The following is a 63,837-nucleotide window of genomic DNA, read 5'->3' on the forward strand; positions in this document are numbered from 1 at the left end:
TTATATCTCATGTCTATTCCTGACCCCCTTACGAGGTTTTCTTGTTTCTTCCCAATTCCATTCAAAGGTGTCTGACCATACTAATGTTAATGGGGGAGCTGCTAAACAGAAAAGGCATGGTATTGGTAAAGGCTTGATGACAGTTTGGCGGGCGACGAATCCTGGTAGTTGTGATATTCCTAGTCTTGATCCACTAACATGTGTACCTCAAAAACCCGTCAAACAAAAGCCAGTGGTTCGAAAGAAAAGACCTCAACAACTAGTATCTAAGATGGTTAGTCTTTTGTTCTTCATTTCATTCTACTATTTTGTCCTAAAGATTTGTTTATTCCTCCCCTGGTGACTTTGCGCAAGCATAGTTAGATTTACCATTTCTTATGTTGTTCTCTGTTTTGTTCAGAAAGAGCGTACCCTAGCGAAGAAATTGCAGGAAAAGAGAAAAGCTACTGTTAAAAGAAGAGAGGTGCATATTATTTTTCTTATTCCACTTTTATACACAAGAGTCTGATTTAAGCAACATTAACATGCTTGCTTTGTCTCAGGTCCGGTCTAAGAAAACTGAAAACCAAATGCTGCCCCACAGAGAAAAATGTAAACTTTCTCTAGAGGGCGTGCCATCTCAAGAACGTCATGATCTATATGCAATGCTAGTGGATGACGAAGAACTAGAGCTGAGAGAAATGCAAGCTGGACCAAATCCAGTTGCATGTTCTGATCATTGTTCCACCAATCCACAGCATGGCTGTTCTCTTTGCAAAGGTAAGCTTTTATTTTCTCAGTGGTGGTCAACTTTTAACAAATTTGCCACATTAAACTCATGCCTGAATGCCATTTTTGATTTTTTTAGATTTGCTACCTAAATTTCCTCCAAATACTGTAAAAATGAAGCAACCATTTGGCACGCAACCTTGGATTTCTTCTCCACAGATTGTCAAGAAACTGTTCAAGGTGAATAGCATCCAATGTGTAATGTAATGTACACTTTTTGCCTCATAATATTTTGTTCTGTAATGTGTAGCCTTATAATATCATTTTTTGCATTCGCATGTGTAATGTACATAAATGATTGGAAATTTGGAACATTGTTTCCCCAGCATGTTTTTGAAAAGTTTGTTTGGCTTCTTCTCGTTGTAAAACAGAAAGACCTTAGTATCTTTTCACCTTTCTATATCATTAAGTGTAATGATTATGCCACCATCTGTTGCCTGCTCTTCTTAAACTGTATTCTCATGCAGTTCCTAAGTAGTTAATAATCTATGGTCAATGTCTTGTAATATGACTGTGAGATGTAGATTCATTTTTTGGGTGATTGGTATGATTTAAAATGTTATCTTATCAACACAGCATTAGTAATTTACTTTCTGTTTGAATGTTTTAGTTAATATCTGAGGTGTGTTCAAAAGTGTGTCCTATACAGTAAGATGATGTTGCTATTAAGTTGTTTGTATTTAAGCGATTTTGTTAAAGTTTACCACCATGATTTTTCAGATTATATGAACATTGTGGCTGAAGCATAATCTGACATCCTTTACAGGTGTTCCATTTTCTCTATACTCACTCTGTGACAGTTGATATATGCCCCTTCACTCTAGATGAGTTTGCTCAAGCATTTCATGATAAGGTTATATCTCTTCTTTTCTGCTTTTTACCTAGCACCACATCTCTTACCTGGCTTGAATCTAATTACTTCAATATCATGATTGTTTTTTCTTATTTCTATCCCTCGTTTGTGCTTCAGGATTCATTGTTACTTGGGAAAATCCATCTTTCCCTGCTCAAGCTACTCTTATCTGATATTGAAACAGAGCTCAAAACTGGAATTGTGCGCCACTCAAGCATATCATGCAAGTTCCTTGCATTACTTCATTCGGTGAGTTATGACAATTCATGTAGAGCTTCGAGGAACTAAAATAACTTCTGGTCTGGTGACGCATTAAAGGATGATTTTTGGTCAAGTTCTTTTTCGCTGGGCTGGGTCTCGACAACATTGGCTGTGTTTATTGTTCTTTTTTTAAAATTTTTTTAAGTTTGCTTGATGCTACAAAAGGTTTTGTCTTGACCATCAACAGAATTTAATAAGCATGAAGGTGTGTTGGTTGGTAGACTTTAAATAAATCATAAGCTTGCTGCTAATGATTATATTCTTTTTGACTTTCTGATGATTCTGTGACATTCTGTTTTTTCTGTTCAATGCTAAATTGCTAATGTCAAATTTTGTGTTTGCTGTTGTGAAAGGGCTGATTTAAATTTATTTTCATTTTCTGCCTTTCGATGCCAGGTTGAAAGCCAAGAATTTGTTCTGGACTTCTGGAAAAAATCTTTGAACTCCTTGACATGGACCGAAATATTGCATCAAGTCTTAGTTTCTGCTGGCTTTGGTTCAAAGAAAGGCGCATGGCAGAGGGAAGCCCTTAGCAAGGTATCTCTTGTTTCTAGTATTGTCATGGCAATATGTTGTTTCTTTCAAACACTATCAACAGAGAGAATATATTGGATTTTTAAAGTTAATTCAAAACTGCAAGTCCATGAAAAATGTGTACCCCTAATACCAGGTATTGTTTCCTACATTAGCATGTCTTTTAATCACGAGATTGCTTTGATGCCCAGCATATTTGGATGTTTCTGCTTTGGCCAACCTTTTTATTTGGGTATAAATTTACCCTGATATTCCAGAGAGTTCATGATTCCATAGAAAAGTTTGAAGTTGGATTTTATCATATGCTGATTCAGTATATGAATTTGAATATTTGTGGTGATAACTAAAGATATTCCATAATTTGTTATGTAGGAAATGGACTTAAGGTTGAAGTACGGCCTCCGTCTTGGTACTCTGAAGGGTGAACTGTTTAGACTTTTGTCAGAGCAGGGAAACAATGGGTTGAAAGTTGCTGATTTGGCAAAATCATTTCAGGTGAGTTAAATGAATTCAACCTGTTTTTTTTACTTATTATCATATCAATTAATTGCAACTGGGTGGGATATCAACTCGATCTTTACAGTTACCGGATTTTTTATTTTGCTTAGAAAGGGATAGTGATCATTCTTTTACTCATTGATGTTTGTTTGATTTTGAAGATTGCTAAGCTGAATCTTGCTAGCTCAACTGGGGAAGTGGAAGATTTAATATGTTCAACTCTTTCGAGTGATATTACTTTATTTGAGAAGATCTCATCATCTGCATATCGCTTACGTATCAATACAAAGGAAGTCGATGATATTCAATCAGATACCGATGACTCCGGAAGTGTTGATTATCACTCTTGTGATGATGCCACATGTAGCAGCAGCGATGACTCGGAATGTGAATTGGAAAATTCCAGTCGACAAAAGCTTACTAGTTGGAAACATCGCAGAAGTAAAAACAGGAGGCAAACTGTATATAATGAAATTGATGAAAGCCACCCAGGAGAAGTGTGGTTGTTAGGACTTATGGAAGGCGAATACTCAGATTTAAGTATTGAACAAATGCTGAGTGCCTTGGTGGCTTTAGTTGATCTTCTTAGTTCTGCACCCAGTATCAGAATGGAGGTAATCCATATTTCATTTAATGTAAAGTGAAATTAAAATCAGTATAAGATGTCTTTCCTTTCTTTTCTTGATTTTCGGCAATCTTGGATATTAATCATTTTCGTTTAATCTAATTAAGGTTTAATACTTTCTTCTGCTAACTTCAGGATCCAGCTAAAGCCATTGTCGTACATGCCCCTAAGCTAAATCATGGTTCTGGTGCGAAAATAAAAAGAGCATCAGCTAATGAATATAGTATACCCAGACCATCCTGGGTGTATGATGGCCATACGCAGAGTATGACGACGACTGATACTCGTCCCGTTGATTCTTCATCTATTTCCCTGAGCAAAAGAAGTGAGGCATTGTCAACTAGTGGAAACAGGGCCAAGGAAGGGGAACTCGACAATCATCACCCAATGCAATCTATCTTTTTGGGGTCTGATCGGAGATACAACAGATACTGGCTATTTTTGGGCCCTTGTAATGATTATGATCCTGGCCATAGGAGGGTTTATTTTGAATCTTCTGAAGATGGTCACTGGGAAGTAATTGATACTGAGGAGGTAACCTTCTAGTCATTGTGAAATTTTTTATTATCACTAATATTTGAACCCCATTCGGGTTACACATTTGATATTTTTGATTTTTAATGTATGTGTCTATTTCATTCATTCAAGTGCAGATCTTGCACGCCTTGTTGTCGGTTTTGGATGATAGAGGTAGACGGGAGGCTGTCCTCATAGAGTCATTAGAGAAGAGGGAAGCTCCTCTCTGCCAAGAAATGTCAAATAGACTGTTAGAGGTTGCTCAAATTAGGCGCTCAGCTCAATGTGATCAGTCTGAGTTGGATACGAGTCATATCACAAGAGAAGACAGTTCTTCCCCAGTGTCTGATGTAGACAACCTAAGCCTGAATGAGATTACAAAAGATCCCATGGCTCTTGGTGGTGCTATTTTCCTTGAAGTTGGGAAGAAAGGGGAAGAACTTAAGTCCAAATTGAGCCGTTTACAAGACCTTGATACATGGATTTGGAAGGATTTTTACACTTGTCTCAATGCTGTAAGATATAGTAAAAGGTCTTACCTTGATACACTTGCGAAATGTGAAATATGTCACGATTTGTTCTGGAGAGATGAGAAGCACTGTAAGATTTGCCATACCACATTTGAGCTTGACTTTGATCTAGAAGAAAAATTCACTATCCACAGAGCTACATGTACGGAGAAAGGTGACTGCTCGTTTCCAAAGTATAGAATCCTACCATCAAACTTGCAAGCACTGAAAGCTGCTATTCATGCAATTGAGGTATGTTTCAGTTGAGCACTTGTTTTGTATCTTTTTGATGAAGTATGTAATCTGAAAATTAGAGTTCTTTTTGTGCCTGTTATGTTTTCAGTGATAATGTATGTATTGACTATTGATCCATGCATTTTTTTATCATTTTCCACAACTCAGTCATTTTCTTTGAATTTTTCCATGGATAAGTCCTTTCTCCAAGGCCAAAATACCATAAGACCAAGATTTGAGTGGTGGAAAACTAAATGAAGTGGATGGTTTGATGAAAAACGATATGACATAGACGAATGTGTATATTAACCTTTTTGATTTGAGTGGTGGAAAACTAAATGAAGTGGATCAATTGATGAAAAACGATATGACAAACAATGTGTATATTAACCTTTTTGTGGGAGTGGAATTTCTCGATTGAAAAATGTGATCCGTACCCGGCCCCCACTAACTATTGTTTATTATGCTGTTTGATTTTCAGTCGGTAATGCCTGAGGACACATTGTTGGGTGCTTGGAGAAAGTCTGCTCACAGACTGTGGATTAAACGGCTGAGACGTACCTCATCCTTGGCTGAACTCTTGCAGGTAATCGGTTGATTTCCCTTGTTAAATTTTTTGCACCTAAAGTAGCTGTATTCAGGTACTCGTAAATTCCTCTTAAACACACTTGTTGGCCCACGCCTGCAGGTTCTTGCTGATTTTGTTGCTGCAATTAACGAAGATAGGTTGTTTGAAATCAATGATTTGGGAAGTAATAACACTTTTATGGAAGAGATTATCCGATGCTTCCCTACTATGGCTCAAACGTCATCCGCAGTCGCACTGTGGTTGTTTAAGTTGGATTCTTTGATTGCTCCTTACCTGGAAAAATTTCATTCTCAGAGGGAACAATAAACCGGATCTATATGTGTGCAGGTAACTAGTCTTTATTTTCATTTTGTATGCATGGTGTTCTAGGCATAGCACATACTAATGAAGCTTCCCTTTATTACATTTATTTTCTAATTAAAATGTGGTCCTTGGGAATATGTGTTTCCTTTCAGTTTAAAGCCCTTAAAACTAGAACCTTTGTTCACGTCTGTATTCCTTTGTTCTGTTTCAGGTACTTCTTTTTGGATTCTGAGGCATCATAGAGTAAAGATTTTTCAATCATCATCAAGATTTAATCGTCTTGAACTTGAAGATGTGACGAACAGCATTATAATTGAGGATCGGATGAAGACAGTATTGAGAAAATTGCAGTTTGCACAGAACAGACTAGGCTATTAAATTTTCTTTGTTGAGCAAATTTTACAGTAGTAGTGTACAGAATTAGATAGATATAAATTAGAAACTTGGCGTTGAAAAACTTTTTGATACAGATCTGTTTAGCATGACCTGCTAATCGTATCTGAGAAAACACGATTCTCGTTCTGTAATATCAGGATCGATTTTTTGACAAAGGGATGAATAAATTATTTGCTCACACAACAGATTCGTTTGCCTTTTCACACAAGTAAAGTAGGCTTTGAATAATGTCACAAACACACAAATCTGGGATTCTCAATTACAATGTGCCATATTTTATCTATTGTGGATACAGAATATAAAACTTCAGGTCCCGGCGATGAGGTTTCTGGTTTCGCGTTATCCATGTGTCCTTGTGACATCAAATCCTGACCAAGATTAATGTTTTCGACTCTTCACAGCTTCAAAAACAGCTGAGAAGTCCAGGTCGCCTAGTCCCATGCCTCTAGCCTTCTTGAAAGCCTAGTAGAAGTAAAACACAATATGTCTATTTAGTTCAATCACTGCCCAATCCTTATTTCCAACATATATATATATATATATACACACACACATGAAGTTTTATTAATGTTAACCTCATTGGATGCAGCTGCGATTGGCATTGAGACGGAATTTTCATCGCCGAGTGCGAGAGCAAGTCTCATATCCTTCTGTTGATGCTTAAGTGGAAATGCAGGAGAGTAATTGCTTTGAAGCATAGCAGGCCCTTTTCCAGCAAACATTGGATTAGCAATTGCACCAAGAGACTGTCTCAAAATAAATTAAACATAGCGTTATTAAACATATCATTATAAGATGATAGAATAAGTAGTTATAGATGTCATCTCACTAATACGTCCAGGAGTGTAGAAGGATCAAGTTCACTTTTCCCAGCAAGTTCAAGTCCTTCTGAGAATGCATTCATCATACTGCAAATGAACAATTCAACATGACTTTGTAAATCAGTAATCAAAAATATATTTTCGAAGACTCAATCCAATCCATAGCCATTGACGTGGAATAACAATATGTAATATGAAAGAAATTTGGATGTTATATATCACCCACTAAGTTTTTTAAGAACAATTTCCTTGTTAATGATTGATTGATGGTTAGTATCTCAAAAATGTATGAATGCAACAAGGAACAAACTAGAGCAAACATGTTCTAATGATTTGGAAATTGTAAATGTGATTATTAAGCAAAATGCTTCTACGTTACTTGGCTCAATTAACTTCTCTTTATGTTATAATATCTTTATGTTTATGTTTATGTTATCATCCTGTAAGTTCTTTTCAGTAAAAAAGAAGCAATTACCTGCCCATGATCATATTCACCACAAGTTTCATTTTTGCTCCATTTCCGACATGGCCCAAGTAGAAAGACTTCTTTCCCAAGACATCAAAGGCTGGAATGATTTCCTCATACAATGCCTACATGTAAATACCATAAAGCAGTTAAAATATAGGTATAGGACAGTAAATAGTATGAAATTGCCATGCTTTTGTAAAGGGCTCCAAGATAAATCGTAACGCACTGTGAATCAAATGCATTTCTATACCTTGTCCCCTGCAGCGAGGATTACAAGTTGACCATCTTCTGCAGGCTTTTTGCTGCCTGAAACTGGAGATTCGAGGAAAACACCGCCTTTCGACGTAATTGCCTGTAAATTGATACGATCAGAAGTTAATTAAATGCTATAGTTCCAAGTTTTTCCCGGTCGTGTTCAAATTACCAAACAATATTCTCGGGCACAATGGTTACGAGTGTAGTCCTAGGTCATAATATTTGTAATGCAGCAGAGTTTCACATAGAATGTTTAGAGGAGAGTCAAATAAGGTATCCTGGTCGTTAGCCGAAGACACAATGAAACAGAACATAGCTATGGACATTTCAAAGTTCCAATTTATTCGGCCAATCATTATAAAGTAGTGTAAATATAATACAAAGATATTTCTGAAATTAAACACTCCATTCATCATTAAGATCATTTGCAAAAAGAAAAAAGAGAAGATGCTAACCTCACTGATCTTGGAAGATGTCTCAGCATCAACTGTGGACATGTCAATGTAACCTTTTCCATTTCCGATTGCATCGAGAACCCCATCTTTGTCGAAAACAACCTGCTCGTTAAAGGTAGCATTCTTATTCAATAAAACCGAGCAAGTAGTAAGCATTTCCAAGACAAGTATTCATTCACTAACCGATAGAGCAGCAACAGGATCAGACAACATCCCAATAGTAAATCTGCATTTGTTGATTACTGCAGATGGTGTTTCAGCTATGGAAGCGCCATGCTCCACCAGTTCATCACACTGCAGCAGATGAGATATTCCCAAATTTCATTCATTCATCCATATTATTTAGTGTAAAATAAACATAATATTTATCTCTATATATATATACATGAAATGGGAACTATTTGAAAAACAATCATCTTTAAATAGGGGGGAGTAATAATATTCACCTTGGAGAGGGTTCTGTTCCAAACTGTGACCTTGAATCCATGTTTTAGAAGATTCATTGACATGGCTTTCCCCATTATGCCCAGACCCAAGAACCCAATCTCCATCTCTCTCTCTCTCTCTCTCTCTCTCTCTCTCTCTCTCTCACAACTATAGTTTAAGCCTACAAATCTCACAACACTCCACTGTTATAATGATGATCAATATAATAAATAAAAATCACATTTTTATAAGATTGTGGAATATTGACGACTAGATGGACTACAAGTCAGCAGTTACTTATAGTGCCCCCTAATTTTATGGGGGTCCAATTTTATAGCTCCTCCTAATTTTTATTATTATTAATTGCACTCCCACTATACATGATATTTCCATTTCCGTAAATGCAAAATACGGTCCCTTATGTTTACAAATACATGCACCATAACCCTCAAAATATTAATATCTTTGCCATTTCCACCCTACTAAATTCTTACCGCCACTCTCGGCCCATTTCCAAGATGTTAGTACTAATTTTATTTTATTTTAATATTACTCGGCCGAAGCCAAGTTTCATTCAATAATAACATCCGAAAGGATAAATTCAACTACATAATGCAGAAGTTCATACATAATAAAAGAAGTAAAACAACTAGAGGCAGTAAAGTTTATTTTGGCCAAACAATCGACCACTTCATTGTTGTCTCTCCTAATAAATAAAAATAAACAAAACTGAAAATCTAAAGAAAAGAGTTCAAATTAAATCAATAATCATGATCGGACTAGTCAAGCTAGAGCCCTTCATCTGGAATTCACTGATAAGCAAACGACAATTACCTTCTAAAATGATTTGTGGAATTACATTTGGCGTACCCCAGCAATTGCTCTCCTAGCAATCATAATCTCAGCATAAAAAGCTTCTTCTACATCTCCAAGGTAAGGAAGGACGCAGAAACCTTTAACGTTGGGTAGGGGTACAAAATAGACGATATGAGGAGGATTTTGATTGGAGTATATAGATTTAAAGACATTTAATCATATTAAAATATAATTTTTATTTAATTGATTATTTTAATGTCGCATTGCGGAATTTTCAAATCATACATAATTAAATTATAGTAAAAAACTCATTAAATTTGGATGAATGAATTATTGTCTAAATATTAAACAAATATTTTTTAATTGAGTGTACAAACACATATTTTTGATGAGGTTTGATTATTATCTTTAAAGAGTTATATAATTCTTACCCTTTCAATCTAAGGCATTCTAAGTCCATCGACTAAAATATATATAATTAAACATTCGGTGTTAACTTATTTGTTTAGAAATGTGAATTTTGATTTCAATTTCCTACTTAAAACTTCAAACTTAATTGATGAAGGCTCAAAATATATTTAAGTTGTAGATATAAGGCTCAAAATATATTTAAATTACAAACATCTAACTTGAAAGGAGGAAGAGGAAGGGAAAAAAATCGAAATAAGGTGTTGGAAGTATGTCTCGAACCAAGGTACTTCAGCTTGGTGGTAAGTTGTCTATGTGAAGCAAATGATATATATTGAAACAGATAAATTTTTATTTTTTTTTAAAGTTAGGTAGGGCCTGTGTCCGTCCCTGCTCCAAGGGAACCAGCTTAGGCATATATTACTTTACCTTCAGTATCTCGAGCAACAAATTCAAACACAATGTCCAGATTGAGGTCACAAAGAAGAGCAAGAGACCAGCAACATTCTTTGAAAAGGTGCATCATATTTTCTGAAAAACCATAATATATCTCGTCAGTTGTCAATTGCTTTATCTCAAGAATAAGTAATCCACTTCTTGCAAAGCTTGCATCTTGAGTCTTGAAAGCCTGAATCAACGTTAAACAATCACCTTCCACCTCAACCATATGTACTGGAAATTGTACAGCCAGTCGGATCGTTTGTCTAGTTGCAAAAGCCTCTGCACTTAGAACATTTCCTTTGTTAGTCCCAAATTTGAGTCTCAATTTCCTCTATATTACTGACATTGAAGCAAAGAGATGAATAAATTGGGACGCACTTAAAATTGGGCTTACTTCCTACATGACAGAGTCCTAAAAATACAGAACCTAATTTTATATTTTAATTAATTTAGTTTGTTTGAGAGAAGAATGATAATGGGTTGCTAATTTTATAATAATAGGAGTTATGAGAGAGAAGAGAAATGAGCAGAAATCTTTTAAACAAAATCTCTCTCTAATTTTGGAGAGAGAAAAAACCTCTCAACATAAAAAAAATCTTAATTGGCCGGCCCCCTCCTTCTTCCATCCCGTCTTCTTTTTTTCTTCAATTTTTCACTACCCCATCTTTATCACTAAACCCCACAATAGATCCTTTAGAGTCCTGCTGTCGTCAACCTCTCTCATGCGGCGGTGGGGCTCTGCCCGTTTTTAATTTTCGCAATTTAAGCTGACTCTCTCATAGATCTATTTCATTTGGGTTTGGTATTCATATTTCCTACTTCCTTTTTGCTCTCCCATTCACTTTTCCGGCGAATTTGGTCTCTTTTTCGGCAGGTGGGTGGCTTTTTGGAGCTGCTGGTGATTTTAAGTCTCTTTTTCATCTCTCTGTGCAGACCAGGAAGATATGGGAGATAGATTTCATTGCAATTTCGGGAGCTCTTCTCTTTTCCGGCAAGAGCGACAACCAATGGAGTAGTGGCAGTGGTTGAAAGGCTTTGGCCGGCAATCTTTGACGATTTTGGCACTCCTCAATTTTTTGTATGGACCAGAGAGTTGTTATGCTATTTTGGATGAGGATTCTGGCGTGTGGGTGATGGTTTCCTGCCAGATCTAGTCAGATCTAGGTGGTAAGGTGTTTTGCTTTAGATTTTCGTTAATATTTTTTTGCTCAACTGGTCTTGTCTTACCATAATGACAGATGTAAATCTCATTTTCTCGCTGTGGCCTCTGGCGTCGATTTTTTCGTAGTCAGTGTTTGGTGTAGTGCTTCGCTGTATGGTGGTGGATCTCGGTTTTTCCCAGGCTGCCCTCGCCTCCTTAAATGGTTTAGGTAGGACGTGTTGAGTCACGACAGACAGGTGGTTGCTCCCAAACATTGGCGTTGTCATGAGATTTTAGTTGTAGTATTTTGTCGGTTGTCTGTTATTATGTCTGGTAGAGACGACTGGTTGTTTAGTATTGTGTTTAGCTATCGACTTTGTGGTAGTTCGTTTATTGGAAGTCTCCTGATTGATTCGGAAGTTTCGGTTCATCTTTCGAGACCGCTTTGCGTCTCAATGATGCTTTCATCCCGCGGTACTTGTTGCTTGTGGAATTTATCCGTTTCATATTGGAGTAGTAATCCTCTAATTTGGACGAATTTTTCCATCTCAAAGAGTCAAACTAAATGGAGTTGTTGTCTATCATTGAACCCATGTGTGATTAAGTCCTTGCAACCCTTTTTTTTATTTGTATTTCTTTGTATTGGCTCGGTTTTATCTCTTCGAGTTGTAATCTCTTGTACCTCTGAAAAGTATGAATGAATTGCAACAATTATCAAAGAAGAGAAATGAGCAGGAGAGAAGTGATATTTACAAAAAGAGAGATGAGAGATTAGACAATTTAATAACAAAATTGTGGCGCCCGCTCTTGATCTTATTATTGGGATCGAGAATGGCGTTCGTTGGTAATCGCTAGTCATATATCATATCTTAAAATGCGAAAGCGAATTTTATTTATGTTTTGTAGTATGAATTTAACATGTATGCTTGAACTTAAATTCAAAAAATTATAATTTTCGAAAACGTAAACTTTACGCATAGGGATGATGATTATAAAATCATTAGATTTTCATAAAAAAAATACTTATTAATATAAGCTAAATTATTGTATAAATGATTTTCATAAATTTAATATAATCTGTAAATTATATTATAAAATAATATAACATATTATAAATAATTTTTCATTAATTAAGTATTTTTTTGAAGGTTAGATATTTCTAAAAACAAATAGAAATTTTCTTCCGATTGAAGCAATTCATTAAAATCTCCCCATATTAACAACGACATTGACGAATGATCGTTCAATTGCATCAATGCACGAAAAACAAAAAATTTCTTTCGATTTAAACAACTCATTAAAATCTCCCCATACTATCCACGACATTGGCGAATGATCCTTCAATTGCATCAACAATCTCCACGAAACTTCCCTCCTTGCCGTCGCCGGATTATCGTAAAAGCTTGTACACCTCCACTTCTCATCCACCATTACATCCACATACCAATAGCTTGAAGACAACATGCACTTGAATTTCGTCGTTCCACAACATTTCTACCCCGCTTCCACAACCTTCACAATAAACACCATCACAATTAGCAAACTCCAATCCCCACTTGATAAATTGTATTTTTCGCATGATGCATTTTGTCTCTATCAAAAACACCAAACTTGGCCTCTTCTTTCGCACAAATCGTGCGATCTCAAGAACTACATTAGTGTAACGTACGCGACCTAAATCGACTTTTGTTTATAAATAATGTCTATTAACGTTGATTTTATTATCACGTAAAAATAAATGAGAGTAATGAGTGTTTAAATAATTTATGTCGATGATAAAATTTTTCGGTACTTTATCTACGATGAATATCGGGTATAATACCCGAAACGTTTGGTATTATACAAGTGATAGAGACAGAAGCATTTAATTAGGGAGACGACGTCTATTTTGTTTTATTTATTTATTTCTCTTCTTTCTTGACTGTACTTTTCCTTCCTTCACTCTCGATCGTTACTTACACGAGAGCCTAACCTAGCATTGTCTGCTATTTCACCCTAAAAATTTACATTCTACTCACTACACTCACAGTAATGATCATCGCCATCACTAGCATTCTATATATAATTCTCTTCGGCATTCATCACAGACAGAGAGCAAATACATCAACAACACAGCCAACAAAATTTTCTTCAAACACAGTCCATATTACAGTTCCATTTCATTACAAAACCAACTCTAAACTCCATGAAAATCTCTCCGTAACAAGCTACGGGAGTTAACAGTATAATTACACGAAGAAAGACACTAATTAATTACTCTGCCAAATTCCGATCAACCCAGAAAAATCTCAAAATAAATTATGCTAAACTAGAGATTACAAAGATCATTTTCCGTCAAAGGGGCATACCGTTTTGACGACCGGAAACCGCCGTAACAGAGCCGAGAAGTTTCGGTGTTAAAATCAGACCGAGCATTTTCCGATCGAGTTTGAACGCCAAACACACCCAGGGACTCAGGCGAACCTGTCCTAGCAGGAGACACGGTGAATCGAGTCACCGGAGAACACTGTGAGGTAACGAAACTTCACTTTCCTGTACGTTTTTAAGTCCAAAATCAACATAGAAACCATCCCAAACAACCATAGAACAACATATATAGAGATTGAAAGCTAATTCGACGTTTTATAGATTTTTCACCGAAATTTAAAATTTAAATTAAGAGAAAACGAGATGAAATTAGGGGAAACAAACCGGAGATACGTGATCCTCTCATGAAGACGAAGAGATTGGAGAACTGTCGACCTCTGCCGCTGCCGGAATCGTCCGGACTGACGGCGAGCAGAGAGAGAGCGGTGGAGAGTTTAGTCGACGTCGCCGAATGAAGAAGAAGGAGGAAGGAGAACTGTATATATATATTAAATATGAGTAATTTACTATATCACCCTCAACTGTTCAAACTATTAACAATATAACCAAACAGATTATTCAGTCAACGAAATAGTCCAAGGACAGAAATGTCATTTTATATCCGAACCTATTGAAATGTCAGCTATGTTCCTTCGTTTTTAAAATATTTACAATTATACCAACGTGTCAAAATAAAGTCAAAGGCCCTTTCTGGTCATTTGACTAATCCGAACCTGATTTTATATATTAAAGTAATATATTTATTTTCCGAAGCTAATACAATTATTTTTACTTATCCAAAAATTATGAAATTTTTACAGTAAGCTTATTATATTATTTTGAATAAAATATCAAAAATTCAGAATTTTTGGAAAACAGATTTATTTTATTTACATTTTTGTGTTAATAAGATTAATAAAAATGAAATTAAGTATTTCTTAAATTAATTAAAGCTCCGTTTTAATTTTACAGAATGACAGAATATTATTATTTTGTTATTTGGAATATTCTGTAATAATTTAAAAATATTTTTCTGTTATATAAGTATTTAGTTTAATTGAGAGAATGACTTAAAGATAAATATTAATGAATTTAATAAATGTTTTCGTTAGAGAATAAATCAAATACTTACAAAATTAGATTCTGGAAAATTTATTAAATACTAAATTATGATTTGTTAATCTGTAAAATCTTAGTAAAATATTTATTCGCTAAAATAAACATTTCTCATTAAGTAACAAATTAATCGATTAAATCGCGTATAAGAAATCTAATCGAGCGATACGTACGGAATTCAATTGTAGTATTCTATTTCGACGTCAATAGTTTAGAATGTATGTTAATGTATTGTCGATATCAATAGGTTGATAAGTTACGTGGATCGAGGCAAGGACGATTCGACAAGTATACTGTGAGTTTTATTATAATGTCATTATAGTATGTTATAAGTATATGTTTGATGATTGCTTTAAGACCACTATGCCTTACTCATTACTTATACATGATTTATGATTTCTACGTTTTTTTGTATGGCATAGTTATTTTAAAAACTAAATAGCCGTAGATGGCCTGGAGACCTTCAAATGAAGAAATTGTTACTTATGATTATATATATGATTATAGAAGTTTTACATATAAAATTCAATTGAATTATATAAATAAAGAAATGTTATTAAGTATATAAGGAAATGTTATTAAGTAAAGTATTTATGTATAAGAACCCAAAATACACTGTTTTAACTGATCTCGAAGGAATGATCAGTATGTAAGTACTAGGCCTCGAAGGAATGGTCCGTGTTTAGTCTGCGCAGATAGTACGTCATGGTTAGGTACTTGTTTGCGTACCGTGATAGGTAGATCACTACGGTAGCTAGCTACTACTGTAGGAATTCATCTGTCATTTTTCACTGATAGGGTTCATAAATAAATTCTGTTTTTTTCAGAATTACTATAAGTCAAATCATTACAACGTGTTCTATACTCTATTGATAAGTATTATAAAATGATTCATTTCTTTTATTAAAGAAAACGTAATGGATTATAATAACTCTCACTAAGCAAATAGCTTACGGATTTCTACAAAACCTATTATTTTCTCCAGGTTGATCATTAGTACGAAGTCTATTTCGGCAGCTATTTCCTTCTGCTTTCCAGCTTTCAGAATAAGGTCGGGCTCTTGGCAATCTTGGCATATTAGGGCTCTATCGCGTGATTTCTATTTCTATTATTGTATAATTATGTTTCCGCTAAAACTAATACCTTAAAAACGTGTGTTTATTTATAATAAAATGGATGTTTTATCAAAAGGATTAATGCTCAAGTGGCCACGTCTTCCGTCTCGACAAGGGGTCGGTGGGTGGGCGCCACAATTAGGGTGACCCAACCCATGTAGTTTTAGAGTAATGCTATCATAACTTCTGAGGAGTTGGCACTCTTGTCAGTCTTCGCCAATGTCTTTGTTCTTTTGAACCTCATCATTATTGTTAATCTCAATCACCAAAAAAGCAATAGCTAACGTGCTGCCGTCGCCGCCTCCTCATCTTCTTCTTCTTCGCTGCCGTTGAGATTAACACTTTGAGATCAGTCTTCCCTCCCTATTTATTTCTTTCTTTGACAGCCCAATCAAGCTTTCTTTAGTTTGCATCCCACTTTCACCAATTTATGTGACACAACACTGTCAAGGCCCTATTGCATCGATGAATCATTAGGAATCTATTTGGACTTAATAGTGATTAATGTATTAAATATTTGAGATAGTGACTAATGTAGTGACTCATAATACGGTGACACATATTTTAATTATTTTTACTTTGACTTTAATGAAACAAAATAAGAATTCAAGATTTTTTATGCCACATATCATCGTTTAATGAATTCACAACATTAAATCACTACTCCTATCATTACTCATATTAAGAGTATCTCAGCTGAGAGATCCAAACATGAAATTGAGTTTTTGTTTTGGCATTTAGTGGATGACATGGCATAAAATTCCAATATTTTCTCTCTCACATCCTCTTACAGAAACTCCTCTCTCCTAAACTCAACTTCTAATTTTTTACGCATTATCATTAAGTGTGGGACCACACTATTCATACACCGATCAATTATTTTGTTTAACTTTTGTTCATAATATTTTTTTAATGTTGAAACTTTATAATTTAGGATTTTACACTGGACCAATTCATCCTAAATTTATATATATATTTTTTATATATTTCTACCTATGTGCGACACCCACTCGCGATTTCCCTACAAGGATTTCCCTCTAAGGACGGGAGATCACTCGAGGGGCGTCGGGGGTTACGTTCTTAACAATTATCAATTTAGCAAACAAATTATTACTCGAGTTTTTATTCATAAAATAAAGTAAGATATTTAGTTACAAATAAGTTTGTTGAAATAAAAGCCAGGTTAAGTCTAAAACACACTTCGGCACAAGTGCCGCCCAAAAGGGTTATTTAAGTAAGACAATACTATGCTCTGCTCGAGACTGTGGAGTAATCTACCTCGATCTTCGAACGATAGCTTATTCTACAAGTTCATGCTGAACTTCCCAACTACTCGTCACCTGTAAAATTTTATTCAACGTTTATGAGATATAAAATCCCGTGAGTAGGCCGTTAATTATAGGAGGGTTTTTCCCTCCCTTATATATATTTCTAGATTCTACCCATAATAATGTTTGAAAATATTATCATGTAATGCATATTCAAAATCTTTGATGATTTTAATCTCAAATAATTTTTAATGTATTTCAAATATATATATATATTTGCAGTCAATTCAGACAATAAAATAAGTTATATATTTCTATTATATGGTAACCACTTTATCCACCGTCGAACCTCTATCGATAAAATCGATAAAGTCTAGTGTCCTTTCACTGGGACAGCTACCTTTCTACTCCCCAACCAAGCTCTGGTCGAGTTTCTGAACTACAGCCCGTAGACCTCTATAGCCCAGCGCCCTGTCATGACAACTCCAATCTAGGTGTTCCGTAGAACAAGCGTAGATTCATAGTGTGAGTCCTGTCGAACTCACGAATCAATTTATGCATATATATCCGTCCAAGTTTCCACATGTGGTTACATGTAATAGTAATTTTTTATAATTTTTTATGGATATTTATCCCCCTTAATTTATTTAGAATTCTTTCCGAATATTTTCTCCCACATTATATATATATGATTATTTATCATATAATTCATAATATTTTTTCCAAAATAATATATAAATTTATATCAATTCCAATTTATTTTCCCAGTTCGTATATATATATATATTCGTATATATAATACAATCAATCCTAGGTAGCTATTATATATATATTATATACAAACAATATGCATGATACATAATAAAATATAATCGCCTTCTATAATTAAAAGTCTACTCACAGTGATGAAGACCATTAATTAGCTAATCGGTATTAGCTACTTCTCCAATGTCTCCCGTAGTTTCGTTACCTACTAGACGATATAAAAATCATTACTTTTTAATTTTAGGATAAAAAAAATGTCTTGGTGTTCTATTTTAATTCGATTAGATCTCAAATTTGTATTAGTGTTTACTACGAATCAAACCGTACACGTCACACTCGTCGGAATAATCTTTAAATTACTTTTAAAATATTTCTTTAATTATATAAAATAAATTTTCTCAATTATTGAATTAAATACTTTTATACTATGAAAATATTTAGAAAATTTTACACAATATTACTAATCATTTAAAATAATATATTATAATTTTTCCAATATTTTCTAGACTGATTTATTATTTCAAATAAATTTTAAAACAATAAACAATATTTTCTTTTAAACTCTAATTTAACCAAAATCAAAATAAATTAAATTTGTTATCATAAAATTCCAATTTTTTATATATTATATTTAAAACAATATTTTCAACCTATCGTAAAAATTTGGTAGGTTTGGAACAAGTAAAAATGATTTCATTAGGTTTGGAATATAAAATAAGTTCGGGTTTTGTAAAATGACAAATACAGCTTTTGACTTAAAACTGATGCGATGGTAATATTGTAATTTTGTAAAACAATGAAGGCTATAAAGATATTTTAACACAGGTGCGGATAATTAAAATCAAACCGTTTCGATCAGATTGAGTCAAACCGAATTGAACCGAAATAAACTGAAATGAACCGATTTTATAACTACGAAAAGACAATTATATTCTTTGACTTTTAATTGACCAAATAAAACACGTTGACAATTGTGCAAATATCTTAAAATGGAAAGGAAAGAATAGTCTTTTAACATAAAAATCGATTTTCTGTTCTGTTATAAAAACTCTTCTTCTTCTCCGCGACGACGCGTCTCTCTCTCTCTCTCTCTCTCGCTCGCTGCTCGCCGTCGGTTATGCCGACTCCGGCGGCCTCCGGCTCCAATACAGGTACCGATCGACGCGTTATAAGGTAAGGATCACTATTCTAAGATTAATTTCTTTCAATTCCATCACGTTTTCTTCAAATCACGATTTTTAAGATTTAGGGTTCATCGGGCTAATTTGGGGGTTTTGTCTAATTTTCATATATGTTAGACTGAATCATCTTCTGATCATTTCTACGTAAAAATCCTAATCAAAAACTTAATAATTTGGCCGAATTGAATTTTGAAGATTCGGTCACTTACTGTTTTGGTCGAATTTGATTGTTTTTGGTACTGGTTGGCTTTGAGACAGGTTGAGGACGTTGAATTGGAGCTTGAATTTGCTGGAATCGATCGACTCGGTGGTGACTCGGTTTTGACTCGGTCGGAACTCAGTTTCTTACCGGCGGCTGCTGGCTTATCGACGGCGATAATCGTGATCAGTGAAGGATGAAGGAACCGCGTCTATGATGAGGTTTTATTTTTCTGGAAAAATTTGGTTTTGAGTTGTTCTGTTCTTGGCCGAATTTGATTCTGTGATGCTGTTTTGGTGTGTTTATTGTGATATGAATCCGAATGGGGTTATACTGTGTTAGGAGGATAGCTTTTGACTAGATAGGACTGCTGTTAAGGTGTAGAAAATAATAAGCTGGCTTGTTGACTTTTTAGCAAAATTTGGCTTGATTTGAGTTTGTAAAAATGGGGATGCTATGTGAGATTTTGCTGCCGGTTTGAATTAAGGAGTATGGCTGTCAGGCTTGCTGTTTGTGTGTTAAATTTCAGAAATTGTAGGCTAGCTTGATGTGTAGAAAATTTAGCTTTGACTAGTGTTGTTTGTTTTGTGCAGAATGTCAAGAAGGTGGCTGCTTTGTCTAGGTTTGCAGCTGTCTTGGAAGATTTCAGCTGAAGAAAATGGGCTGCCGAGAGGGAGTATTGTGTAGGTAGATTTGTGATATTGCAAATGGTGTAAGTGTAGAGAAAAGGATAGTTTCTTATAGCTTTTTATGTATTGAAAATTACTTGTAAAGTTTTGTATTTTAAACATTGTAAACAACTTTCTTATAGTAATATTAGTGTAGAACGGAAATTTAGTAATGTATAATCTCTATTTAATCCGTTCATCTCAAATCGATTCTAATTTCTCTCGTCAAATTATTACGCGAAAAAAAATAATAATGACTACGACTAATAAAATAATAATTAAGGCTAATCGCGACATCCTAATTTAGAGTACGGGTGTTACACTATGTATCATTGATTTGGCACAATTTGAATTTTTAAATTGGATTACCATTGCGTATACTCTAATAATATCTACCTTTTCCATGCCTTCTAATCCTAAGTTAGGATTTAAATTTGAATTTTCTTACTCGAGAATTTCTTGTGATTCAAGCCCAGCAGTCTCCTCCTCACCCTTGACTTCTTTCTCTTCCAACCACTTCTAGAACACCTGGATCGTTCGGCCCCTCCTTGTTCTTTAGCTCACCATCCATATTCCTCTGCTCCGCCCCAAACTCTCTTCTCATCACCAAAATATTTGAATTTGCACGAAGCCATGCTCCATCAATTCCGTACCCTCCTTGTCAGCATCACAATCTAAGTCGATATGATTCAGCGTTCCAAAAGTATAATAGAAATTCGATAACCTCTCATATCGAAAGCTAGTCCAAAATTTTGTATTCTCATGATTAAGCAACATTGCTCCCATCCTCGAAGGCTCATTGACAATCACTATCGCACGTGAACACACGATACTTCCCCAAGATACCCCCCTTCCGTGCATTTCTTGTGTTGAATATCTTCCCTACCATATTTCCAAGGGCATTTTCCACTTTTGGAGTCATGAGACCTAGAGAGGCTGGTTGTGAGCTTTCAGGCACATCAACATCTTATCAAAGACGTACTCTTCTAGCCTTTTCGAACCCATAAAACTTTGTAGCAACATCAAAGAATGACCTACACTCTGATTATAAACTAATCAATGGTTCAGAAAAATGTTTTAGCTGATGTACATTATGCACCTTTCATTATAAACTAATAACTTTAATTATAATTGAAAAAAAAGTTCCAAATAACATCAAAAACAAATAAATAATTCCAAATGATATTGTCTAATATGGAGGATAATCCACCCTAGTTGTCTCTCGTCAGTCTCTTGATGTTGAATGAATATGTTACCCTTGATGATCAAATGTTAGAAATTTTGGGACCAAAAGTGTAATATGTGATTTTGATTTTGTCCACTCACAGTCAATTCATTAGCGAAAATTCAAATACGCAAAACAAAACGTCTCATCTTTTCATCTCTGTTCAAATACGATGGAGAAAATTTCAAAACCCAAAATGAACAAACGAAAATCAGTGCCTACCCTAGATATTGAGGATATGTTTAGTACACAAGAGACCCACAAATTACAAGTTCGTTGTTGTGTTGGTATCCTCCCATGGAGGAAACCAAGTGAAGAAGCCACTAATGAAGAAGATAGAGAGAAAAGAGCTTATGAGGTTTGGGTGTCAGAAGTTATGTTACAGCAGACTAGAGTTCAAACTGTGATTAATTATTTCAACCGTTGGATGCAAAAATGGCCTACCCTTCATCATCTGGCTCTAGCTTCTCTTGAGGTTCGCAAAAATGGCCTTTCCTTTGATATAAAAATTTTCCTTATGATTTTAAAGTTGGCTTTTTTATTTTATTTTTACCTTTAATTACTTTGGATGTATCTACATGATTTAGTTAGTTTGTTGGAATTTGATGAAGGGGTTTGAGCTTTGTGCAGGAAGTGAATGAGATGTGGGCAGGTTTAGGCTATTATCGGCGTGCGAGATTTCTACTAGAGGTGTGTTGTGATGATTTCTTCATGAAGCAAAATCTTTGATGCTCATTGTGTCTGATTCTGGAACACCCTTTTTGCTTTAAGTTTAGTATAGTGTTCATATCGGATGAATAGAATTCTTTATTTAAGAATTGTCATTCATGTTAGGGAGCAAAAATGATTGCTGAAGGAGGAAGTGAGTTTCCAGACACAACCTCTGCCTTACTGAAGGTTAGAGGAATAGGGAATTATACAGCAAGAGCAATTGCTTCAATAGCATTTAATGAGGTGACTAATTTGCATTCTTTGTATTTTGGATAGTTAGGCTTTAGGAGGGGCTCTTTACAAAATTTTTCTTTGTTGCAGGCGGTTCCTGTGGTGGATGGAAATGTCATACGGGTACTTGCAAGACTAAAGGCTATTTCTGCAAATCCAAAGGACTCTGTTAGTATCAAGAACTTTTGGTAAACTTATTCTAGACTTATCTTTTTCATTGCTTTGTCCAAGATAAAATGTTAATCAGTCGTGCTTTCAGGGACAGTAAAACAAAATAAAGCTATATGCACAGAACTATGAGGATGTATCATCTCCACTTCACTTGCTCTAGATTTTGGTGGTCGATTATCATATCTCAATTTAATCATTATCTGAATTCTGATCTGACTTAGGTTTTTGCAAATCCTAAGGATGTGTAAACATGATTCCCAGAAGTGGCTAATATACATTGCATGCCATATCAAGCCTTTTTTATTGTTCCGTGGCTTGAGAGTTTTATATTAATAGCTAGAATCACCATTGTTTTTTTTGACGACTGTATTATGTATTATGTCCTTATCAGGAGTTTAGCTGCTCAATTAGTCGATCCTGTCCGACCAGGAGATTTCAACCAGTCTTTAATGGAACTTGGTGCCACCATATGCACTCCATTGAGTCCTAGTTGTTCTTCGTGCCCAGTATCAGACCAATGTCGTGCACATTCAATCGCAAAAAATGATAATTCAGTTTCGGTAACAATTTATCCAACCAAGGTCGTCAAGGCAAAACAGAGAGAAGAATTTTCTGCAGTTTGCTTTCTGGAGATTTTGGGAGGCAAAGGTATTTCAGCTGGAAAAGTGGCCGATAGTATGTTTCTTCTCGTAAAGAGACCAGATGATGGTCTTCTTGCCGGTCTGTGGGAATTCCCCAGTGTAATGTTGGATGGAGAAACTGATTCAACTGTGAGAAGAAAAGCTATTGATCAGTTTTTGAAGAAAACATTTAAGCTTGATCCAAGAAAGACTCACAAAATATCATTGAGGGAAGATGTCGGAGAATTTGTCCATATATTCTCTCATATTCGTCTCAAGATTTACGTGGAAATATTGACATTACATCTTAAAGGTCGGTAGCCTCAACTGACCCTCTTTGTAGTATGAAACTGGCAAAAATTTGCAATATGGACACATTTTAAATATTCGTATCTGTTTGCATGAAGATGGAAGCAATGGTTTGTTTGGAAAGTGTGATGACAAGACTTTGTCTTGGAAATGTGTTGATGGCGAGACACTTTCGAACACTGGATTGACATCCGGAGTGAAAAAGGTAACGTATAATCCAATAATTCCAAAATTAACATTATGCAAATTGATGAAAAATTCTATATATTAGAAATGAAGGAAAGGTTGTCTAGTAATGTATCCTTAATGCAGGTATATACAATGGTTCAGAAGTTTAAGCAGAGTAGGCTGGCTGTTGATTCCCTTCCTGCTAGAAAAAGAAGAAAGAAGGAATTGTAGAGATCCTAAACAATGGAAGTGAAGCCGAGCCGTTTTGTGTAAAGAAGCTTTAACGATACATCTTCTAGTTTTAGCAGCTAATTGGAGAAAGGCATTGTATCGCTTTTGTAGTTGAGAGTCAGTCAACAACAACTAATGTTTTTTAGTAAAGGTATGAGGAGGATTCAGCTCTTCGCTTTTTAGCATTTGAATTGAAGCTTGTGGCTCAATAATTTAATCGCTTTGGCTTAGAGTCAACTTATAGGTTGGTTGAATATTTTGTCGCTCGCTCTACCAGATTAGTATTGTTAATTTATTACTTATATTTGTCTTTGAAAAATAAAATAACTATCTTATGAGTTTGCAGCATCTAGTGCTTGTGCATATTTTCTTTGGCCACTCGATAGAGTTTGCAGCATCGAGTGAAAGCAATCTGGGCATGTTGTAATTACAGGGAGGATCATATGTGTGTGTGTATGTATATATATATATATATATATATATATATCTTTGAAATGTGTATCCTCTTTCCGTCTCAAAATACATATGGAAAAAAATAAGAAAATTCTTTCAGGAAGAGACAAAGGAACGATTTTGTAATTTTGATAGCATTTAAATGGACCACAGCACAGCACAGGCTCTATTTTTGAATAACTAAATACAAAGAAACAAGTGGCATACAATCCTCTATAATTCTTGTGGATCAAAAGTGTCTCCCTTCTTCTTCTTCTTGTCCATCTAGCTTGTCAAGTCTGATAACTCTTCTCCTTTCTGCAAATTCGCAACAAGAATCGACGAGAGATGCATGTTTGGTGATTGAGTAGCATTTAACAAAACAAGACAGTATATATATACAAGATAATGGCAGTACTAGGAGCTGGAATTGGTATTTCGAGCTTCCCGTCCTCATCATCTTCATACCTAAATCATAATTCTACCAGAGTTGCTTCCTCTTTGTCTAATTTCTCCACGCTCTCGCTGGTACGTATTAGTATAAAAGCACTTAGTATATGTGCAAATGCAAAGAGTTTCTCATCATCAATATTCTCTTTTAAGTGCAGAAAAATGTTAGTGGATGGCTAGCTTCTAATCCATGTGTAGTATGTTCTGCTCTGCAAGAAACGTCTACTTCAGCTGGTAAGTTTTTCTGATCGAAGCCGCCATGCCTCCCAAAGTATGCGTCACTTTGTAAGGAAACTGACGTGTATTTTGGGATGGAGGTGATATGCTAACTTTTCCTGGAATCTGATATAAAAACAAGCAGTTACTGCTGAATCCAAGGACCAAAAAATGCAAGCACTTGATGGTGATGAAGCAAAGGAGGCTGAAAAACCGGCTGCGGCTAAACAGAAGCCGAAACCTCCAGCAAAAGCGGCTGCCATCGCCAAGTCGCTGCCTCAGCTGATGGAGGACGAGGTGATTCCTGCACTGAAGGCTATCCTGGAAACACAAGCTGATATCTCGGAACTCGAGTTATCATTCAAAGATAACAGGGTAAACATTTTTTAACATGGATACCCTGATTGTTTCTGACTTGATCATGCTTCTTTTTGATAATCTATTTAATGTCTAATTGAAATAATATCAGTTGGACGGTTCGTTTCTCAAGAAGGGTATTCCCTATGCGTTTTGGGCATTCTTCCCTACTGGATCATTAACAGGTTGGAATCTTACAAGAATAGAAATGACAATGTATGTTCTTCATATGCTATGCTGACAAATCCACTCATTTTATAAATTTTGTCTATTGTTAGGTCCAAAAGGATTTTCATTGTCTTCATATGGCAATGGATCAAGCACAGTGGAGCCATTTCTCGTTGACGAGAAGAAGATTACGGGAAAACATGTAGTTTTCTGGGTCGAAAAACGACTTGCAGCTCAAGGAATCATTCCAGTGTGGAAAGAGTAACTATTTATAAGTTTCCTTGTTCATCATTCCAGATGATGCTGTAAAGATGATGACCAATATACAGCACAATTTTATTTTATTTTTCCGCGACAATATAGAAATCTTCATTCACGAAATGCATATTGCTAACGCAAAACAGATAAAAATGAATTGATGGAGCCATGGAGAATATATAAATGCACAGAATTTAAAAACTCAAATTCAACATGACTCTTTATGTGAACTGCTGTTCTGCTTTAGACATCATGTCACTAATTCACCAGCATAGGTAGGTTGAATTGAAATATGCAAAATCCATGATTAATTAACATCACAAAAATTTATTATAAATATTCAATCAAGTAGCACAATCTTGAAAGACTAGAAATACAAACTGACAACTGAGCATGAGAGCCCCGAAAGTACATCACACACACAAACTTCATCACAAACATTAATGGTTATTATCCAGTCAATTCAGATGTCATAACTTATCAGTCACGAAAAAAAAAGAAAAAAGGATGTTGATGTTAGTAGCCAGAACTGGGTGGCGCACTACGCATTGCACGTCGAAGTTCAGCCAAGAAGTCCATCCCAGGTGAAGGAAGGCTGTTTAGAGGAGGAATCATCTGAAAAATGAAGAAATGAAACAGAAGCAATAATTGAGAGAATTCTAAAGAAAGAAAAAGGGAAAAAAGATGACAAGGAGAAAGGAGTCTTTACATATAGCAAGGTGTATAATAATATGTTTACCTGATGAGGAAGTCGGAATTGTGTCCATGCTGATGCACTGCTCCCATTATACATAACTGGTCTTTCTGAAACTTGAAGCATAATGATTAAATTATATGTGATTCTTATCATGTAACAGGGCACCAAAAAACCTAACAATATGTTGAGATAATAACATAACCATTTGCACACTGTAAAAACCCTTTACAAAAGAAGGCATTGACTAGACTCATTGATGCAGTAAAAGTAACCGGCTGTGATGAGTAATCATCAATTATAATCTTCAAGTGCATCATAAACTCATTCATCACCCAATTTCCAGTTTAGTCACAAGTTATTCATCAAAATGTGTTATTCATACTAATCCCAGCTCAATAATAATTAGCACCCAGGTGAGACGAAAGAAGAATTTCATGAAACCCATTCGATTATCAGTTTAAAGTTAAATTTCTTACAACAATAGTGTACAGCACATGCCACGAGCATGAGGATATAGAATAAAGAACCAACAAGAAAATAAACTTTTTTTTGGCATATATTAAGTTCAGGGTAATATCTTCGTGGACGCAGTAGCTATATCAAAATCTTATTAAACACGGTCCAATATTTGTTTATATTTGTATATCCCTGAAAGCAATTCGTGTACCAAGAAATGAAGTTATCACATGAGCATAAGCCATACAAAAGACGCATTCGTCTGATTATTGGCCGAAAGTTAGTACACTAAACTACAGATTAGTCGAAGGTAAAGAAATTCCTTCACTTACCTGATGAGTCTGCTGAAATTTCATTGTACCGATGGAGTGTAGCTGACCAACCTGTATTTGAAGCGAAAGAAGGCTTGAGATAACTGATTGCATAACTTAATGCCATTTCAGTTGTTAGAATCATCAAAACAGTTAACCCAAAAAATAGCTTTATCCTTTAAAGAGCTTTCACTGTTAAACACCACATTGGCATCCATCATATTTCATCACACAATTAATTTACGCAGCGCAGCAGATGATGCACATTCATGCATAAAGTAAAAGCGGTATTCCTAGACAATAAGCAACATTGAACAGAAGAAGAGACGCAATAGAAAATTCTCAAACAGACTTGAAAGATAATGCATACTAGACTCGAATCAGTGTTCAAGAAGCTGTTTTAATTTGACGAAAACATTATGACATTTTTAAAATATCAATCACCAAACTCTAGATGAATGAATAAACCCTTAGATGGTTTTTTTTCCAGAAGGACTAGTGACTTAGGGGCATACGATCATTCAAAAGCTGTGCAGCATCACTTCTAGAACACCCTTCTAAACCAATCAAGGTATGGCATGCATTCTCGTTGGAGAAACTACTGCTCCCAGCATCCCCGGACAAATTTCTTGGAGCAGCAGGTTGACTCTTCTCTCCCTCATTTGCATAAATACCACTTACTCGATCGAATCCTGCAGGACATTCACACAAACACACTTTGAAAGGGATCCAGTTTCACACTCAAACTATTGATTTATGCCACAACTTCTTATATAAAGCATAGCTCCAAAGCTGATCCATTTGAAACTTAAAGAGGAATCCAATTAACAAGTAAATAGAAAAAAAAAAAAAGAAGTCAAATTTTACTATTGCCACCAAAAAATCAAAATGAATAAGAATTAGCTGTAAACCCAATAAAAATGAATGAGCAGACCTCCGGATTTGCGGCGGTTAAGTGAACGATTCCTGCAATAGGAGGGAGAGGTGTGTTTTATAATTGCGCTTAAAGTTAGGGTTTTTGGTTGATGAAATGATACAGAAGAAGAGCACGTCGTTAGTTACCGCTGATTTGGTGGCGCGTAGCGCTTGATGACGGGGGCGGAATCAGGTGCGACTGGGGTAGGATTTTCCAACATCTTCTCCGACCAAAATGAAAGTCGTCCTCCTTCCTTCCTCCTGCCTTTTCTTCTACGCTCAGTGCGGGCTGTCCACGACCACGCGCCTTTTTGTCTGCCAGCCCAAATTTTGTAATGTAATCCAAGAGAAAAAATATATATATAAATCATAAAACGTCCCTAACATTTGCTTTTATGTAATGTTTTCCCCATATTTTTTCATCACTTACTATTAAGACATTGTCTTTTTACTTGTGCTTTAAAAACCAAGTACAAACTATCTTATGTTGAATAAGAAAATATTGAAATGTAGTTTTGATGATAAACTATCATAAATATGGACGATTATAAGATGCTCTTCTAGAAAGAAGATTGATTCCAGAGTCTGTCGGCTCGATAAGCAATTTCGCGAGTTGGGGATGAGTTGTTGAAGAGCTCAAGGAAATGGCAAATGATGTCCTATTTTGTGCTTTTCTATTTAATGTAGTAAAAGGGAAGGCAATAAAATGAATATCATTTGTCATTATGATTAGACATATGAAAATATAATACATCGATCATTTATCATGACCTATTTATATTGCAATGAAGAAATCACTATCATAAGCACGTCATTAAAGCGGACTTCCAAGAATTATAAGAATAGACTTATAATTAATTAAAGAAAAACAAATAAAATAGTTCAACAACCATTTTTCTTGAATATAATAGTTCAATAATCTTATTGTACTAAATTGGCAATTGCTGCTTGAAGTTATAATTAAACTAAAAGTTTCAAATTTTAAAGCTGAGGGGCTTTGTCCCTCTCGTATGATGATATAACACGTATCGCGAGAGAGACGGAAGGAGAGCTTCTTGGCTCCGAGTCAGAGAGGACAATTACTTCGTCTGACCTCCCTTCAAGTCGGGACACTAGGGATCAAGAAAGCTGCTGATATGGACAAAGACATCGCGAGTCAGTATGACGAGGAGTTGTACCGAAATGTCGAGGGTGAAGAGCCGGTTGAGGACAATGATTGGGAGGAAAAGGTCGAGCCTTAGGAGGAAAGCGTCAGATTTAATTTTGAGAACCCCGAGGAGGATTTCTATTCAGAAGACAGTGAGGATAACGATGAGTGTCACCCTATCATGCCGAAAATGGATGGGATGTCTTGGGCTGTGGGTTTGGGACAGGGATGGATCTATAGGTAGCATAGGAGAAGCAGCAGTTAGGATTAGATTTAAAAAAAAAAATTATATATAGACAAAGAAATTATAATATTAAGTAGAAAAGTATTATACTCGCTATATATTTAAATTATATATATTATGGATATGTATAAAAGTTAGGAGAGCAACAATTGGATTATGATATAGTAAATATACATTTTATGCTAGAAACATGGATTAGTATTTAAAAGTAGTATGAATACTAACATAATAATGTAAAGTTCATATAAATTTTATGCTAAATTTAAAAATATAATATTTCATCATAAATTATAAAAATTATTTATTACAACATATACTAAATAAAAAAATATTATACCTCCATTTCTAAATAGAATTCGTTTTGACTTTTTAAATACATCCACTTTTAAATGAATCTAGATAATATGGAAGGAGAAGTTACTAATAATTCTAATATTCTATAAGGAGTATTGAAAATTTGGCTGAATTTAAACTTATTTAAAGTCCATTTCATATTTAATCAATAAATTTAGATACTCAAGATTCCAAAGTTAAATGAAATATGATTTTTTTTTTTTCTATTTTTTCCAATTTTCTAGCTCTTCACATTGGAAGAGGGTTGGCTGAAACATTCACATTAAATTTTTTAGTTGTAGATTCTGTGGATCTAAAAAAATGAAAAGTGTGATTCATGTATATATTCATATTATTTATATAAAGTTATACACTTTAGATGTAATTAAGAATATTAGAATAAAATTTTACGAATCCATAACATTTATTATTAACAATTATCTTGTTAAAATATTAAATATAGGTAAAATAATTTTTTAGACATTAAAATATTTTTGACATAAAACATAAATTTTCAATATCTAATATATAATTTATTTATCAAAAAATAATAATACTATAGCTAAACTGATACTACATTTACTTCTTTAGTCGTTTATTTATATATTATAATTATGATATATAAATTCTTATCCTCCCTTAAATTTGACATTATAATAGAAATATATTACATATCGCGCGGGCTAGCTTTTTCGGCTAGATCCATCGCTGGTTTGGGATTATTCAGGTGGCATGCCTGTGTTTGAGACCGCCATGGATTGTGGCAGTCATTTCCATTCTCGAAGTTTGTTGTGGATTTGATGAACTCGTACAACGTGGTTCCCCGATGTTCGTTGATCTGGTAATAGGCTTGATTTATATGTTTGAAGCCTAATGTCGTAGAGTCGGCATCATAGCCTTCTACAGGGTATTCCAAAGCCAGTAGCAGCTCTACCGAGTCGATCCCCCAAAGGGTCTTCCAAAGACAGCGAAACCGTCTAAGGTCGAAGTCGAAACGTCTAAGAGGGTCGATAAAAAGGGGCGAACTAGAGCCAAAGACGTCCAACAAGGTAGAGGAGCCGGAGCTAGATGTTGAGTGGGTTAACTTTTTCCAAACGTAAGGGCATTGCTCCTCTCCTCCCTCCAGTTCGAAAGAGACCCATTGACTCCGACAAGACCAAGTTTGCCATGCTTATGGGGCGATGCAATTACGCCTAGCTCTTAAATTGGGAAATAGCGGTGTGGGGTGACCGACGTTTATGTGCCTGAGGCTTCCCTTAATGATGGCAAGAGGGAGGCTCTGAAAAGGTTTTGGGTGGCATATGCCGAAAGGTTCAGTTGGACTTGGTTGGACCTTTTCGGACCTCAACCGCTGTTTGATGAGGGGATGAGAGCCAAGAACCCTAAAAGTATATGCCGCGACTTTGTCGGCTTCTTTGTATTTTACTTGTTTCATGTCTTTCGTTTGTTTCATCCTTCATCATGATTCCTAACGTTGCTTCGTGTTTATCGGTGCAGCGGACGAGCTTCTGAAAACCATGACAGAGACTAAGGAGAAAAGAAGGGACGGCATGAGGGGTGCAACCTTACCAAGGCCGTCGGTAAAAGGTAGTCCAACTACCGGTAAAAAGGTAGTACCGACGGCTAGCCCTAGCACTGGTCGAACTCTTCTTCTAATTAAGAAAGTGTGTGTGTGTTTTCTCATATGCCTTAATTTGACCTTTTATTTACTTTCTGGATTTTTATTTTTCCACGTCTACCGTCAATATCCTGGATCCGCCCTTGTAGGGCCGGTAAAAATACTGGGCAAACAAGGCCATAATCTAGGGCCCGTTTAAAATATCACTAAATCACATGGAGTAAAGGCCCAAAAAACACTCAGTTAACAAAGCACTGTACGTGTGACTGTGTGAGTGAATCCCGAATCGTACGTATATACAATGTTCTTTAGCCAACCTTTTAAATTAACTGACAACTCTAAATTTTAAATTTAATTCAAAGCTAACAAGAGTATTTTTAGGGATTTGTGCGTCAAAATTAACATTAACTAGTCAGGGGGTCCGTCCGGTGGATGGGAGAGCATTTTCCTTCAGAAATTATTTAAACGGATGTTATATGTAATCAGCATACCATAATTTATATTTTAGAAGTTCGATAATCATCGAAATATAAATACGAAAACGAATGTTTAAGTAAAACTATCCAGATGATCATTAAGATTAATTAGAAGAAAAAAAATTCCTAACGAAATCTAGAACTGTTTGCTTGGTTCATCGATGCTAATCTTCTTTCTCAACTTTAACTCTAACGACGGACTTTGTTTGGTTTTCCCCGTATCATCCTCGTCATCAGATGAAATATACATGGCTCTTTTTCTTTTGTTGGATTTGTCAGTTATCGGAGTCATGTCACTATCTTCTCGATTGGTATCCTACCATACCAATTTTAAAAAATTAAGTTCATTATATATGTGTATATTTTAGGAATGAAAAAGCGCCTTATAACTAAAGAATCAATTGATAGTGTTTATACCTCCAAATCCGTATCGACGTCTTCTTCTTCTTTCTCAGAAGCCTAGAAGGAAAAAAAAATTAAAGCTTTTATGTTAAAAATACGGGTGATAAATAAGGGAGCCCCAACTATAATTTTATATATATATGTGTAAGGTAAATGTGAAAAAGTTTACTCGAGTGAAGTGTTTATCCTTGAATTGTTTAATGAGACCCTCGTCTGATGTCACTCGCTTAATGATATAAGTTACATCACAATCCAAAAATAGATCCTCCTCGGTAATTCCAAATTTGAATAACACTCCTTGTCAGCAATTTCCTCAAATTCAGCTAAGAGATTTTTATTTGATTTTTCCTAATGATGATCAGAAAATAGATAAGGTGGTTTACAAACACGTTTAAATAGAAATATAAACATAAGTTCAATTTATTTTCAACCTTGTTTGATGGATTATAAGGTCCGTTGCAGATTTGCCGATCAACAATTTCACCATCCGATCAAATAACATTAATGATGTTGCTCTAGTACGATTACAGACTCTCACTTGCATCTTAAATATGAAAAAAAAAATTATGATATATAATTGACTTGTATTGGAATATGCATTAGCAGATCGGAGTTGACACTTTATTTAGAGCCCATGTAGAATGCTGTTAAATTTATATCAAATTTTATTTTATTTTGAAACATAAGATATGTCCGTTTTAATTAATAATAGGAAAAAGTATAGCAGATTTTTATTAAAAATAATAGTTTAATAAAAAAATTTGAAAAAAAATAATATATATTTTAATTTGATTAGGAATAATTTTTTTAGCAATATGTCCGTTTGAATAGGAAAAAAAGAAGATGTACCCATTTTAATTAGGAATGAGAAAAAAGAATATAATGGATTTTAATTAAGGAAAATTTTTAAATAAGAAAATTAGAAAAAAAATATAATGAATTATAATTTTATGAGGAATATATTTTTATTGTGTTTTGATTTCCTAATTAGAATAGAAAAAATTATAGACTTAAAATTTTAATTTGAAACCTAATTAAACTTAAAGTTCTAAATAAAAAATATAGTTTAATAAAAAATTTAGAAAAAATAATATATTATATTGTTTGGTTAGGAATAATTTTTGTAACAATAAGTCCGCTTGAATGGGAAAAAAAAAGATGCTTTTAGGAATAGAAAATAAATTTTTAATAGAAAATTTTTTTAATAAAAAAAAGAAAAAATATAATGTATTATAATTTTATTAGGATTTTTTAGAATAATGGATAAGAAATTGATTAGAAATAAAACTATTATATTAAGAAAAAGTAATTGGTAGAATTTTATTAGGAATCATTATGTTTTTATTGTATTTTGATTTTCTAATTAAAAAAGAAAAAAAAATATCATTGACTTAAAATTGTAACTTAAACCTAATTAAACTCAAAATTTATATATATATATATATATTAAATTACTATTCATTAATAAAACGCCATGTATCGGATGTTGATTTGATAATAAAATTTGCAATTAAATTACACTTGAGATAAATTAAAAAAGTCTCTCTAGATATAACATTCCATTTTGCACGCCATTCTTTTATCATTTAAATTTATCCATATTCATATTTCAGTACAGCTCCTCTCTCTATTGGGCGTGTGACTATTGCCAGGTGGATTTTTCTAAATCCAAGGATTCAAATCTTTTAATCATTATTATACCTTTTTATAATAAACAAAATTATTCTAAAAAGTTAAAAGAATAAAAATTATCCATGTATAGCCTACTATGTGACATAAATCATTGTGTGACATAAACCATAACAATTAATCTCAAAATACGTAGAAAAATAAAAACAAATTTTCTTCACAAAATTAAATTAAAATTTTTAATTGTAAATTAGCATACTATTCGACATAAACTAGAAAAATAGACGATGAAATCGAATTGAATTTCTGATGCAATTGTAAATCACTTTCTATAAACTAACTATACCTCCAAATGAACTGCTTTTCACTTCATCTCCAAGTTTTCGATAGCTTTTCACTCGATCTCCAAAGTTAATCTACCTGTCATAAAATTATAAATACATAATCAAGTTAAACATTTTAAATTAATATCAGTTTCTTCTTTTTTGAAAGTAATTAATATCAGCTTCTCTAAGGAATTTGAAAGGAAGAAAATAACACATGTATCTATATAAAAAAGTAATAAATTTCATATATGATCTTTCATCGTCAGTCATGCTAAGAATACCACCAGAAGGTTCGATCGTGAATTTCGGTTTGCTTGGAAATGAGCGGATGTCATGGCCAACACTTCTACAATGTCTGCATTTTCTTTTCAACCTATTCAAACCCGAATGATTTCTTTTTGTTGACGTTGTCCCTTCCTTCTCTTTGAACATGAACCTTTTTGAGAGACAATAGTTGGTTTTGAAAATAACGGAATTGGATTACCGACAAGTTTAGAGATTGCATCAACAACCATTTCCTTTTGAACGACGGGCCATTTTGTGAAACTATCTTGAAGTTTATGAGATAACTGTGACAGCCCGCATTGTAAAAAGCTACGTGAGAATTGATGTGTTATAGTAAATGATTTGAACTATCCATACCAAGAAGTTGCAACTTCTTTTCGGTAGCCCATCGATAGAAACTCCACGGTTAAGCGTGCTCAACTTGGAGTAGTCGAGGATGGGTGACCTCTTGGAAGTTTCTCGAAATTTCCCAGGAGCGTGCGAGTGAGGACAAAGCACGCTGGAAAGGCGTGTGTTGGTCTGTGGAGACAGTCTTGTCGATTCTGTGGCGACGCCGTGCCACCGGTGCTCGTGCCCGGTAAGAATGGCCACAACACTAGGGGGAGCCGGGTCGTTACAATAACTCGCTAAAATTCTCATCTACAGTCATTCCCTTGTAAAAAGATGTCACTTACCTGGTATCGATTCTCCATTGCGGGTGTATACAAGAAATAGGAAGAAATCCCCCTTTCCATTTCATAATCTCATGTGCATAAGGAATGCCCATCGTCGATGAAAAGTTACCAGAACATACAAGGTTCATTGTCCTATCTCTGCTCATTTCATATTGTATGTATATTTCATTCATGGCAAACATTGAGACTTTCGTAACTATGTCCTTAAATAACATGATATTGCAATTGTGCGGAACTCGAAGTCTTTGATCGGAGAGCTTAGTTTTAAGCTCTTGAAATTCGTGAGCTATTGCAAGGCATATTTTGTCTTTCACTTCACGAAAATCACCTGTTGAAACTTGTATATTGCTTTAATTTGGCATGCGCTCCTTCCGCTCTTGAGGAAGCACTATCTCCAAAGTGAGGATGTTTTGTTGTCCATGCATACACAAAGTACTCTTTAAATGGAACCCATGTCCTACAAATATAGCTGATCATTTCTTCTTTCCCCTTATAAATTTCTTTGAGCAGTTTCCAATTTCGATTAAAATCATCAGAAGATCAAGAATCTACCATACCTATCCAAGAAGATAAAAAAATATCCCATTCCTCATTTGAGTCAAAATGGCGCTTGCAATTTGTCAATATATTTTTCTCTATATGCCACACACAAAGAAGGTTAGTAGCCTTTGGAAAAAAAATATCTATAGCATTCATCAATGCTAACTCAAGATCAGTAACAATGACTGAAAGTTGACAATCAGGACCAAGCACCTCCCTAGATATTTTTAAATCCCATACATAATCTTCTTCTCTTTTTTTTGCCATGAAAGTGAAACAAAAAATAAAAGCTTGAGCTAGAGCATGATACTCCAATTATGTCTAGTAGAGGCATGTTATATTTATTGGTCTTATATGTACAATCCATAATAAAAACATTTGAATTTTTTTTCGAAGAGAACAATAGAAGTTGGATGAGCAATGAAAAGATGAGTTATGCGATCTTCCTCGTTGTGCATAATATTATATATGAACTCACTTTTTCCAAGTTCTTCAAATAATGCATGGATATTATTACGATCTCCCAAATTGTCCTTCTTTATTTTCTGCTTAGCATCGTATATTGTTTTATTTGTCGCCAACAAACTTGGATTCTCTTTCCTTCGTGAAGAAATTAATTGCCGTGATGCAGTTCCAGAACTAGTCATTTCTCCAACCCTTTTCGTTTCTTCTTCGGACAAACGGCGACAAGAAGGATGTTCCAACATATCACTAGATGCTTCATGATTGTGCGTCATATTTTTAAGCTGTAGCAACCAAGTGCCATTATGTTGTTTCTTTCATACAACTTGAAAAGGACAATTTATAAGACGACTTGAATTTTTCCTTTTTCGAAGTTCCGGAAACATTATTCCTGTTTCTATAAGAACCTCCTCTGTCGCAACCAATTTGTACATATTCATTTTATTTTGAGCTCTTAACTGAAGTAGCATAATCTCTTTCTACACAATTTTTTTTCATTTCTTTGAGAAGTTCTTCTCTACTTTCGAACGATTTTTTAGACATATAATTTGTTTCTTGTACCATGTCTGGAGTTTAACCTTCTTCAATTTGTTCATTCCACATAAAATATGTAAAATTTTTTATCAAATAATACCCTTTTAATAGTTACATAACAAACCGTAATCAAAAATACAAAACGAGTTTGAAGAACAAAGAACACAATAATATAAACCTAAGTTAATGATTTTCTAATCAGAATAATAATAAAAAAGTGCGCGTCATGTAACGATTTTTATCCGAATAAGAAAGTAGAAAGAAAAACCACAATTGAATTTTAATTGGAATATTGTGTAGAGTTGATCACACCTGCGGCAACATAATGCCAAATCAAAGAAACTAGACCAAAGAGCGTGCGTTGCACGGGCCAAGTGTATTCAAGGAAATGTCTCATTTTCTCATCTGATAATACCACAGCTCCTTATCTCATTTGCTTGAGCTTAATTGTCGATTTTTTAATGATAAATTGAATTGTCGATTACATACATCTCCAACACTTTTGAAATATTGTTACAATTGTCATTATCAATAGAGGCATTTCTCATAAAAAAAATCAGTAGAGGAGTTAATTATTGTATAGAAGTCTACGACTTGGAACATAAGTCTGTAATCTTATAGATAATAGAGAGATTTTTGAAATAAAATCAAAATAATTATAATTAATATAAATTCAAAATAATTTTTTTATATATAATATTTGACATAAATTTAATGTTTAATTCAAATAATTATTATATAATTTTTTATAATATATATTTAAATTATTTATTTTTAAAAATACGGACTTTCCTAGTTTGTATAAATATGCATCCATTATATTGAATACAACCACAGAAAATTAATCGAACTACCTATTCTATCTATTTAATTCAAGCCAAAATACCTACATTACATAGAACTCCAAGGATATTAACACAAAACTAAAATTAGAATTCAATCTAATAACACTTGTAGTAATATAGTTAAGAATGGTGGTCGGTTTGCCACTCCATTTCTTGTTTTAATTTCAACCCTCCTTACAAATTCCATGTCCAAAAACATCATTCAATACAGCAAATACACTGGAAAGTGCTCGACGGTGTTTCCTTCCTAGATATGAGCATCCCATTTTCTACATCCATACGCCTCTAAATGTTCAACCTCGAGAGTCTGTTGCTACGCTATTGCCTCTCTGCTATGAAATTAAATATAAAAGAAACCCTGACATCGATAACTAATTCGCAAAATCTAACATAATTGAAGATGAGATTTAACTTTTTAAAAGGATAGCTTCCATCAGATATATGTTTGCTTAATTTCTCGATTGAAGAATCTAACGACCCTACAATAATCAATTGAACCCAGGTCAAGCTTATACTAATCGGGAAGGGTGCAATATTTATAATCATTAAGATGACATAAATATGAGAAATGTTAGAAAATGGCATTATTTCAGTCGCAAAACTTTGATCAAAACAATCTGCAGAACAAACAAATGTGCTCATATTACTATTCTAACAGTAGTGAGAGAGACTGATTCCTTTTAATCTATCTGCCGAAACATGGTGAAATGAATGAACGAATGAGACGATAAACAACCAAATAGAATAAATTGCAGCAAGTGCATGTGAAAAACCAAATCTAATAAGAGACATTATGAAGAAAAACATCATTCTTCTTATATACTTAAGATCTAGATCTTGACTAAGTCACAACATTGCAGACTGCCAAAGTAATAACATGGATAAGCTACTATGTGAAAATTGCAAGGGTAATAATATGAACATGATTATGTTATTATGTTATATAGTCTAATTATTATAACGACTTTGGTACAGACAAAACTTTGAAGTCACTATTAGCAGAATTGCCAAATATACCATTGTTTCAGACGCCATCGTGTTTAAAAACGAAGCCTCGGCTATTAGATCCTCCATATTAGCCTTTCGGTCAGCACATTATTTTTTTCCTTCGAAGACCTACGAAAATGAATAAATTAGAGTGATTTAAAAAAGTGAGTTCTGGAATGATTTTCACAATATAAATAAAAATTGATACATAACCACAAAGTAATGAGTGGTACTAAAAGGCCAACAATTGGTTGTTCTCTATGTTTTAATTCAAATATAGGACACGGACATGCCACCAGGGAGTAGTACTAAAAATGTATATTCTTTCAAATTGATCAAAGTGCAATTGCGAAATTGGAAGAAAAGGAACACAAAGAGCAAATGATATGTCACATGAAGAGAAAAACATGCTAAACCCTAAACCCTAAATAAATAAGCAAACTCATAATATATGGATGTGAACATTGCAACTGGAAGCTTAACTTATCCCATAAATTTATCAAATTTTAGTTGAGACAATGATTTCAAAGTTACCTGGATGAAGTAAACTCCCACTTCAGAGCAAGCATTTTCAAGATTCCTTGATTAACAGCTGGAGGAATTAGTTCCTACAAACAACCCATCTAAGCATTAGAACACATCCCAGTAAAAATAATACTTCAAAATTACATAGATAGGATCTTCAGGAAGCCTATTACCAAATAAAAAAAGGCCAACAATTGGTTATTCTCTACGTTTTTAATTCAGATACAGGACACGAACATTCCTCCAGCAAAAGCACTAGCACAAAAAAAAGGACCATTTTAAATGGAACAAAGTTCAATTACAAAGTAGGCGGAAAAGGAGCACAAGAAGCAAATGGTATGAAACACAAAGTCATAGCTGAGTCTCATTAAAAGACTATACAATTATATATAATAATAAATAGAGTTAGAAAGTGAACCTAGATCATGCATCATCATTTGCAATGAAGTTAGGCGGTCATTTTTATCCCCTCTACGGGAGATTAAGCGAGCTAGACGCCGTAGCCTTGCTAGCTTTCTAGTCAGTAGACGCAACGATAAATCCGATTGAATCTGGACATTCAAATCAAGACATTATAAGTATGAATAGAGGATAAAAAACCACATGAAGAAGGAACACACGCCTGTAAGATAGCTTGGATGAAACTTTAGCGTGGATTAATCAATTAAATTGAGCATATACATCATTATTTAAAATTGAAAGCTAAGAGAATCATCATTAGCGTGGCCCATCATTATACTGGTGAAAACTTAGAACCATCATTAGAAAAGTAGAGGCCTTTAACTCCTTCAGAGTGACCCATGTAAGTTCTCAAACAGTTTTCGAATTGGAAACATCCCAAATTTTACCAGTAAAATGGATATTCCTTCATTTAAATACATTCATGCTCATATGAATTTAATGTACATTTTCTTAAAGCTCAAATTCTTAACATAGGAAATTGACCATAAATGAACCATGGCAGATGGAACGGAGAAACAAAAGCACTAAAACAGAGTTACGAATTTCAGGCCCCATCTCACATTTGGAGCATGACAAATACTTAAAACTCATAGAAATGGCAAAATATACACTATGCAGCACAACTCGAACATTTCGAAGTCGATCAAAAAAGGCGTTGTAGATTACTGATACAGTACATGTATCCTAAGGACATGGACCTAATAAATAATATCCATCATAAATTCTCAAGTTAAGAAAGGGAGAAGTTCGAGCAAATTTACTCACCTACCAGACGGATTTCAGCAGAATCTCTCGGGAAACAATCCAATCTGCAAAGAAGAGAACGATATTGAAAGATTCAATTTAAGATCAAACAAATACTCAAATGATAAAATATATTTTGAAAGTTTTTACCGCTTGAAAGATATTAAAACGATATTGACATGTTTTTTCTTCAATACCAGTCTTCCCCCCTCCTTCAGTGCCAACCTGTTGCTGCACAAATTTAAAATTTGAGAAGCTGAGAACACCATGAAAGTATAAGCTCAATGAATCGGGATAAGAAAATAAACTTCACCTACAGTAATGATGGCACTTTACAGGGAGTTCCGATCGACACGTTGACCAACCAATCTGCAAAGAAGAGAACGATATTGAAAGATTCAATTTAAGATCAAACAAATACTCAAATGATAAAATATATTTTGAAAGTTTTTACCGCTTGAAAGATATTAAAACGATATTGACATGTTTTTTCTTCAATACCAGTCTTCCCCCCTCCTTCAGTGCCAACCTGTTGCTGCACAAATTTAAAATTTGAGAAGCTGAGAACACCATGAAAGTATAAGCTCAATGAATCGGGATAAGAAAATAAACTTCACCTACAGTAACGATGGCACTTTACAGGGAGTCCCGATCGACACGTTGACCAACCTATTCATGTGTTCAGAAACGTGATGCCAATTCTTTTGATCTGGACAAAGGCGCCTGGATCCAGCACTTGCAAATCCCTCAGCAAATTTCAGATAGAAACCTGATAAAATTGAGAGCAATATGTGGAAACCCGACACGGAATCGAGCATGTAGAGGACAGAGAGTGAAAGGTAGGCTGACGTGTAAGCTGACAAGTAATCCAAATAGTTGAGTTGTCAATCACTCACAACTTGTCTTCAACTATTATATATATTATAATAGATTATTTGAATTCTACGAGCTTTTGGAGGATTATTTTGGATTAATTAATACCAATTAATATAGAACTGGAAGTCTAAAAAAAAAATCTATTTTTTCGGGCTTTTTGAATAATTTTATAGGATGTGTTTATTAGAGAAGGGTATAATAGTCAAAAAATAATTTAAAAAATGAATCCCTTGGATTTAGAAAAATCCCCCTTGGTAATAGTCCCACCCCTCTCTTGGCTCTCTATTACTTGTGTTATTAAAAGAATTAATTACTTTTGTTGTGGAATGCTTTATTGAACGACAGGACGAGAATAGATATTTGGTGATGTTTTCAAGTCTCGAACAACTCAGTCTCTTGCAATATCAGGCTCAATTATTCTTTTTATGTAGTATTATTGTTCATTAGTCTTACTTTTTCTTTTAATTATATTATTGATTGTATTTATATAAATATGTCTAATAGAAATCAAGAATCAGGATATTCAAAACTTTTAAAGAAAAGAAAAAAAAAGCCCAAACTTTAACAGAATCTCAAAAAAGAGTTTTAAAAAAAAATTTAATTCAAAAAAAAAATTAATGAAAATGAACAAGCCAATAATATAGTGAATGAATTAAATGACACAAATGTACAAGAAGATAGTAAGCGATCCTAATATAAATATGGATAACAATCAATTTGTAAAAAAATCCAATAATAAAGTTGATAAAAATATATATGATTCAAGTCAAGGGACTAATATAAATACAAATTTAATAGATTTATTAGTTGATAAAGGACATTCATAGCTTGAAAAAGGACCCACTAAAATTATGGATCTAAAATTTCGAAGAGACAAATTTAATAGACATTTTTTCACAACATATTATGTTTAAAAAATGCCAAATAAAGAAAAACATGAAAGAAAATGGTTGATTTATTCTAAGAATTTAGATAAAGTGAAGATTTAGATAAAGTGTTTTGTTTTTATAGTAAATTGTTTACTTCAATGTCAAAATCGATTAAATTAGCTAATGAAGGAAGTAGTGATTGGAAATCTTGACAGTAAAAGCAAAAGAACATGAAACAAACAATGAACATATTACTAACATGAACTCTTGGATGGAATTAGAAAAAAGATTATTAAAAAAATAAAACAATTGATAAGGATGTTCAAGAACTAATTAATAGAAGTAGACAATATTGGAAACAAGTACTATCAAGAATTATTGGTGTGGTCAAAACTCTTAGTAAAGATAATTTGGCACTTAGGGGAGAAAATGAAAAATTTATGAAAAAAATAATGGTAATTTCTTAGCTCTAATCGAAATGATCCCTGAGTTTGATCCGGTTATGTAAGAACATATTCGACGTATTAAAGATAAAGAAATTCATAATCATTATCTTGGACATAGAATATAAAATGAATTAATAAACTTATTAGCACTTAAAGCAAAAAATAAAATAATTAATAAGACAACCTATATACAGTGCAAGGGATCCAACAAAAAGCCCAATGCAAACAAAAATGCATGCTGGGTCTTCATCGAGAAGTCTTTGCAGATGAAGAGATGTCAAAGAGGCTTCTTAGTAAAATTTTAGAAGCAACATATTTTTTCCATTATACTTGATTGTACACTGATATAAATCATCAAGAACAAATGTCTTTTGTAGTGAGAATTGTAGATATTTATGAAGAACCAATAAAAGTAACCAAATATTTTTTAAACTTTTTAAAAGTATATGATATAACCGAAAAAGGTATTTTTGAAGATATTTTAGATGAAATTAAAAATATTGGACTTGATATAGATAATTTAAGAGGACAAGGATATGATAAAGGGTCAAATATGAAAGGAAAACTTCAATGAGTTCAAAAGATGTTTCTAGATTTAAATCCAAAATCATGTGGAGTTCATAATTTAAGTTTATTAATATGTGACATGGCTAATTCTTGTACAAAAGTAATATCATTTTTTTTTGGAGTAATACAACGTATTTATACATTATTGGCCTCTTCTACCAAAAGATGGAAAATTTTAAAAGATTTTATACCTTCTTTAACATAAAAATCATTATCACAAACACGTTAGGAAAGTTGTATTGAAAGTGTTAAGGATATTAAATTTCAAACACTAGAAATAAGAGAAGTTTTATTAAAATTAGTTGAAATTAGTGAAGATGCAAATGTTAAAAGTGAAGCTAATTGTTTGGTAGCATATGAACTTGAAAATTTTGAGTTTTTATTAGGCATGACTATTTGGTATGATGTGTTGTTTACTCTATTGACATGCTTAATTCAGCGAGCAAAAGTTTACAATCAAAAGATATGTATATTGACATTGCGATAAAGTAACTTAAGATTCTTTTTTTTTAAAAAAAAATATAGAGAAGAAGGATTTACGAAAGCTATGATCCCCGCTAAAGTAATTGCATATGAATATTGAGCCTAAATTTCGTGAAAAACGTATTGTCATAAAAAAAATTGATGAAAGTGATTTAAATGATACAACAAAAACTCTTGAAGAATCTTTTAAAACATAGTATTTATTATACATAATAGATCAAGTCATTGTTTCACTCCAAGAAAGATTTGAAGAATTTAAAATTTATGAGGATATTTTTGGTTTTTTATTTAGTACACAAAAATTAAAATCTTTAAATTGTGAGGATTTAGAAACATATTGTTGTAACCTAGAGGGTTTTTTAAAAAATAATAATCATTCTGATATTGATGGTAAAGATTTTTTTTCTGAATTAAAATTATTAAGAGAATTTATACAAAAAAAACATAGTACCCTAATTGACATACTTAATAAGATTAAAAAATTCAATGCTTTCCCAAATGCTTATATTGTTTATAGAATAATGTTAACGATTCCCGTAATTGTTGCATCAGGTGAAATGAGTTTTTCAAAATTAAAATTAATAAAATCTTATTTGAGGTCACAAGAGAGGTTAAATAAATTAGCTATATTATCGATTGAAAAGGAGATGTTAGACGAACTTGATTATAAAACTTTAATTCATACTTTTCCATCACAAAAAGCTAGAAAAATAAAATTTTGATGTATATTTTTTTTTGATTTTATATGTATATTTTTTACTCTTATTTTGTTTTAATAAAATTAATCAATAAATCCCCATTTTTTAACTCCATCGATGTTGATCCTAAGTCTGGATGAAAAAGTAGGAAGGTTCAAAAAATTGACGGACTACATAAAAAAATTATGGATAAGACTCCATATTTTATCTCTCCTAGGACCTAAAATTTGTTGGACCGACTCTACACCCTTGATCCTTATTTCAACAAAATGCGAAACGTTATAGCAGTGGAGAGCACGCGTCTGTAATACCCAAAAATCTAATTTATTTATTTAGACTATGAGTGAAGGAAATATGAAAATATTATGCATTCTAATCTAAGAGTATGCATACATTGCATTTCATAGCATAATGCATATATATATATATGTGTGTGTGTCTGTATGTATGTATGCATACACGTGAAATTGAATTTGTTGTTGGAATCATTTCGAACTGTAGTCTTGTTGGAATCATTCCGAGTTGTAGGCTTATTGGAGTCGTTTCGTGGTGTAGGCTTGTTGGATACTGATTTTGTGTTGTAGGCTTATAGGATATATGTATAAATAGATACATAATAGGGCGTCTATGTGTCTTTGTGTGTAAATAATAATAATAATAATAAAATAAAAAACTATGTTAGGGACTCAAATAAATTATTATAGGGATCTAAAAGTGTGTAGAGTAAGGATTAGAAAAGAAAATTATCTTTTATATATTAGAGTGAGATCGAGAAGTCTCTGGAGGAAAAACACAAAGATTGAAACAGACCTAAAGAGAGGGATAGAGAGGGTGAAAAAAAAAACAGAGAAGAATAGAATCGGTGGCAAGCAACAATTTGAGAAGTTTAATTTCAAGTTAGGAGACAAATTTTTTGTCAGTATCTCACATATTTTTATTTTAATTAATTTCTGTAATGTATTTGTGATTTGATAATTAAAAGAATATAAATAGTTGTAATTATTTTAGGAATTTAGTTTTTCTTATAGATCTTGTCATTAACTGATTTAGTTTAAAGGAAACACACATAAATTTATTTTTGTTCTTGCGGATATCCTGTTTATCTAGAGTATTTGGATATATGTAAATGTAGATTAATGCTAAGTGTTATATATTTTCATGAAGATTATATGTGTTTATTTTGAGTTGTTTCAAATAGTATGTCAGATTGAACAATGGAGATTGAGCTATGAATTTTATAAGAGGGTCATATTAAAAAGTGTGAAATCTGTAATTACCATATTTACAAAATTTATAGTAAACTGGTCTAGTAAAAATTAGATTTGAGTGAGGTTTCATTATCAGAGTTTTGAACATATACATTGTTAAATGTTGGGTATATAAACTCACTGAAGTGTCATGCCTTATGAATGTGCAATGTTCTAAAATTTGTATGTGCATTCAATTAGTGCATGCATTGAGCATTTTCATGCATTCTGAGCATGTCATATAGATTTTTTTTAGAAATATACATTTAGTATTGAACAATTCTATAACGATTTATATTATTCTAGGGGATATAGAGAATGCAAAGGATCAGGAGTAAGCCGATCGAGTAATATTAGCGTTTGCGGAGAGGTAAGTATCGATTATAAGATACACTAATGTGTTGGCTTTCTAATAGACCATACCATCATGGTCGATATTTGAAACTATCTTCTTTGAACGGGTATTGTCGATTATTCGAATGTGTTTGAGAAACCATACTATCAATTTGGGTTAAAGGGGAAGTATTTAAAATTTTGATATTCATCTTATGGTGGCATTTTGGAAAAAAAAAACTATTTATAACAATCTCCTCATTCCTGCAATTGAATTTCTTATTGAAATAGTTTTCAAAACTTTCTTTGATATATGAGTTTCGGGTTGGATTAATGAAATATGAGTTTAAGGTTATGGAACTCGGCTCGGTTAGATTATATTGGCATATGTGAAGGTTACGGCCGTATACCTAGATTTTTAGGACTATCAACCATTGGGTCCTCGTCACTCCTACCGTTTGAGGGTAGTGTGACTATCGCTCCTACCCGCTTGAGGGTAGTGCGATCATATTATTGTACCTCATGTTCGAGGGAACACGTGCCAACCGACCGATACTCAAAGAAATGCTTAATTATTTTATTAGAAATCGATCAAAATGTGTTTATATGTATAATGGAATTGGATTTTTGGATCAACGATAATTTGGAATTTTCTTTCCATTTCGATTAAATGAAATATGTCTTGATAATGGATTTCTTTGCTCATCAAAAGTGTTGATTACAAACTTCCTTGGTTGTGTGCTTTATTGGAAAACTTTCATGTTATTGTAAATTATACTCGATACTTACTGAGTGCATAGTCACTCACTCCAAAAATTTTATTTCAGATTGTTTTGCAGTTACCAGGAATTAAACGTAAATAGAGTTATTGCTAGAAGCTTATCTTTTGAAGATTCTCCCATCTCTCCGATTTCCTTTTGGTATAGATACGCTACAATCTTTTGACCTTATATACAAGGATTGTAATTATCGATGTAATCTTATTGTCGAAATAGTCAAACTCCGTGTTGGTGTATGGTTAACACTCTAGACAAGGGAATATGAACTGTGATACCAATATATGAAAATTATTTTGGAAGTTATTTACTTGTTTTATCTTGAGACAATTGCAAAGGATTGATAAAGAATTATGGTAGCTCTTATTATCCGGTAATTAAATATTAAGTAGGCTGGTCTTAACTTACGGGATAGAAAGATTAGGACGCCGGTCACGATAGGGAGGTTTTGGATCGTGATAGCATCTTCTTAGTTAGCAGGGCCGGCCCAGTAGCTAGGCAACCAAGACCACAGCAGCCTAGGGCCTGTCAAAAAATTCATTAGCTGCCATGAAGTCAAAAGCCCAAAATAAATGTATCTAATACTAAAAAGGCCAACAATTGTTGCACGTGTATGTGCAATACTGAAATTGGGCCCAAAATAAATTGAACCAAAATAATTTGTACTTTTTTCGAATAACAACAATTGTTGTACTTGTTTGTGTAATTTGTGAATCGTGCAGTTTTTTTGGAAAAAGAAATCACAACAGATGCAATATTGTAATGAACGGAAAAAAATTAAATTTTAAATGCAACTAACAGATAAAAAAAAGTTGAATAAAAAGAAATTTTTTCCATTTTTTAAGAATTTGATTTCTAGTATATATTTCAATAGATGCTTTTATTTCCGTAGCTCAATCGATAAATGCACGTGCTTCTCTCTTTCTCAGCTCTCCATACTTTTTTTTTGAGATAGGTCTCAATACCTTTTGTTATAAAAAAGTCATTTCATTATTTGTTATGGATATAATTGGTAAAATTTTGATGGACAAGAAGATAATTATTTGGTGCTGTTATTCTCAAATCTCCAATTATTTATTATCCTTTTCAAGTTTTAATTTTTATCAGATTCTATTATTATTTGAGAAAAAAATATTAGAAGGGAGATTAAATGAATTAGTTATATTATTGATTGAAATGAGATGTTATACGAACTTGATTATAAAATTTAAAATTTTGATATTTAAATTTTTTTTAAAATTTTGTATGTATATTTATAAGTTCCCATTTATTAGCTCTATTGATGACGGTCCCATGTCCAGATGAAAAAATATGACAGTTCAATATATGTGTTGGCGAACAAAAAAAAAAAAGCCCCACTTTTTTTTCGTCTAGGGCCTCAAAAATGATTGGATCGGTCCTGTTAGTTAGTCTTGGAGTATGCGAGTGAAGGAAGAACAATATTTGAGCATCTACGACCTGAACTTGTCTACAAGGCTCACCACGAGGCCGAAAGCATCGTGATGTCAATCACTGTAGAGAGAGAAATGTCCCTTTTTGGAGAGAGAGTGTTATCTTATGAAGTGTTTATATAAGCCCTTAATTTGTAAACGACCTGCGACCTAGGAGCCGATAGTCTCTTCGACTTTGGGCTCTCTTGAACTCTAAGAAGATCAAAATCGACAGTCTTCATGCCCTCAAACTCTCATGGCCTTGTGATGGGAGTGACTCCGGCTTCGATGTCTAGAAGCCCTTATCATATCAATCATTATTCAATGATTTATTATTATCTAAAACAGTACTTTTATGTTTCTTCACGGAATGCGTGCATCCCTTTCTATGTAAACATAATTATACTAAATGTTTTCTAAATTGCTTGGAAGGACTCGGGGAGTGATGGTTTATGTCCAAAAGAGAATGAGACTCAAGAATATGAAATCCCCATGCCATGTGTGTAATCCTTTCCTAGTTGGAGGATATGATATGATCATAAATCTAATCTAAATTGAATTTTCTCACAATCATTTCTGAGATTTTCCAAAGCGCACATAGTACGGGATTAGGAATTGACCCTTAAGTCCTCTCCTCTCCGACATACATTCCTTTCGAAAGTGGGAAAAAAATGGCTCTGCAAGTTTCATAATCTTCGAGTGCTAGACAGATTTGTACTCCTCAAATCTAATCTTCTTTCAGAAGGAAACCTTCATTTGTCATCAGAGCTGCTGCACCAGTCAAGGTTTTCCTATGCATTAATCGGTCCGACCTTTTCTCTTTACATATATAAATCAACTAACCTTGTGCTGTTTCTCAATGGCAGGTTTGTAAATGTTATAATACTTGGACAAAATAAAATTACTTTTTCATCCCTGACGTCATACATGACCTCAATTTTCACCGTCGGACAAAAAAATCTCTACATTGTCATTTAGCCAATATGAGTTATTATAGCCAATCGACGTGTACGATATCGGCTAAATGAGAGATTATCTTGTCTTACGGAGTAATCGGAGGATAAAAATCGTGTGACAAGAGAGATGAAAAGTACATTTTCCCCAAAAGTCTAATCGAGTTAAATTTGGTAGTCTCCCAGGTGACTTCCGACTTGACCCACTTGACCTTTCAGATCCTGAAGGTACAGGAGGCTTCATTGAACCAAAATGGGTAGTCTATAGCAGATCATCAATGGACGTTGCGCCATGATGGGAGTTGTTCATGCAATTGCTCCACAAATCCTCAGAAAAACCGGTCTCATCCCCAGAGACCACCATTCCTTGGTTCCAGACCGGCGTGATCCCGTCGGCCTGCACATACAGTTATTGGGCTGACCCTAATATATAGTTCGTGCTCCAGATGGCACTTTTCGGTTTGCTGAGCCCCGGAGATTCCAAGACTGGGCAAATCCAGGATCGATGGGGAAACAGTACTTTTTAGGGCTAGAGAAGTACTCAGGAGGATCTGGAAATCCTATTTATCCAGGAGGGCCTTTGTTTAACCCGCTGGGATTCGTGAAAGATGACAAGTAGCCGAATGACTTGAAGCTCAAGGAAGTGAAGAATGGAAGGTTGGCTATGTCGGCGATAATGGGATTATTTATACAAGCGCTGGTATAACAGGAAAAAGGTCCTTAACGAAAACCTGCTTGATCATTTGGCTGATCCTTTCAACAACAGTGTGTTGACTATTCTCAAGTTCCACTAAATAAACTCAGTTCCTCTCTCCTGCGAATTCTGTCTTCTCTATTTTTCATCTCTTTGTAACTCACCTTGTCAGAAACAAATCTATTTTGAAGATGCCATAATCTAAATCATTCATCAAGTTAATACATTTCATAAACTAATAGTAATTCAACCATTTCAAAAAACATTCAAGACTAGCAAGCCATTGAATAAGTGAGATAAAATAACTACCAATCTAATCTGAATCTTATTCTCTAGTGTAACAGAGGCTAAATGAACCACCTGATTATGAAAGGAAAATGTAACAAAATGATAAATAATAGTATAAATATAATCTTAGAAAACATTTATCTATCAGGGTTATCAAAAAGGGACCGTCTTGGTATCGAATGATCGGATTTAAAAGGTTGCAGTTGACCGTCTTTGATTTCATTCAAGCAGCCTTTGCTGCTGGTTCATCAGCACTGGACGCTTCTAGCCTAAAGACAAAAAGTATGGAACCAAATTTAGGGGTATAAGAATGAGTTAAACTATTGGATTGTCTTTTTTGGAAACGGAGAGAAATAGAATAAGAATGAAAAGGGGAAGAATTAAGACCTTTGAATTCCTTCTCCAACTTCCATTCTGAAGAAATTTCCAATTTTCACTGGCGAACCAATTTCCTTGGACAGATTATTCAAAAGTGTCTACAGAAATACAAACCAGAATATTAATAAACTTCAATATATATGAAATTCACAGACTTCACATGAAATAACTCACTTCAAACTACATTTTTTACAACCATAAAAACCCACACGTACCTTCACGTTCAGTGTGTCGTTTACAATAAACTTCTGCTCCATTAAAACAACATCTTCATAGTATTTACGCAAACGACCTTCGACCATTTTCTCCACAGCCATCTGAGATTTGCCTGAGCTTTCTGCCTGACAAACAAAAACACAGAATCAAGTTCGGGAAACTCACAACTCTGTCAAGCAAATGACAAGGAGTTGGCTCTATCTGTATCAAAAAGAGCAAATACAACCACATTCAGATGAATACCTGTGACTTCAGAACTTCACGTTCACTCTCCAAAGCGTCGGAGGAAACTTGTTCCTTGCTCAAGAATAATGGTTTTGCTGCCACTACATGCATTGCAAGTTCTGATCCCACGCGTTGAAGAGCCTCCAGTTGAGTGTTCCCATCCTCTACTTCAAGAGATAAAAGACCAGCAATGCGACCCAGACCTATTACCACATTATTAATACTAAATGAGATGCTTTTTACTTTGTATCGTCCATTTCCAGACTATAAAAGACTCGACCTTGTAGATTTTTGTATCGAAGGCTAAATGTTCAAAACTATGGGCATTATCGAACGCTATGTGTTTATATAGAATTTATATAATTTCACACATGCGAACAAAAGAATACTTCTAAATCTTTTTGTACCTGGTAGAGGGCTTGTGTGGAGATAGGAGGAAACAACACCATTTGGAGATGAAGACATCAAGAACCCTCTTCTAAGTTTCACATTCTCCCCCATCATTGCCGCTACTTCTGTTATAGCACTTGGAACAGTGGTCTCCCCACTTATTTTTGGATGTTCAAGATTTATCTTGAGGGTCTGTTTAAAATTTAAAAAATAAATAAATAAATAGTAGTCCACTGTCAACATAGGCATTTGAGAAAATTCTGTTGATACCAAATCTATACTTATACGAACGAGAGTCAAAACAGGTGCCCAAACATGACACCCTTGAAAAATTTGTCAATTTTCAGCGGTTTTGAGTAGCTTAACATGGATACTACCTTCTTCAGTCATATACAAATCAAACATCAAAAAGTCCTACCAATTTCAAATATAGATACATTGTGTTAGAAAAAGAGAAAGATCAAGCAAAACGATAAAGCACCTCAAAATACTCAGGTCCAACGGGGAAGACCCCAGAACTCATCTGAGAAGCACTGTCAACAAGCAAAGCCTGTTTTGCTAATGATAAGGCCTGAAAGAAAATTGACAAAACAAATGTGATTGCTGCCTAAAAGCGTCTAGAACAACAAATAAATAAATAAGGGGGCAAAAGAAGAGCTAAAGACCAGAGAAAGGGAAATACTAAAGATATTTGAAAAAGAAAATTGGAAAATTAAAAAGAAAAAAGAAAAGAAAACATGTATGCGAAAAACTTCATTCCTTACCAAGTGTTGAAAAATTTCATTCCTTGCAACAAAATCAGTTTCACAATTGAGTTCAATAACAGCCACCTTGCCCTCATTCTGCGCAAAGGCAAGCAGGCCTTCAGCAGCAGTTCGTGATGACTTCTTTGACGCCAAAACCTTCCCTCTTTTCCGTAAATCTGTCTGTGCCTCCTCTGCACAAACAAAACAATGCTTGCTAATGTCAAAAAAGAAGCCGGCGAAAAAAGGAAAAAACAGAAGAAGAGGTTTTCATTTATGCTAACCAATATCCCAATTACATGCAACGAGGGCGGACTTGACGTCCTTTATTGGGGCACAAGTACGTTCCCTCAACTGCTTAATGAGGTTCATTTGCTCAGTAGAGGCTGGTGCTTGGGAACTAAATCTCTTAGAAAACAGTCCGAATAATCCAATTTTTCTGGAATTATAAGTCAGATTAGATAATAAGCTCTTGCTATCGGTAGACGAACATACAAAAGTCCTATTTCTGCTCGCCAATGTACTATAGCCATTACTGAGCCTGTTACAGAGTACCACTTCCAGAGAACGTTTCGCACTTCTACTCAATGCCATCACTCTATATTAAAAACAGAATCCAACACGCAAAAGAAAGAATGAATTAGCATACAAAGGCTAACATATAGAAAGAAAGAAAGACAAAAATGCTATCTTTCAAATTTCAACTATAACTAGCAAGACATCCGCTAACTCTATGGGTGATTTTAGTTATGAGCTAAAACTAAACATAAGGACAATGCGAAAAATGGCAACAAGTTCACTTAACTTTATTAGACAAAGTGACCAACATTGATTATGAACTGTATATTCAACAAATACCAAGGATTATAATTTATCAAAAGAATTAAAATAAGCATTCTATTACATACAAATCCACTTTGTTCAATTCAGAAAGTTGAAAACGTGATTTATTAAGCAACAGCTGCAGTATTATCAAAACTACAGACCTACAGCTGTGAAGTGTATACAATACACATCACTATGCCCCCCGATAAACAGTAATTCAATTGACAAGTACCCAAAACAGACAACGAGAAAAATTAATTTTAGAGGGGTTTTATCAAACATGTGGTGCGCATAATAAAGCAAACAGAGATCAATTCCTCAAAAGATCACCATTTAAAAATACAAAAGCAAAAAAGGTGAAATCATATGGGATTACATTGAGAATGAAAAAGCTAAACTGAAACTGGTGTTAAGCTGATGAATTGAATCAAAGATTTCTTACTTTGAGGTCTGGTGTGGTGGCGATATACAACGTACATACAGTACTACTGTATTAATGGCGAAGTGGAGCAATTTACATTGTGGGCTTTTATATGGGTCGGGCTGGCTTATGTAAGAATCGTTGCAACCAAATCACTTAGATCGTGGAATTTACATTTTGATCCCTATATTTAAGAAATATACATAACTACTCCCTCCATTTTACGATATTTTGGATTTTAATGACATGTGTAATTAATAGATATAATGAGGGTATTATTTTAAAACAAAACATTTCTTAAACTATGCATGTTGTTTTGCTCAATTTGGAGAAGTTTACGCTCAATTTTTAAAATAATAAATTTATAAAATTAAATTAACTAACCGGTCTCTTCGAATCTGGACCGGACCGGTTCGGTTCTAGGCCGAACCAAACCAGTTTTCCACGTATGTTGTTCAGGTGGCATTTTATGTGACATATGGCAATTTTTCCACGTCATAGGCCACGTGGCATGTTAAGATTGGTCTAAAGTGTCACGAAAAATGATTTAAAGGAAATTGGTGTCATGTGGCAATTTTTAACGGTAGAGGGGTATAATTGTCTAACGGAATCATCTAAGAGGGGTATAGTTCTTCGATTTAAATTATGAGGAGTATTTTTGTTGACATAATAATCTAAGAAAGACATAAAATATAATTTTTCTATTATGAAATGGAGATAGTAGTTTTTTCAAGGGGCTCGTACATTGCACGGGATAACTAGTATATTGAAAGTTAAATGTGTCATGTGTAAAATGCCTATAATCATGTATTCACTATTAGTATATAAGTATTGATATTGATTTTCCATTTGCTATTAATCAGCATGGGTGACCAAAGTTTTTTTTCTTATATTTTATCAATTTAAATTACACAAAAGGATAAATTTTCTCCAACCTCAACTAATTTTAAGAATTGCGTCTACGAATAGTGGATCTTTCAATCTTCAAGATGAAAACACACCGAATAACTTCTACTTCCAACATGTCTTGATTGGGTGACCATAACTTTTTGCGTGTAGCTCTTTGTTTTGAAATGTTGTCAATGCTTTATTTATGTTTTCGACCTAAGTCGAAATCAAATTGTATGATTGAAACATAAAAGTGTTCAAATTTCATCAATTTGTCCCATGATTCAAGCTCCTCATTCATTAATGTCAACCCATAATTAACAAAGATTTCTTAATGTCCTTAAAATTTATTTAAAGCATTTCTTGTAGCGATTAATATAATGAAATCATAATAGGTTACATGTAAAGAATTAAGTATTTTGTTTCTTTTTAACATTTAAATAAATATATTTAAAATGTTAGATTTAATATCACACTAGTATGGTATACATGCGTTGCACCGGAGACGATTAAATTAGATTGATATTTTAATTTGTTCTAATTGTATATTTTATTGTCATAGAAACTCGATATGTGGTTTTTTAGTGATGAATTGAAATTTGGCACATGAATTTTTTTTTTTCTACTTATTATTTAAAAAATTATTCCTAATCAAATTACAACGAAAGATATTTTACTGCTCTAGAAAGAGCACCACTTTGCTATACCCACCAATAGTATTATTCCAATTAGGAGGGAGAAAATATTAGATTTAAGTCATGTTTGGTTGTATATTAATACTTTTCGATACATATAATTTTTAGGTGTATAAAAAATAAAATTATATTATTATACCCTATAAGGAGAATTGTGAACCCTAAAAGAAAAATTATAAAATTATATACCAAGTATGAACTCTTTAAAATATAATCAAATTAACAAGTCCTTAACTTTAAATGTTAGAGATTTTTTATCTTTCATACGTGTCTATTTTTTATTGGTGGAAACAACGTTTTGCTGTTCCCAAGGGAGGAGCAAAATATTTGTCAATTATAATACACAATATTTTTTTTCCAAATAATTTTATACGCGATGGTTGTTGGTTTCTCTCGGCGACTTGTAGTCCTAACTACGTCTTGCCGTTTCTGATCGGAGGGAATCTGATTCCGATTGCATTCTTTCTCAGGTTGTCTGGTTTGTGATGTCGTCTAAAGTGATCTCTGGTGCGGCTCCTATGGGTTTGAGTGGAGGTGTATTGATGGTGTGAATGTTTATTTAGGGGTTTCTGGAATTAGCTCGTCTGTGGATGCGATTCCGGTCAAGATTCCATGGAATAGTCTATTTGGAGAGAATAATACGAATTTGTTGAGGTATATACCTCCGGTTGTAGAAAATGGGGAGAAATTTGTTAGGTTCAAAGATGAGGAAGTTATTTTTTGAGGTTGAGAAATGGAAATTTGCTCTGATTGGTTTTGTCTATGGGGATAATCCATAATTTATCAAGCTGAAATCGTTTTTGATGAATCGATGGGGGGGGGATTCCGGTTTATTGAATGTACATCTGGTGAAAGAGAATATGTTCTTGCTGAATTTTAGTTCTGATGAGGCGAAAGTTCAGGCGTTGACTGGGGAATATCTTTCATTCAATAACCGTCCATTGCTATTGAAGGAATGGAAAGCTGCAATGGACTTCTTTATTGATGAAGTAGATAAGGTGCCGATTTGGATTAAACTTCCATTAATACTGCTGGTATTTGAGAAGGAGGATTTTCTAAGTAGAATTGGAAACGTTCTGGGAAAGCCTCTGATTGCATATCAGATTACAAGTAGTCAGTTTAGATTGGAGTTTGCTAGAATTTTAATTTTAATAGATGTTGCTGGACCTTTTCTAGACAAGGTTCGAATAGCCGATGATAGAGATGGGCAGTTCTTTCAGAGGGTTGAATACATTTATATGTGAAAAATGCAAGAAGCCTGGTCATCTTACTGAGAAATACAGGTTGAAGTTTGCTTAGATCTAGCGTAAGAAGGAGGACTCTGTATCTGAAGTGATCAATACTTTTGTTCCTGTTATGGATGAAGTGAAGCTGGATGTAGAGGTGAGCCTATTGGAGGATGAAAACATAGAGGCTGAGGTTTCTGAATTCCCTTCACTAGTTGTGGCTATTAAATGGATGTCTGTTGTACCAAAGAAGAATAATCGAGCTTCTAAAGGAAAGAGGAAGATAGATGTTTCGTCTTAGAATAAGCAGAGTAATCGAGCAATGCAGACAAGATTAATGATATCAGTGGATGGCAGCAGCAGTTCATCCCAGCTTGTGCAATATGTTGACCAAGCAGGCTGTACCTGGTCGACTCCTTGAAAAGGGATGATAATCGGAAGTTGGAACATAAGGGGGCTCAATTCCCCCTTAAAACAATCATAGGTAAGACAACTAATTGTTAGAAAAAATTTAAATGCATGTGGTATACTAGAAACACATGTGCTAGCTGATAACATTGAAAGAGTATGGAAAGGTGTTAAATTAGGAATTGGGAATTAGTTCATAATTCTGCCAATCATCATAATGGTCGAATTTTAATAGTATATGATTATGATAAAGTGCAAATGGTGGAGACTCAAACAAGTGCTCAATGGATACATTGCAAGTTAGTAGTAGATAGTAATGAGATAAACTGGATTGTGGTCTATGGATTGAATGAAGCTAGAGATAGGAATGAACTGTGGAATGATCTCCGACTATTAGAACAGTAGGTAGATGGGTTGTGGATAGTATATGGAGACTTCAACGCAATGGTTAGAAGCACTGATAAGGTTGGGGGTAATCCTTTAGTTCTTGGTGATACCTGAGATTTTGGGCAATGTATAGTTGATACAAGACTTAATGAAAACACAAGCCAAGAGTGTCAATATACATGGTCTAATTATCAAAATGCTGAGGATAGAATTTGGTGTAAGTTGGATCGTAGTCTAATTAATGTAAGTTACAGTGAAGATTTTCCTGGTGTATTTACTGAAGTGTTGGAACCAGATATATCAAATCATTCACCTATTATTGTTCATTAGAGAGCATTTGTTAGGGGATCTCGAAAACCATTTAGGTTCTTCAATATGTGGATGATGCATCCTGCGTATAATGCATTACTAGCTGGAGTTTGAAATCAATATATTCTAAGAAATCCTGTGTTTTCCTTATGGTAGAAACTTAAGCTAGTGAGGAGGGAGCTGTAGAGCTTGAATCGCAGTGAGTTCTCGTCCATTCAGAGAGAGTGGAGTAGTTAAAGTTATTAGTAAAAAATATTTAAAGTAACCTGCAACCAGACCCGGTGAGTGTTGTGTTACAAGATGAAGAAAGTGCCATGGTGGTAGAACTGAAGAATGTCATGGAACAAGAAAAGAGTTTCTATTGCCAAAAAGCTAGGATAGATTGGATGAAACATGGGGATGCTAACACATCCTTCTTCCATAAGTCAATGAAGATCCGAAATGTCTGTAACGTTATTACCTCTCTTAAACTGCCTACTAGGGTGATTTGTTCAGATCAGGGAACGATTAGTGTGCATATGATTGATTTTTATAAGAACTTGTTGGGTTCTAGTGTATCTCGTTCTACTTTTGCTAATCATGAAAATTTCTTGAGAGGTTCGATGATTTCTGAAGAGCAGACCAGGTACATGGTTATGGAAGATTGAGTCTAATAAGGTACCAGGTCTTGACGGCTTCAATGCTCATTTTTATTAGAAGAATTAGGCAGTTCTTAGAGATGAATTCCCAAGAGTTGTCTTATATTTTTTCAGAATTGGCCGGATTGCAAAGCAGTTCAGTGCTACGCTATTAACCATAATACCGAAGTGTGCAGATCCACAGGGGTTGAAGGACTACAGACCTATAGCTTGTTGTACAGTGCTCTATAAAGTCATTTTAAAGATACTGACAGCTCGATTGGCGAGCATACTACCTGATTTGATCAACCCTCAGCAGTCGGCGTTTGTAAAAGGGCGATCTATCACGGACAATATTCTTGTTTTGCATGAAGTTGTGAGGGGGTATCACAAGGATTTGGGAAGCCTACAATGCACTTTCAAAATTGATCTACGTAAAGCCTACGATTCAGTGAATTGAGATTTCCTTGAAGAGGTTTTGTCAGGGTATCAATTTTCAGCAAGATTTATTTCTTGGATTATAGCGTGCACAAGGAATGTGTTCTATTCCTTAATGATTATTGGATCGATCGAATGGTACTTTGTTGGGAAGAAGGGCATTAGACAAGGTGATCCTATTTTTCCTTTGTAATTCGTGTTAGTTATGGAATACCTATCTCGTTCTTTGAAATGTCCCCTTAATTTCTTTAAGTTTCATCGTGGTTATGGGAACTTAAATATTAATCACCTCTGTTTCACTGATGATCTTATGTTGTTCTGTCATGGCAATATTTCATCCGTTAACTGGTTACTTGGATGTATTAAAGAGTTCTCTGCTGTTTTTGGGTTATGAATGAGGAGAGAGTTTTATCTTTATGAGTGGAGATGAGTACAGAGATATGGATTGTATACTACGTGCTAGTGGTTTTACAATTGGTCAGATACCTATGAAGTACTTGGGAATACCATTAATCTCATCTAGACTAAGAATTGAACACTGTATGGAGTTGATTGAAAAAGTATCATGCAGATTAGGATGTTCGACAACGAAATCATTCTCATATGCATGTCGGTGGATGTTAATCCAGTCTGTACTACCCAACATTCAAGTATATTGGTGCTTGGCATTCTTGTTACCCAAAGCAATGATAAAGCTGATTGATAGCAAGTGCAAGTCTTTCTTCTGGACTATGATTGAGAAATCTAGTGAGAGCCCTATATCTTGGAGGAATGTTTGCAGGCCCAAGGTAAAAGGTAGACTAGGGATTTTCAACTTAGAATGTTGGAACAAAACTGCTATTGGCAAATAAGTTTGAAAAGTGTTATGTGAAAAAGCTTCATTATGGGCTATATAGGTGACTTAGAATTATCTATAAAAAATGAGCTATTGGGCAGTTCGTAAGCCACCTAAATCTAGTACGGCGTGAAACATTTTGTTGAAATTACGTTCTATGTTCAAGCCATTTTATGTGTATAAGCTAGGAAGGAATTCACAAGCCTCCTTTTAGTTCGACCCCTGGATGAATAGGAAGGCAATTCTGGATGTTTTTGCTGATATTGTTATTAATGATACTGGAATCAAAAGAGAAGCCAAAACTGTGATGTATGGAAGGATAGGAATTGGCAGCTTCCTAGTCCTATCACTCTTGAAACTGCATCAGCATGGGCGTTGATTTGTTCTGAACCGATTTCAGGTAATTCAGAGGATATGATCTACTGGTCTGCTTCATCTACAAGTCAGAATTCAATTCATTCTGGTTATGAGGCCATTAAAGAACATTCTATGAAAGTTCTCTGGTCAAGTTTGGTTTTAAATAAAAGCTTGATTCCAAGACATAGTATGATATTGTGGTTAGCAATTAACAATCGACTTGTTGTCAAAACTAAAAAATTTAAGTGGAGAGTTAATAGTGATGCAATTTGTGTATTCTGTGGCCTGTGTGAGGAATCCATTGATCATATATTTTTTGACTGCTCTTTCTCAAAAACGGTATGGTTGGATGTCATGTCTTATTATGAAGTTAGGAGGAATTCGAAGAGATGGAAGTGGGAATAAACCTGATTCATTCGCAAAGCTTCTTGAAAGTCTAAGCTAGGTGTTTTAAGAAGAATAATGTTTACAGTTGTAGTGTATTATTTGTGGTTAGAAAGGAACAATATCATTTTTCAGGGGAAGCATGGTAGTACCAGTCATGTTGTGGGGCAAATTCGAGCTGCAGTATTGTCAGCAGTAGGTGTTTCGAATTGTACAGTGTTAGATTTATCGAATGTCTGAAGATAGTTACAATGTTTTTTAGTATTAAGTAGTTGAGGATGTATATTTTCTGACAATTGTTATTTGAATAAAAATTTACTTTGACAAAAAAAATAAATTTCCAACTTTTAATTAAACACTTATTCTTCATCAAAATTTTAATTTTATTGATCTCAATTGGACGGAACTAGACTATTTTAGGTAATGTCCAACCCATTTTTTGAAAAATTAATATTTTAATTATGAAATTAATAGATTAATAACCTATGTCTAATCCTATTATTTACAGTAATATTCTTTTATACACATATACATATATTTGGAATTAAATTGATAAACTCAAACCTACTCCTTCCGACCCAAATTAGATGTTAATCTAGGAGATTTCACATAAATCAATAAAACATGTTTTTTAATTTATTTTTCAACATAATTATGATTGTATAGACTAAAAAATCCTCATGGAAGATATGTGGGTGAAGATAGTGAAGTTGGTGAGAGAGAGTACATTGGGGAGATGATGGTGAATATGGTGAAGGTGGTGAGGGTATAATGAAAAAACATAATTAATGTTCCTTAAATTGGTCAAAATTTACATCTAATTTGGGACAAAAATTATGTTTATATTAGCGTATAATTTGAGACGGAAGGAATAAATGGTATTATAGTTAGATCATTTTAATTAAAAATTATAAATGTATTTATAAAATTTCTGAAGCTTTTTACGTATTTTCTTTTAAGTCTAGTATATTTAGGTTTTTCTTAAAAAAAAAAAATTAGTTGTTTAAATATTTCAAGAGACGATTTATTATTTTGATGAGTTACTATTAGTCGACTTGTAATATGTATGATTTGAAAATTTTATGGTTTGACTAGGTATATTATTCTTGAAAAACTATATATGAAAGTATGGTTTTTATATAATTTTTTAAGAAAAATTACTCAATTTTTTTCGAATATAATGTTATGTAATTCAAAAACTTCCTGATGCAATCACAATAATTATCTTCATAGAAATATAATTAAAATATGTTTTGGTTTTGTTCCATTCAACTAATAATTTAATTTAATCTTTAAGAGATCTTTCGTTGCATATAATCCTTTATCATTATTTATCGACACTACCCGACCTCCAACCTTCCGCCGGTCCCTGAATCCCTCGCCCTTTTTAATTCGACGTGTGGCGATTTATTTTTCTTATGATTATTTTAAATATTTTAATAAAATTAGACTTTATGTGAAATTCTAATTCTAAGAAATAATATAGTATCACAAACTAAATATAACATATGTAAATTAAATTTTACTTATCTCAACTTAATTATATATATTATTAGCATAAAGTTTTTAATAGACTACGTATAAATGAGTATTTATCATGCATAATAATTTTGTCTAACCGGACTGAAAGATTAAAAATTTATAATTATTAATATAAGATTTCAAGAGAATCGGAAAAAACATGTAGATCATAAGTAAATTGGTATCATTCGAGCTCGAATAAATATCTAAAATTCTAGTTTCATGATAAAGATGTGATAATTTTTATTTCACATGATTTTTTTTTTCTAAAACTCTAATTTCATGATAAAGATGTGACAATTTTTATTTTACATGATTTTTTTTTTAAATAAAAGTTAGAAAAACTTAAATTAGAAGGTTTGTAATAGGGATGATAATTGTCCAGATACCTAATTATTTTGAAAAATTGAAAGTGAAATCATAACCAGATGTATTTATAATAATGCAAGTATTCGACCGAGTAAAAAATGTGAAAAAATATCTCAAATTTTATCGCGTATCGGATATCTGACATGTATGGTTCTATTATTTTCAATATCATCAAGTTAAATATTGATAATCATCAAAAAATATCCCGACATTATATTATCTACGAGACTGTATTTTTCCCCTATTTAAATTAAATATATATTAAGATGAATGAAATTAATTAAGAATCACTTGATTTTAAACTTCTCAAAAAAAATCACTTTATTTTTTTCTTTTCCCTTTTAATTTATAGAATATACAGGAAAGAGCATTTTTTTTTTCTATTTTGATTAAATATATACGAACCACTTGATTTTTTTCCTTTTTATCTTTTAATACGTAGAATACACAATAACCTATTTTTATTTTATTGAATATATGGTCATTTTTTCTTATTTTAATTATTAAACACAATGTTAAAAATTAATTATAACATAATTTCTATTTTTAGAAATAAAGCAAAACTTATTCGCGAAGCTATTTAATAATATATTGATATTTTGAAGCATCGATGATATAATCCGGACCAATCTTTTAACCTAATAGGTTGAGTCAATCCACACTGTAAAATTCTATGACCTATTATAATCATAAAAATTAATATAAATAAAATGATCCATTTCTCCAACGAAATGACAAGTGGACAGTCTTACATAAAAATACGTAAGCAATTTACCCATAATATCCTCGAAAGTAAAAGTTGTAATGGGTTTTTGATACTTTCACATACATGCGCGTCACACTTTTTTAATGGACCGCTTGACAGGGTTTTCACGGGACACGCTTATTTTGTACAGTGAAGTCTTAAGAGGTGGATATGGAAAACTCGTTTCGAAATTGACGTTTTCGAAATAAATAATCAAGATTAATTAGTGTGGTTTTTTGAGTTTAGTAATTTCGGAACTAGTGTTTTCGGAATGAATTTTGTTTTTTATTTAAAAAAAATTATTGCCTAATTATTACACCACAGTGGGAAATTTATTTAAGTGGAACCGATAATGACGTTTACGGAATGAACTAAAATCGGTAATGATGTTTTCGGAACTAAGTTAAAGCCGGTAATGACGTTTTCGGTTTGAGTTGAAACCGGTAATGACGTTTCCGGTTTAAGTTGAAACCGTATATGGCAAATACGGTATTAAGGTGATTTCGGAAACACAATTTCCGAATTAAGATGATTTCGGAAACCATATTTCCAGATCAAGATTCAAACCGTACCAAATAAAGTTGAACCGGATTTCTCAAACCCGGAATATATATTCCCGAAAATCCCTCTTCCGGGATGATTTTTTGGCTATATAAACACTTCTCACTATCACATTCTTCATCTCATTCTTTCTTTGCCCGATTAATTTTAAGATTTCTAATATTTTCTTTGAATTCCTTTTCAATATTTTTTTAATTCCAATTTTTTTTTTTTTTTATGTTTTCCTATATAAATTTATATCGGAGGAGTACTATATAATTTGTGGAAGGCAAGGTCGTGGTGGGTAGTGTTCCCGACTCAACGTATTTCATCAATAGAATGTTGAGTTATGATGATTTTTCTCAAGTAATGTGCGATTATGCCGGGATCGAAAGAGAATGGGTACAATTGAATCTTATCTATGTATACGCGGTCGACAACGATGAAAAACAATGTATCGTAATTAGTGATGATGCTACATTATCATTGATGTATCATCATCATTCTTGGAGTCGTGACTTGTTCATCAGCTACCATCTAATTCGTAATTCGGGTCAGACATCAAGATTGAATGCCGGGGGAGAAGGTAGTAGTAGGCCTCATGGACGACGGGGATACGCCTCATCAAAAGAGGATTACAATATTCCCCGCCCAAGAGATTATCATGTGTTCAGCAACATGGATGGGCCTGATGAGGTAACAAACTGCCGCATTCCTAGTGGTCCAGAATTATACAATGGTGACCCTAGTACCATAAAATTAAGGACGTATTTTTCTAACAAGGAAGAGCTTCAGGGTGCTCTAGCGATCTGGTCAACAAGGTGGGGAGCAGAACATTGCGTGACGGCATCAGACCGGATAACATGGGCTGCAGAATGCATTAATCGTCCAAACAAATGCACTAAGCAGCTGCACGACGATATTTTATGCAATTGGAAGATCTAGGCTTCGTTCAAGAGCGAATCTCGCACGTGGCAAATGACTGTTTGGTGTGAGAGGCACAATTGTGACGGAGTGAACAACGAACGTGAGGACATGAATATTTCGCAAGGTCACGTCGTCCACATCATAGTGGATAAGATTCGCGACCGTCCAAATTACCCAATCAAGTCCGTCATTTTCGAC

The 63,837-nt window shown here is 33.8% G+C and overlaps 5 protein-coding genes and 1 pseudogene across 6 annotated transcripts in view; 4 read left to right on the forward strand and 2 right to left on the reverse strand.

The window, feature by feature from the left end:
- Nucleotides 1-5,693, forward strand: part of LOC139883539 (homeobox-DDT domain protein RLT3) — a 6,940-nt gene extending 1,247 nt beyond the window's left edge. Inside the window, exons 6-18 of the mRNA XM_071867703.1 lie at nucleotides 68-274; nucleotides 401-463; nucleotides 543-759; nucleotides 848-948; nucleotides 1,535-1,621; nucleotides 1,739-1,870; nucleotides 2,279-2,419; nucleotides 2,789-2,911; nucleotides 3,076-3,528; nucleotides 3,675-4,073; nucleotides 4,193-4,816; nucleotides 5,280-5,384; nucleotides 5,487-5,693. Of these exons, the coding sequence (XP_071723804.1) occupies nucleotides 68-274; nucleotides 401-463; nucleotides 543-759; nucleotides 848-948; nucleotides 1,535-1,621; nucleotides 1,739-1,870; nucleotides 2,279-2,419; nucleotides 2,789-2,911; nucleotides 3,076-3,528; nucleotides 3,675-4,073; nucleotides 4,193-4,816; nucleotides 5,280-5,384; nucleotides 5,487-5,693 (2,859 nt within the window). The remainder of the gene's footprint in view (nucleotides 1-67; nucleotides 275-400; nucleotides 464-542; nucleotides 760-847; nucleotides 949-1,534; nucleotides 1,622-1,738; nucleotides 1,871-2,278; nucleotides 2,420-2,788; nucleotides 2,912-3,075; nucleotides 3,529-3,674; nucleotides 4,074-4,192; nucleotides 4,817-5,279; nucleotides 5,385-5,486) is intronic.
- Nucleotides 5,694-6,464: 771 nt separating this feature from the next.
- Nucleotides 6,465-8,637, reverse strand: LOC139883536 (glyoxylate/succinic semialdehyde reductase 1-like). 2 transcript variants are annotated; one of them, XM_071867700.1, is made up of 8 exons: nucleotides 8,533-8,637; nucleotides 8,270-8,380; nucleotides 8,087-8,188; nucleotides 7,627-7,728; nucleotides 7,383-7,498; nucleotides 6,916-6,994; nucleotides 6,662-6,832; nucleotides 6,465-6,548 (listed from the first exon to the last, which is right to left on the reverse strand). In XM_071867700.1, the coding sequence occupies exons 1-8, from the start codon at nucleotides 8,635-8,637 to the stop codon at nucleotides 6,465-6,467; spliced, it is 870 nt and encodes a 289-aa protein (XP_071723801.1). The 2 variants fall into 2 exon arrangements, with proteins under 2 accessions (XP_071723801.1, XP_071723802.1); XM_071867701.1 differs by having other exon boundaries at nucleotides 8,087-8,146; nucleotides 8,261-8,380.
- Nucleotides 8,638-21,373: 12,736 nt separating this feature from the next.
- On the forward strand, nucleotides 21,374-23,642 carry LOC139883540 (adenine DNA glycosylase-like). Its single transcript, XM_071867705.1, has 7 exons — nucleotides 21,374-21,676; nucleotides 21,832-21,891; nucleotides 22,036-22,155; nucleotides 22,234-22,331; nucleotides 22,706-23,247; nucleotides 23,342-23,448; nucleotides 23,556-23,642. The coding sequence occupies exons 1-7, from the start codon at nucleotides 21,374-21,376 to the stop codon at nucleotides 23,640-23,642; spliced, it is 1,317 nt and encodes a 438-aa protein (XP_071723806.1).
- An 840-nt stretch (nucleotides 23,643-24,482) lies between these two features.
- LOC139883541 (uncharacterized) lies at nucleotides 24,483-25,530 on the forward strand. The gene is made up of 5 exons (XM_071867706.1): nucleotides 24,483-24,602; nucleotides 24,683-24,758; nucleotides 24,886-25,115; nucleotides 25,210-25,282; nucleotides 25,376-25,530. Exons 1-5 carry the CDS (start codon nucleotides 24,483-24,485, stop codon nucleotides 25,528-25,530), a joined length of 654 nt encoding a protein of 217 aa, XP_071723807.1.
- A 23,189-nt stretch (nucleotides 25,531-48,719) lies between these two features.
- LOC139883542 (chlorophyll a-b binding protein 8, chloroplastic-like) lies at nucleotides 48,720-49,607 on the forward strand (annotated as a pseudogene).
- Nucleotides 49,608-50,018: 411 nt separating this feature from the next.
- LOC139883535 (elongation factor Ts, mitochondrial) lies at nucleotides 50,019-52,341 on the reverse strand. The gene is made up of 8 exons (XM_071867699.1): nucleotides 52,032-52,341; nucleotides 51,769-51,941; nucleotides 51,486-51,575; nucleotides 51,022-51,196; nucleotides 50,633-50,817; nucleotides 50,389-50,514; nucleotides 50,183-50,271; nucleotides 50,019-50,064 (listed from the first exon to the last, which is right to left on the reverse strand). Exons 1-8 carry the CDS (start codon nucleotides 52,339-52,341, stop codon nucleotides 50,019-50,021), a joined length of 1,194 nt encoding a protein of 397 aa, XP_071723800.1.
- Nucleotides 52,342-63,837: the final 11,496 nt, after the last annotated feature.

This window comes from Rutidosis leptorrhynchoides, unplaced genomic scaffold (assembly GCF_046630445.1).
Source record: "Rutidosis leptorrhynchoides isolate AG116_Rl617_1_P2 unplaced genomic scaffold, CSIRO_AGI_Rlap_v1 contig414, whole genome shotgun sequence".
Classification (NCBI taxonomy): domain Eukaryota; kingdom Viridiplantae; phylum Streptophyta; class Magnoliopsida; order Asterales; family Asteraceae; genus Rutidosis; species Rutidosis leptorrhynchoides.

Bases quoted from the DNA above. Each gene is read 5' to 3' on its own strand.
- LOC139883536 (XM_071867700.1), bottom strand. From the start codon at position 8,637: ATGGAGATTGGGTTCTTGGGTCTGGGCATAATGGGGAAAGCCATGTCA. The intron at 8,189-8,269 runs GTTAGTGAATGA...TTTAACGAGCAG, and splicing joins ATCCTGTTGCTGCTCTATCG to GTTGTTTTCGACAAAGATGG. The intron at 7,499-7,626 runs GTATAGAAATGC...ATTTACATGTAG, and splicing joins TCCTCGCTGCAGGGGACAAG to GCATTGTATGAGGAAATCAT.
- LOC139883540 (XM_071867705.1), top strand. From the start codon at position 21,374: ATGGAGAAAATTTCAAAACCCAAAATGAACAAACGAAAATCAGTGCCT. The intron at 22,156-22,233 runs GTGACTAATTTG...TCTTTGTTGCAG, and splicing joins CTTCAATAGCATTTAATGAG to GCGGTTCCTGTGGTGGATGG. The intron at 23,248-23,341 runs GTCGGTAGCCTC...GTTTGCATGAAG, and splicing joins ATTGACATTACATCTTAAAG to ATGGAAGCAATGGTTTGTTT.
- LOC139883535 (XM_071867699.1), bottom strand. From the start codon at position 52,341: ATGGCATTGAGTAGAAGTGCGAAACGTTCTCTGGAAGTGGTACTCTGT. The intron at 51,942-52,031 runs GTTAGCATAAAT...TTGTTTGTGCAG, and splicing joins TGCATGTAATTGGGATATTG to AGGAGGCACAGACAGATTTA. The intron at 51,576-51,768 runs GTAAGGAATGAA...ATTTTCTTTCAG, and splicing joins ATGAAATTTTTCAACACTTG to GCCTTATCATTAGCAAAACA.
- LOC139883541 (XM_071867706.1), top strand. From the start codon at position 24,483: ATGGCAGTACTAGGAGCTGGAATTGGTATTTCGAGCTTCCCGTCCTCA. The intron at 24,759-24,885 runs GTAAGTTTTTCT...AAAAACAAGCAG, and splicing joins AGAAACGTCTACTTCAGCTG to TTACTGCTGAATCCAAGGAC. The intron at 25,283-25,375 runs GTTGGAATCTTA...GTCTATTGTTAG, and splicing joins CCCTACTGGATCATTAACAG to GTCCAAAAGGATTTTCATTG.